The following is a 59,552-nucleotide window of genomic DNA, read 5'->3' on the forward strand; positions in this document are numbered from 1 at the left end:
ACATTACGCCTATAGAGTCATAGGTTTTTATGTCTATATAGAGGAGGAATTTAGATTAATGTGGAGAGAATAGGGGAATGCAGCCATAATATTTAACAACATATATCCTATGAACCTAGGGAAATGGAGAAGATAGGATAGGGGTTGATATATCCATCAAGATATATTGTACTTATAAACTGATTGGTTAATGTAAAACCACTTGTGTAACCACCTAAGATACTAAAAGTATAAGTTAAAATGGCATAGGACTATTTCTCTCTTAAGTTTGGGTATATCTGACCAATATTATCCTTGATATTGATTTATAAATTTGACTTAGAGAAAATTAAATTTAGATTATTATTATAGAACTCTAAAGGTAGCATTTCATAAGCAAGAAATTCTGGAAGCTCCCAATGTTTTTTTTTTCCTGGAATGGTGATGTAGTAAGAATTTATCTTGTAGAAGATTAAGATATAATGATTTTTCTCTTTCTTTGCAATATTGTGAACTGCTTTAAGAGGCTGAAAACATTTGTAAAGGACAAATTCTATGCAAGATCAAATGATTAACTAAACCCACAACCTTAGCTGGCCCATATTTTCTCTCTTTATTCTCCATTGAGTTAACTGGCAAGGCATTTTGCTCTGTACTCTAACAAACATATACGTTTTCTTTTTCACTTTTATGCAGGAGTAGGAGAAGGTAATGGAGCAGACCTGAAAATTGAAATAATAATGCAGCACAAGACTGTATTTACTTGTACTTGCCAAACCTGCACGGTGAGCCAAAGCTCATAAATGAGAATTCTCATGTTTGTGTCAAAGCTCCCAGTCAAGTGGCATGATGGTCTTCCCCAAAGTAACACTCACCAAAAAGAGACAGCTCTTGCCCTCTGTCACCATTCCAGTTGGCATTGCTTAGTTTAGATGCAAAGCAGAGCCTCGTTCCAAACAGTTTCTGAAAGATATTGTCAAACTGTGCTTCAGTTTAGTGCTGCTTCGGATTCACTTGTGCCCACAAATGCTAAGAATGTCCCCAGGAATTACTCGAGGATTTAAATGCATACATCATGTCAGTATTTGCCATATGATCTTCCTTTTGATCATTTTGATCATTTATTACAAAGCTCTGATTCTCAAATGCAGTGTTCTTGAAGGTCCCCTTGGCACTTGTGGAAGTGGAAAGTCATAGGTTCAAAGAGTGATGCAGAATCTGTCCACTCAGCAATGGGCTCAGTGACTGTCATTGAGACGTTTTGTTGGATGTCACCTTGAGAGCAGTAGAGACAGCATATGGACTGAGGAGATGCCTCTTTACCCACAGCCATTTCTGAAATGTTCAAGAAATTCTCAAGACTGTGCACCTTTTCTAGGAGAAATTGGCTAATTTCCTTTTTAATCCCAAAGGAAGCTTTCAGAATGATTCCCAGGTTCCTGTTGTAACTTCTGTACATGCACACAAGTGTAGTGTGTTGTGAGGTTCAGGTAATATATTTGAATTTAATCTCTAATCTATGAGTTATCAAATCAGTGTAAAAAGTGACCATTTTCAAACCACTTTGTCACATAGGACACTGATCCCATCAATTCTTAGCCCACATTTATTCTTATTTTCCTGGATTTTAAGCTCTGAATCCATGACAACCCTAGTGTAGCCAAGCTATTTCCATCAATATCTGGACCTACAAATTCCCATTAGAGAAGACTGACTCATCTGTTTGGCACATGGAATAAAATTCTCAGTTTCATTGATATTTTTGCTGGTTTCTCTTCTCAGGCCTATATTATTCCTCCTTTATTAAAATCCTCCAATGACCAACTGAAAGTCTACTTTCTAGAATATGCTTTGTTATTCAAACTTTCTGCTGTATACTGCCCTCCCATAGGACACACTTGCACACTTCCTTATAAAGCTTGAAAACAATATATTATTTTCATATTGTTCTGTATGTAGAAAACTTCCTGAAAACTTGAAAATCATGTGAGAGTCTTCTGTGGGTATGTTTCTTGAAGCCTAGCATAGCTTTCTTCTTATTCTATGATGGTATATGAATATCAGAGTAATACATGGGATGATTTCATAGTTGTTAATCCCCAAACTTGACCTGTTTGTGGTCATTCCATTCACTGGAATGGCTCATTGACCTCATCAGCAACATAATATTTGTCATGAAAGTGGGGTCAATTATTCATTGCTTCTTGAACATCAATATACTGTTTCAGACTGCAGTTAAAAGCGCATCCTTAAAAGAATATAAAAATCGGATGATTCACATAGAACAGTCATGTGTATTACATTAGAAACTCCTGGTCATATAGGATGAGACTAAATGAAAGGATCTCTAGGATATTGAAACAAGAGCTTTATCTTGTGTGATTGTGGCTCTTAATGCACTCCGTTATTCCTCTTCTGTTTAGTTTCCTTCTGGTTAATCTCATATTGTTACTGTATCTGACTTTGTGACCTGGTATATTGTATGTATGTTTATTTGATTATTTAAAATAGGAAAGAGAAGTGGGGAAACCATATGATTGGGAGAGGTGTTGGGAGAGGAAAATGGGGACAAAACCATGAGAGGTGGTATCAATGTGTGAGAAGTAAGACACCTACTCTCTGGTGAATATAACTGTAATCCCTCTATACATTACAATAAACAAAAAGACACTTGTCAAAAATGAATACTTTGCTTCTCAAGTGTAGTCTTAAGATAGCTATCAAACATTTGGAGCCCAGTACCTTTACCACTTCAGAAAAAAATTACTGCTATTTTCTATATGAAATTACTGAGCTATGAAATTATGAGTATATAATGAATTAAGGATGATTTCATGAGTGAAAAAGAATACTAATCGCTGGCAACACTTTGAGTTCCTAATTCCATGTGTTCATTGACAGGTTGTCCATGATATTGATACAAATAGAGCAATCTTTTTGGTGCCCAACTGTCCGGACTTATGTGATGATATAAAAGTAAAATTTTCTTCTTCGGTGAGTCCTCAAGTATCCTGCATGATTGTTTGCTCTTTTGTTTGGTCTGGGTTTGCAATTTCCTTTGCTGCAGTTCCCTAAAATATAAAGGACAGATAAAAATGCATGTCTCGGGAAGGGGAGGAAAACACAAAACAAAGTCATCAGAATTTCTTGTATATATTTAAAATATTTCTGATCACTTTCTTCTGAATTGTAAGCAATTAATATCTGTTACTTATCAAATGAGAAAAGTATGAAAGCAAAGATGCTAAAAAGAAACCGACATTGTTGACTTTCCATAAGAGTAATTACAGTTATGTTGTCTATCTTTTAAACACGTCATGATCAGTGCGTTTACCAAATGTGAGGGAGATTTTACTTTCCTGTCCATAATTATCTATTGACTTGCTATCATTAGTATAACTGTGTAATTTTAATGGATCAGCCGTACATGTCATGTCTGAGTGTCATATATGACTATAATGATTTTCTATGAAATCATCTATTCCTACTCTCAGTAAGAACTTCCATGTGTTCTGTATGCCCTCCTTCATTACCTGCTTGCTCACTGCTGAGCAGTCTTAGGGACTGAGATGTGAATGTGAATGTTGAAGCAAGTGACCACCTGGGAAGTCTCTCCATTTCAATGTTTCCCCTTGGATAACAGAACCACTGTGAATTCTTGCTTAGCTAGTGTCTCTAAACAAACACTGTGGTTTTTTTCCCTGGTGCAGGGGGTCTTGATGAGAGCTAGTTTTGTGATTATTAAGGGTTAAGATGGGATGGCATGCTTGTGAAAAATGAGGAAATTATTGATTACTGGTTTGTTTTGTTTTTGGCCATACTTTGGTTTGGATTTTTGCTTGGTTTACTTGCTTGGCTAAACATCTATCACTCGAGTCATGCCTCCATCCCTGTTTCTTTGCTGGTTAACGTGGAAACAATATTTTACTTTTTGCCATGGCTGACTTTGATCCTCCAGATCTCAGCTTCTTGTGTAGCTAGCCATCACCAATATTGATGCCTAATTATTCAAACTAGTTGTCAGTTATGGAAATAGATGTGAGTTCTATGTCTTTGGGCTGACTCTCAAGGACTCTGTCTCTGGACAGGACCATACATTCCAGCTTTGTTGTGATGGAGCTCCAGGTGAAATGGCTGTGGATGCTGTACAGTGTGTCTTTCACAGTATGATTGTTTACCCTGGTGGGGAGTGGCTTAATGTCTAATTGTCCCACTGGTGACCATGGATCCTCCTCACAGGAAACTTGTTTGTACTGACAGATGACCTATAGCTGCTGTCTGACTTTCTACCAAATTAATCACTCTAGGAAAACCCTGAATAGAGCAGGTTGTATATGCTTATTACATAAGTCACCAACAAAGCATGAAAACACAACACAGTGAATAAGAGAAGCAGTTTATGACAGAGAAGGGAAAGGCACCACATCTTGCAGGGCCAGTGGATGGAGGGGAGCCATCCAGGGGAAACTGATACCTGACCAGTGGAGGGACACAAGGCAACGTTAGAAGCAAATAACATTCTCTTGGGGGCCAGGTGTGCCCTTAGCAGGTTTTCCATGGGAGGTTTCATTGTGGTCCAAGGTGCTGTAACACAAGTAGTCACTATGACATATCTTCAGAGGTCCCTGGTAGTATGGAGTCACTAGGTCAAGTGCATTGTATCTGCTGTCACATAGACAGGTGATCACTAGAAATTGGGTGCATGAGACAGGTGTCTAGCTCATTCCCACTGAGGAACTGAGAGGTAGCAGAGACTGGAAACTGTTGGGGGTGGCTGTGCCCTGCTTCTGGTATTCCAGCCTAACAGAGTCAAAATGAAAGCAGAGCAAACAGAAAGGATGAAGAATTCACCACAGTATGTTTGGGGTGTGTGTGTGTGTGTGTGTGTGTGTGTGTGTGTGTAAACATAGGTCTTTAGTTGATTCTTTAGTGGTGTTCTAATCAGATTGAGAGATCATTGTCTATATTTATCATATAAAACATCCCTGAAGTTGAATTGGTGCCAAATGGTCATTCTATGTTTAACTTATTGAGAAACCCACAGTTGCTTTTCTACCATTGCTTTCCCATTTGGCATTTGTGTCAGCAAGGTCTGAGGACTCCAGTGGTCTGTGGTTTTGCTGAATTTTGTTGGTGATCCTAGTGGGTGAGACAGTAGAAGTCCAGCTCTGCTCTGCATGTGCTTGCCACCTTTGGGGTATACTCTCTGACTAACTGAAGTATATGCTCAAACCCTTGGTGTTTGTTGCATCTGCTTTTGTTTTTCAGACATTAGTTTTTGAATTAAAAATATTGTGAATACAAGATCCCATCCAGATACAAAATATGCCTATGTTTCCCTCTATTTTGGTGCTACATTTTTTCACCCTGATTATGTCTTTTAATGAAATCCAACTGAACACTTGTTTTCTATTTTATTGTAGTAATTTTGATCCTTTATATTTTTAATGAAAAAGTATTCTCTTCAAGCCTCTGAGTACATTGTAATAGATAGGATGTTGCAATTGATGTACACAAAAAGGCAGAAGGAAGGAACGTCAACCCCAATGCAATTATTAGTTTTTGATATCCATTTTATTATACAAATCACCTCTTTCTTTAATCATGTGTTTTTAGAAGCTTCCAAACTATTATGATGACTGTGCATTCTTCATGTGGTTCCATACATCTCTCATAGAGAAGAACAGGTAAGGACAGATTGTAAGACAGATTGGCAATTCCTTTGCCTACTATACTAAGCTCATTTTCTACAAAAATAAAGAATTGCTTAAGCAAACATTTCCTATCCCCTACCACAAGGCAATGTGTCAGTGAAGAGGCAATTACCCAGATCATAGTAATGATCAAGTTCTCTCACGACGTGTACATCTACCCGGTTCCTGGAATATAGAAAGGTCTAGGTGAATGTCACTTTATTGGATCATGATTGGTGGGATTAGTCTAGGGAGGCTTTAGCTGGCTTTCTTCTGCTGTAGGCACATTTCCATGTAGGACAGAAGTTTTAAGGCCTGAGAAGTATTAGCAATTTCAAAAGCATTGTTTGGTTAACCTCCCCTTTGAAAAGGTTTCCTCATGACTGAATGATGTATTATTGCTAAGAACCTACTACTTTATCTAGAAACTCATTCCTGAACCTACAAAGACTCAGTTTTCAGGAGTATTGACCTGTGGTGGTAAAAAGAAAAACACTTTCTAGATCATCCATATCAAGGCAGAAATGACTGTTGCCATGTCCTCATAAAAGTGTGAGGGTATATATGAAGACCTTGGAGCTGGGGGAGGTGGCTCAGGCCTATTATCCTAGCTACTCAAGAGCCTGATCTGAAGATTAAGGCTCAAAGCCACCCTGGGCACTAAAGGACCTGAGACTCTTATCTCCAATTAACCTCTAGAAAAGGGAAATAGGGGTTGGGTTAAGGGTAGGGTGTTATTCTTGGGTTGTAGAGCTCAGGGACAACACTCAGGCCCCATGACCCACCAAGAGGGAGAGAGAGAGAGAGAGAGAGAGAGAGAGAGAGAGAGAGAGAGAGAGAGAGAGAGAGAGACAGAGAGAGACAGAGAGAGAGACAGAGAGACAGAGACAGAGAGACAGAGAGAGAGAGACAGAGAGAGAGAGACAGAGAGAGAGACAGAGAGACAGAGAGAGAGAGGGGGTGGGATAATGAAGACCTTAGGCCATGAGTTTGTCCTAGTGGTAGAGTGCTTGTCTAACATGGACAAAGACCCAGGTTTGATTCCTCGGTACCACATACATAGAAAAAGCCAGAAGTGGTGCTGGATAGTATTGGTTACATCCAGTGCCAGACTTCTCTTGAAATCTGAACTGGGCCTGATAATACCTCAAATCTATTAAGACAGCAGCAAGAAAGCCTCATTTCTACAGATTTGTAACTCACATACAATTTGATTTTGGAAAGAGTAAACTCTACATTTAAAGGAAAATTTCTATCCATTTTCCTACGTGTCCAGCTGTCTCTTGAGCAAAGTCCTCGACAAAGGCAGGGTGTTTACTTGTTGCTTCTTGTCAAACTGGTTCTTGCTAAAGGATAGCTTTGTCCTTTCCACCACCATCATCTCATTGGAGATTATAAGAACATTGGATCCTCCTTTTTGTAGTCATTTCTGGAAAATTGGTATCATTTTTTCCTTGCTTGATAAATCTTTTTTACACTGATGAGATTGTGGCTTAGACAAAAACATCATTTCACCGATTCAGGGCGATATAGCTGGGCACTGGTGGCTCAGTGACCTGTCATTCTAGCTACACAGGAGGCTGAGATCTGAGGAACACAGTTTGAAGCTAGCCTGGGCAGGCATGTCTATGTCACACTTATCTCCAACGAGTCCTTGAAAAATCAGAAATGCAATTGGAGCTCAAGTAAGAGAGGGTCAGCTTGAGCAGAGAAAGTTTATTGAGAACTCAAGGTCATGAGTAGAAACCCCACTACTGACATTAACGAAAACAAAGACAAATACAAAAAAAACCCCAGAACACTATTTAATTACGAGGTTTCATTATACACCCAATTATGTCTTGGTAATTATTGTGACAGTCCTGGGGCTTGAACTCATGGCTTCTGCACTGTTCTTTGGCCTTCTCAATGCTAGAGTCCTACCACTTGATCCACAGCACCACTGTCAGCTTTTCCTATGTATGTGGTACTGAGTCATTGAACCTGGGTCTTCATGCATGCTAGGCAAGCACTCTTACACTAGGCCAAACTCCCAGCCCCTTGGTAACTTTTGTCAATTATAAACACTTAGAATATATGTTTCTTTGTTTATTTGAAGTAGGGAAATGGGGGAAACAACATGATTGGAAGGGGGTGGGTGGAGGGAAACAGGGAGAAACACATGAGAAGGTGTATTAATGTGTGAGAAGACCTGCACCTCCTACTACCTGACAAATGAAATTTAAAAAGTTTTACAAAACACTTAGATAATATGCTCAATGTGGGTGTCAGTAATTCTCTAACAGGCATGTTGTGACTGATCAATTTGTTTCTGAAGATTAAGGTCTTTTATGTCATTCCAAAGAGGCAGAATGGGCTAAGTAGTGAAGACAAGTAGGACTTAAATCCTGGTTGCAGCCAGCAAGTCTCTTTGTAAACAAGGGTGTGCTATTGGATGACTATTCTGTTTTGGTTTTATTGTTCTTGTTTTAATGTCGGGAGAATGTAAAGATGGATTACAGTTATATTCGTCAGGTAGTAGGTGCATTACTTCTCATATAATTGTACCCCTTCTCATGCTTTTGTCCCCTCCTCCACCTCCCAGTCCTCTCTTTTCCCCCCTTCCCTTCCCTGTTTCAAATAAACAAATAAATTTGTATACAATACACCAGGTAGCAAGTCACACACAGTAACAACATGAGAAAAACCATAAGGGCAAAAAAACGAGAAGAGAAATAACATAGTACATTAAGAACTACAATCACATACTGTAAGCCCTAAAAGAAAATGTAATGACTTTTTTTCCTGTCCTTAGACTTTATTTAACACGAGCTGACCTGGACAATCCACATAAAGAAAAGACATGGAACATTTATCGTCCAGACTTTGCTGTAGATATATTCTTTGAAGAAGTCTTTCAGTGACAAACACACTATATTCTGTATGTTTATTAAATAAATTATATATTGGTAATAGTAACCTCTCTTCAGAGTGTGTATGTTTCTATGAACTCATCAATGCATGTATACATATGTACATACATCATAATCTTGAATTGGCTAGTTTATGAATTTACCAATTGTATGTCTCCACAACTACTGGCCTTCTTCTCTCAACTCATTTTCTTTCTTCCCTGTGTATCCATTTTTCAGAATTGCTACAAAAAAGCCAGGAGTGGTGGCTCACTCCTGTAATCCTAGCTACACAAGAGGATGAGATCTGAGGATCTGGGTTCAAAGCCAGCCAGGGTACTAAAGACCATGAGACTCTTATCTCCAATTAACCACTAGGAAAACCGGAAGTGGCCCCTGGCTCAAGGGCCAGGGCAATAGCCTTGAGCTGAAGAGCAAAGGGATAGTGCCCAGGCCCAGAGTTCAAACCCCATGACCAGCAGAAAAAAAAGTACTGCTAGAAAAATATTCATATAATTTACATCATTCTACCTCTAATAATCTATAGTGAAAATAATTTATTTCCAATACACTATGTTACAAGCTCTTTAAATTTTAAAAAGAGTTTTCAGGTAAGATAGGTATTTAGAACTACTTATGTTCCAGCAGTAACCCTCTTGGGAATTTATCCAAAAGATTGAAAGTCAGTATACAATAAAGATATATATATATATATATATTTATATACCTCCATGTTCATTGATGCACTAATTACTATACAACCATGTTAGGGAAACAGCTCAGATGCCCTACATCAGATTGATCCAGAGAGAGAGGAAGAGTGAGGAATTTTATATCAAAATGGACCTAGGTAACTTGAGAAATGGAAAAGATTGGGAGAAATTGGGAAAAATGCGTGGCATGGATCAACATGCATTGCACTCAGAAAGTGACATGTTCGATTGAAACCACTAATTAAATATAATGTACTAATTAAATGTAATGCAGAAAAGATTTTCCAAAGATGTTTCAACTGGGAGATAATGCCTCATGCCTGTAATCCTAGCTACTCAGAAGGCTAAGATTTGAGGATCCCAGTTCAAAGACTGCCTGGTCAGGAATGTATGTGATTCAGATGTCCAGTTAATCACGTCCCCAAAAAAGTAAGAAGTGGATTAAGTGTTAGAACACTACACTAGAGCCATAAAGCTCATGACAGTGCCCTGGCCCTGAGTTCAAGCACATAATGGGCACATACCCAGGTACATTCCCACATGTATGGGCTCTCCCCCTCTCTCTCCCTCCCTCTCTCTGTCTCTCTCTGTCTCCTTCTCTCTCTCTCTCTTTCTCTCTCTCTCCCTCTCTTTCTCTCTCTTTTGCTCTCTCTCTCTCTCTCTCACACACACACACACACATACATATATATACACACGTGCACACACAAATTTTAAAAAGGAAAATAGACTTTTCAATATCATAGAAGAGCAAAGTTATTAGTATACTTCGGTAGCTACTTTAGAGAGTTATTCATGATAATTCTAAAAATAATAACATTTATGGAGCCCAATCATAATAAATCCAGTGCCTAGAAGCTCTTCAATAGTAAATTCATTTAGTCCTCATAATTCAAGTGCTATCATTACTTCTATTTTCCTGGGAAATTAGAAGTTTGGACAATTAGATATATCAAAAAATTAGTAAAGTAACAAATTCAGGATTTACACCCAACATAGTAATCTAATACCTTGGATAGCATGCCAGTAAGGGAATAGCTTTCTCTATTTTTTCTTATTCACTTGGTACCATAATGATGGACAGCTGTGGAGCAAAAACCAAGAGAATCAAAAAGGCCAATCAGAAATGATATTATTGAATTTTTCACATAAATTTCCACTAGAAATGTCTTCCTCCATTTCTGCTAAGTATCTTAAGAAATTGTGTGTGTACGTGTGTGTGTGTGTGTGTGTGTGTGTGTGTGTTTAAATTTGTCTTCTGTTGCTAACTGCAGAAAGGAACTTAAATGACATAATTAACTACAAAACATATTTTATTTCTAAATTGTTGTCATGGACTACAGTATAAAATTAAAATTGTGGGCTGGGAAGGTGGCTTAATTGTAGAGTGCTTGCCTAGCATGTAAAGCCCTGGGTTGGAATTCCCAGTATCACACATACATGCAAAAAGCTGGGAAGTTGCAGAGAGCTAACCTTGAGTAAAAAGAAGCTCAGAGACAGTGCTCAGGCACTAAGTTCAAGCCCCAGGACTGGCAAAAAAAAACATTATTTATTTATTTATTTATTTATTTATTTATTTATTCATTGATTTACTTTTGTCTTCCTGCCTCAGGTTTATTGGTAGAATTGACACAGGCCACACCCCACCCTCTAGATGGCAGCCAGGGAGCCACAGCAGTTCACCTGTCATCACACTGGCAGACAAAGGTCTTCTCTGTGGGGCCTCCACAGAGCCCTCCAGCTTAGAGGCTGGAGTCAGCGCACCCTTAGGAGGCTGTGGCCTGAGCACCCTTAGGAGCTGGGGCCTGGGCCTTAGCTGGCATTGCAGCTGGAGTCTGGGCCTTGGATTGTGCCCTAGCCAAGGCCTGGGCCCTGGCCTTGGGCCAGGTGAGCCTAAGACCTTTGGAAATGTAGGAATGCATGTGATTCCCAAGCTTGGGGTGGGCTATGTAGGCAAGTTGCTGGAGCTTGCTGGTAGCCTGCTGTGGAACTTGTGTTTGTTGCTTTGGGCTTCTCAGGGTCTGATGGCCTTGGGCCACGTTCTCATGGCCTTGGCATCGTTGGCCTTCATCTTCTTAAAGCCCTTCTTGTTGTGCTTCTTAGCAACATGCATGTTCCTCAGGAACTTGGGGTCCTCCCCTTCAGAGATGCGTATCTTTGTGATCTGGGTGTCCTGATGCCATTTCTGTGCCATTTCCTGGACTGTTGTGTGTAGTGTGGTTCTTGGACTCGGCCATGTCTATCTGAACCACAAACCCACCGGAGCTGATGCACCTGGACTCAGGAGGGAACATTTGTTGTTTAAAATTAAATTCTGTACAAGTTTCTCGTTAGGTGAAATGACAAAAACAGTAATTTATACAGCAGCCCAAAGAACTGAGCTGAGGGACACGAAAATATATCATGATTCCTGGCCGCTGCTCAGTGGGCTCAGCTATGAAGACCACAGTGGACAGCCAGCCCGGAGAGACGACCCTGAGAGCCTGACTGCCAATAAACCATGAAAGGGCGATAGGAAAGCTGTGACTCACGTCATACAGCACCAGCATTGAGCAAAAACAGCTAAAGGAAAATACATTCATCCAGTACCAGCACAAACACACACAAAAACTTAAAATATAAAATATACCTAGAACTAAACCAGGGTGGTGGTTAATAGCCTGTGATCTGGAACTAGACTGCCATGTTTGATCTCAGTCTTCCCTGCTGGCCTCTCTCAGTCAAATTCACTGGGCCCCTAATTCTCCTATAAACAGTTGACAGTAACAGATCCTATTCCATTTGCAAGGCCCTTGAAACTGTTGGCTCAAGCAAGTGCTCGTTATGTTAGCTGCTACTCCTATTTGCACAGTATACTTAGACACAAGTGAAGCTATTAGATAGCAAGATACTCTAGGTTTATGGCTACTGTCTAGACTGTAGACCAAACCTAAGTTAATTCTGTTGAAAATTGAATTGTTCATTCTGAAGACATGGTCCAGATTTCAGGGTCTCCTCCAAGGAGCTGAATCCAATGTAAGAGCACAAGAGTCCTTATTGCAAGCTCGAGCCTGGACTCAAGACCGACACTGACACAGCAGGTCTGAATTGAGAGGCCTGACTTCCTGTTGTACACGGTTTCTATAGGGTTAGCTCACAGGGTTGATGTATTATTAATTGATTGGCTAGTGCTAGGGGATATGTGCCGAGCTGCAGGGCAGCTGAAGGGCAGCTGGCCAGGGTATCTCAATGGTTATCACAGGATGTTTCGATGGTTATTTTATCCTGGGGCCTCAAATCACTGGGAGTAGGCTGTAATTTATTACTTTCTTTGAAACTGCTATCTCTGCTGGTTTAGAGTTAGTTCAGAGTGACCTTCCGGTGGGGCCTGCTAAAAAATACCTTTTTGCTGAAGTTCATACAACTTCAATATTAACTTAGGCTTCCCAGTGGTACACTGACACAGCCTCTGCTTAGCAAGTGCTGGGTCTTAGGTTTGATCCCCAGCACCAGGCACACATACACACACAAATACTTCTTGGAAATGTCCTTTTCAGACAACCTTCCCATAAGTATCACGTTTAGACTCCTACTGGCCTTTGGTAAAGTCATGATTGGCATTTACTAACATCTGACCAAATCTGAGCCCCAGTACCTGACACCTATAATCCTGGCTAGTTAGTATGTGGAGCTGAGAGGATCAAGGTTCAAAGCCAATCAAGGCAGGGAAATCCATCAAACTTTTTCTGCAGTAAACCACATAAAAAAATCAAAAGTAGACCTGTGCTTAAGTGATAGAGCATCAGCCTTGCACAAAATAGCTAAGCAACAGCACACAATCCGTGAGTTCAAACCCAGTATCATCACACACACACACACACACACACACACACACACACACACACACACACGTACTCTCGCACACAGGCACCACAAACCACCAGTTTATTCACACAATATTGCATAGAATGCATGCAATTGATAGAATAAGATTTGATTCATGTGCTAATTCCAAGAACTAGACATACTTTGATTACTGTGCTGTTAACACAGTCTTCTTACGTTACTTGTCTCCCATGGTCTTGCCTGTCTGGCCAGCTGCAAAGAGCCAAAGTTGGCAGTTGGAATGGGAGCTCCTGTCACAGGTATTGGGGTTGGAGAGAGGCCAAAGTCAGAGGAGCTGGATAGCAGGAGGACTAGTGGTAGGCAATTATAGTAGTGAGGAGTGTTGTGCTTTATTTAATTTTTGTTATGTTTTGGGGTGTGTGTGTGTGTGTGTGTGTGTGTGTGTGTGTGTGTGTGTGTGTGTTTGTATTTGCCTGTGAGACTGTCCTGGGACTTGAACTCAGGGCGCGGGCATTAAACTTATATTTTTTTGGTTCAAGTTTTGTTCTTTGTGCCTAGAGCCACAAATCCACTTGTAGATTTTTGGTTGTTTCTTGGAGATAAGAGTCTCACTGACTCGGTACCAGCTTTCAATCACAGTCCTCATATCTCAGCCTCCTGAGTAGCTAGGATTAGTGACAAGAGACACAATGACCTGGCTGTCTGAAGTTTTAACAAGGACTACCTCATGTAGTTTTCCTCAGAAAGACTACAATGTGGCAACGGGGAAATTCATATTGGACATTTGGAAACTGAGGCTCAGAGGAGGGAAGTTCCAACCCAGGGGGCACTGCCACGTAGGCACTCACAGCTTTGCTTCTCTGAAGTCCTGTCTCTGTGGCTTCCTGACCAGGCTCTTGATTGAGCTATGGGTTTCTGTTGCTGCACACCCTCTTGTGGGGTGTCCCCTGAACACTGAGGACACTGGGGTGGGATCATCCTCTGGGATGTTCCTCATGAGCCCCACTGTGTGTGCAACGTCAGCCAAGGCCACCACCTTCTTCATGCCAGAAGTACCTACTCCCACGTGCAGTAGCCAAAATGTACTGTCTAGAAGCCCCCCTGCTTCTGCAGTCAGGGCAGTCCGCTGCCCTGGCATCGGGTGAACACCACACATTAGCCTACCTTCCCGGGGTGGCCACACAACAGCCCAGGGGAGAAAGAGGTGCTCTCCCTTCTGCTCATCCATGCTACACTGACAATATTTGCTCTCCCGGGTGCCAGGGATCAATAATCCTAACTACACAGGGGGCTGAGATCTGAGGATTGTGGTTGGAAGCTGATTCAGGTAGAAACACCAGTCCACGAGACTTATATGTCATTAACCACAAAAAACCACATGTAGAACTGTGGCACAAGTACTAAAGCACACTCCCCTTGAAAGATAAAGCAAAAGAACAATGCCAAAGGCCTGAGTTCAAGCCTCAGTATTAGCAAAATCATAAATAGGGAGAGAGCAAGACAAGTACTATGTGTCTTGCCTATAATCCTAGCTACTTTTGCAACTTAACACCTTTGTATCTCAGCTTTATAAAAGCAATAAAAATTTTTATAAATGCTCTCTAAAAGGATGATGGAGAGGAGGGTAGTGACAGGAGGCAGAGGTCAGCTGTGTGTGGGTCTGGCAGATCCCTGTGCGGTGCTCAGGTGCTGTGTTTTCTTTGCCCAAAGTAGAGGGGGACCCCCTTAGCATAGGGCAAAATGCTAGGTATTGAAGGTCTGTCTTTGGAAGATTCTAGAGACACTGCAGGGAGCATGTGTGTGATTCTTGGGATTGGATGTGGAGGCTGCTGTCCCTCTCTGTTCCAGAGCCTGTGGGCCAATAACTGTCCTAGCCTCCATGTGGTCTCAGTTGTCCCCAGTGCCACTCAGTCACAAACTCTAAATCCAAGTGAACAGGGAACAGATTTACTAGATCCAAAGCACATCTTGGTATGTAAGATGCAACCTTGTAGATGTTTTTGCCAGGCTTTGTGAATTCACGGAATGGCCTCCTATCTGGATCTGAACTCTTCTGTGCTGCATTCTTTCACAATCACCTTTGGGCACCAGGAGGAAATAAAGACTCCCTAAGAAGCATCCTGTGTGGAAACAACAGCCTTAAGATGCGTCTTAGCAGCTGAAAACCAATGGCCCAAATCTCAGGAGATAATTTGGTCCCTGTTTTGTTCCTGTAATAAGTGATAACAGCTTCTCTGGAATTCTTCTAGGGACAATGTCTGAGCTCACTAATGGTCAACCAGGCCACCGTGGGATTTGGGACTATTTTTTGTATGCAAGCTCTTCTCCCTGCCTTCCCCTAAGCCTCCCTATTTAACCTAAAATCCATATCTGTACCTCTGAAGACAGCTGAAGAAGTAGTGCTATCTTCCTAAGCCTGCTATAAACTAAATATCCTTTACCCACACTTCACCATATCACTTTATTTGGCTTCTCTAGGAGAGTGGCTGGACCTATTGTGCGTAGGGCTCCTTGATTTGATGGCTGGAGTCTAAAGTCCCAGTTTCAGGTACAATAATGGTGCAGACAGTTTCAGACTGGGTTTCTGATTTCAAACCTGGGCCCATATGGTTCTTCCTTTCATTAATCCAGAAGATAACAAGGGGGGCCGGGAGTTTGGCCTAGTGGTTAAAGTGCTTGCCTTGCATGCATGAAGACCCGGGTTCGATTCTTTGGTACCACATACATTAAAAAAAAAGCCAGAAGTGGTGCTGAGGCTCAAGTGGTAGAGCTCTAGCCTTGAGAAAGTCCAAGGACAGTGCTCAGGCCCTGAGCTCAAGCCCAGGACTGGCAAAAAAAAAAAAGAACATAACAAGGACTTTCAATTAGTCCAGCACAAGGTGGCTCACGCCTGTAATTTAGCTACACAGGAAGCTGAGATGTGAGAATCAAGATCCAGAGCCAGCCTGGGCAATCAAATCCAAGAGAACCTTATCTCCAGTCTTCCAGGAAAAAAGACAGAAGTGGAGCTTTGGCTTATCAGTTTTCTGCTTCAAGTAGAAATAGTTAAGGGAGAGCATAAGGCTCTGCTTAAAACCCTAGTACGAACACACACAGTCATGAACATATGCACATATGGAGGCACACACACACACACACACACACACACACACAAACACACACACCGACACACACACACATACCACACACAAAGATTTCATAAAAAATAATAGCAAACTGATCACCAGGAAAAAGAGACGAGGCTGTTTTTTTTTCCTTTCCTCTTTCTCTCTTTTTTTTTCTCGTATGTCAGCATGATTGACCTCAAGGCCTGGGCCCTCTGTCTAAGCTTTTCATTCAAGGCAGGCATCCCACCACTTTGAGTCATAATGCTACTTCCAATTTTCTAGTGTTTAATTAGATGTGAGAAACTGAAAGGTTTTCCAGCTTTAGCAGACTTGGAACTGCAGTCCTCAGTCTCCTGTGCAGCTGAGATAACAGGCGTGAACTACTGGCCTCTCACATTTTTTATTCCCCTTTCTTTTCATCCGGTGTTCTCATTCTATATCCTTGGAAGAATGGGGGGAGGAATGGTGGGAGAAATGCAGCAGTGGTATTCTCTGGATATTATATTGAAAATAATCTCCAAATCTTGTAGGTGGGAGCTGGGCACCAGTGGATCTAAACTATAATCCTGGCTTCTCAGGAGGCTGAGATCTGAGGATCATGATTCAAAGCCATCATTGGCAAGAAAGTCTGTAAACTCTTATCTCCAATAACAATTCAGGAAAAGCTGGAAGTGATGCTGTGGCTCAAGTGTAGAATACTAGCCTTGAGCACAGAGAGGCTCAGGGACAAAGCTCAGACCCTGAGGGCAAGCCTCAGGACTGGCAAAAACCAAAAACTTGTGGGTGGGGATAGAGGAAAAAACTAGGAGATAGTGAGGAAATGGATGCCACTGTTTCAACATCAATATACACATGACCTGACTGTTGACATAATCCCTCTGCATATCATCTTTCTATGATCAGTAAGAAAAATGAAAGCATGTAAATTGAATTTAAAAAATTTATAGCTGTTCAATTGCCTATAACGTGTAGCTTTATGACCTCTCTGCATTCCCTCCCTCGTCACTCAGCTTCCTTCAGTAGAAGTGGGTTTTCTTTTCCCTTCCCCCTCCAGAGCTTTAAAATCTGCCAGAATCCTTGGGCTCCATTGTTTCTAGTCCAAGTCTCTGTCTGGCTAGCTCAGAGATACCTGTGCTCACAAATGGCTCTGGGCCAGAGCCTATTCTTGTTTATTAACCCAGGGAAGCTGTGTTAAATGTTTGCGGTTATGGTCTTGTGGTCTAGGTCTCTCCTAGGCCCTGGATTGGAGGAGGGCTCTCTGAGCACCGAGCAACAGGGAAAGTTGGGAGCATCTGAAGCTAAGAAATAACGGGTAAGGTACCATCTTCTCAACACCATACCCTAAAGCTACTACAAGCAAACTGGACTACTAGTGGCTGAGCAGTAAAGGAAGGAACTCAGAGACAACAGTAAGGTAGATATTACAGGCAATTAAAAGGCTGTTTTGTATTCTATTTTATTTTTTGCCCAAGGCCTGGTATTTGAACTCAGGGCCTCATGTTCTCCCTTACCTATTTACACTCAAGGCTGGCACTCTACACCCTGACCCACAGCAATTTCCTGCTTTGTTTCTGGTCAATTGGATATCAGAGTCTCAGAGGCTTTTTTGCTTGGCCTGCCTCAAATTGCAATCCCAGTCTTCAGCCTACTGAGTAGCTACGACTACAGGCACGAGCAACCATCTTCTGATGATTTTCTGGTTTTGTTTCTGTTTTTTTATGGGCCTTTCTCTTGAGAAGGGGACATAATTCACCAACAGTTTATTGATTTAACATAGCTTAGCAGAATTAACCCAGTTCCTGTATTCTAGTCCTAACTTGCCTAATTCTAGCCTGCCTATCCAGTGCACATGCTGGACCCACCACTCTGACATCTCTTAGTTTCTAAGTCAAACAGGGCCTGCCAGTCAGTTGGTAGATGCAGTTCCCAGTCCTGTCATGGTGTGAGCTCTGGGGCCCCATCAGTCCTCATCAGTCCTCTCGGCCCAAGAGTAGCTCCAGTAGAGCAAAGATCCTCAAACCACAGTCTTGGTTAAGGCCAGAAAAATTGCTGACCCTCATTTTTGGTCTTTTGGTTATATTGGGCATTGGCTGTTCCTCTCTGGCCCAAACTCCTTCTTGTTTATTTTGCTTGGTTAGGGCCCAGAAAAGTCTCTTTTCAATTAGTTGTGCCCAGGGGTGTGATGGGTTCTTACCTTTTGACCTATGGCAAGGTGTCTGGTTCTTAGCCATTTGCAATTACTCTATCCCGTGTGCCTGGATGCTGGCCATTTCCATCGTTACTGCCACATTCCCTGTTCTAGTGGTTTTATCTCTTATGGCCATATGCCTTTAGATACAAGTTGGCATTAACAATATACTTCTAGAAGTAGTTTAGCTATATTTCATCCCATTGTTTTTCATTCTAATCATATTCATTATATTAGTATTTTCACATCATATTCATCTAGTATTTTCATAATATATTCATTATTCTAGTATTTTCCCATCCTATTCATTATGTTAGTATTTTCACATTATTACCCCCTGTTCTACCTTCATATCTTTATGGTCAAAACAGCCTTGAACTCAAGGCCTGAACCCTGTTCCTGAGCTTTTTCAAACAAGGCTAGTGCTGTACCACTTTCTGTCACAGCACCACTTACTGTTTTCTGATGGGTAATCGGAGAGATGAGTTTTTATTGATATAATTGCCAAGGTTGACTTGGAATTCCAGTGTTCAGATCTCAGCTTTTCAAGAAGCAAGGATTACAGGTGCATTTGCTGCCTGTTTATTAATTATAAGCTTTGGACATCCAAGCCTATACATCTGGTATTTTAGCCTTTTTCTAGGGGAAACCTAGGTCTCACCTGGGGACATGAGTGAGCACATGGCCAAAATCGGGCAGGAGTCCAAGGTGACCAGAGGGGTCCAAATTGGTCCTCTATGCAGTGGAGGTGCCGTGCTCCCTGGGCCACATGTTCTGGACATCTGAGACATCACAGGAATCCAGCATGCTCCTGGCCACTGTGTGTGTGTGCGTGTGTGTGTGTGTGTGTGTGTGTGTGTGTGTGTGTGTGTGGTTATTGGTCCTTAAACTCAGGGCCTGTGACCTAGTCTTTGGAGAAAAATTAAGAAAGATGAGCAAGCAAGAAGGAAGGAAAGCAGGCAAGCGGGTGCTCAGGTGGTAGAGCAGTACCCTGGCTACCACGGCCCCCACTCCGGGGCCAGGGCCAGGGGGACCCATGTGGGGTTCTGCACCTCACATAGGACAAGGAAGGCCATAGGCCTGAGGGGCCCTGAGGAACTGAACTTTGCCTAGTCCTACCATGTGTGGAAGGGAGCAGCGTGACTGGGAAGACAGGACATTCTCCCAAAGCTCCCAAGCACATCCCCTACCCAAAGAGCAGAGCAAGGAGGTTTCCAGTTAAGGAACCCAAGGCCTCATATCCCACCCTCCCCTGTTTACCAATTTATGCCTAGCATATGAGGACTCAAATGTGTTCAGAAAAGGGCTTGGCATTGAGGTAGAAATACACAAAGGCACGACAGGCAACTACCTGTTATTCACACATACGGCAGGCGAGTGATAACCTTACAAAACAGAGGACATCAGAAAGTTTTTCTGTAAGCAGGGGAGAATTAACCCTCAATAGACCCTGTCCTGAAATAGCTAACAATTTATAAAACCAAGAGAAAGAGATCCAGAAGTTTGGCCTTGTGGTAGAGTGCTTGGCCACCATGCACGAAGGCCTGGGTTTGATTCATAGGTACCACATACATAGTAAAAACCAGAAGTGGTATTGTGGCTTAGGTGGTGGAGAGAAGGCCTTGAGAAAGCCATCATGTTCAAGCCCCATGACTGGCAAAAAACAAAAACAAAAAAACCCCACCAAAGCCAAACAAAATAAACAAACACAAATCTTAAGAGTAGGAATCAATTTGTTTATAAGTGACTAAAATGTTTCCAAAATTAGAGCTAAAAGGAGCAAATTATGTAGTACTCATATAAATGATATAAATCATACAGAAGCTTGATAAGGATTACTAAAGTTACCCATGTGTTGACCTCCTGTATCTTATCTGAGTAGTCCTAATTGTAAGTGATATATTTTCCTTTGACATTTGGGTGAAATTAATAAAAGAAAGAAATCACATGCTGATAGACCTGGATGCCAGTAGCTCATAGGTATAATCCTAGATACACAGGAGACTCAGAGGTTTAGGGTTCATAGCTACCCAAGACAGGTAAATACAAGAGACCACTATCTTTACTTAACCAGTAAAAAGCAAGAAAGTGGATGCTCCAGTGTTGTGATACAAAACCAGTCATAATCAAATGCCAAGCATTTGAGCCTCAGATTTCTAGCCTTACTCTACACAGACACACACATACAGATGTTACCAATTCCCCACACTACTAAGCCTAATTAGCTTTATATCATATTCATACTGTATATGCTATATATACTGGGCTTCATTGGATTGCCTCCATTTTTATGAAGCTCAGTATTAAGTGTAAAATAAATATATGCCATCATCAATTAAAATGTGATACCCAAATCACTACACTTCTAGTAGGAGAGATAAAATTTAAAAAGCCAAAACCACATGGGATCACCAAGGAATAGAGCAATTGGAACATCATACATCACTTTGGATGTAATGTTGGGAAAATCTGACATTTTCATAAAATTAACATTATGAGCTAGTAATGATTTTCCAGAATTTTTCCCTGAGAAAATGCAAGTATTATTCTAAACCAAGACTTCTATGGACTGTGTAGCCCAGGATCAGTGGCTCACACCTCTAATTCTAGCTACTCAGGAGGCTGGAATTGAGAGTATCTCTGTCCAGGGCCAGACCAAGCCAAGTGCTTGCAAGCCCTCATCTCAACAATAAATAGCTGGGCATGGTGACTCATGCCTGTCATCCCAGTTCTGGAAGAAGCCAAAGTAGGTGGCTAGAGGTCCAGGATGGCCTGGGATAAAGGAAGGACCTATCTGAACAATAACCAAAGCTAGCCAGAGGTATGTTTCAACTGGTTAAAAATTAATCAACCCTAAACCTTCCCTGGCAAGCACAAGCCTCTGAGTTCACTCACTCTAAGCATACCAAAAAGAAGACACAACCGTAAACAGGAAAAAGAGAGAATATCTGTAACAGTTGTAGGTTTCACAGCCTAAAAGTACAAACACACCTGATGTCAATGAATAGAATGAATGAATAAAATGTAATGAGGTACTATTCCAAAAGACAAAAAGAATGCAAAGGGTTCATGTAATAGTTTAAATGTATTTTTTTCAGAATGAAAGAAGTTTCATATGGAAGAGTGCTTTGTGCATTGTTACATTTATATGGAGTTCTAGAAAAAGGAATAAAACTAAACTATGGTAGGAAAGAGTTAGTATAGCTCTGGTATGGTGAAGCTTATCTGTCAGCAGCTCGTAGGAGGATGAGACAGAAGGATCTGGAATTCAAGGCCAACTAGGCTATCCCTCAGACCTGGTCTCAAAAGAAAAAAGATGAAACAGAGAGGTGGGGAGGGAGGGTGGAGGGAAAGAGGAAGGAAGGTGAACAGGAGGGAAGGAAAGAAGAAAGAGAGGTAGTGAGAGATGGAGGAAGGAAGGAAGGAAGTTAGTTGGGTATGTTGGCACATGCTTTTAATCTCAGCCCCTTTTGAGGTGGATGGAGTGTGAAGAAAATGCTAATATTTACCACATTGAGGAATTAAAAAACAAAAGTACAGAAAAAGTATTCAATCTACATGAATGAAAATGATGATACTTTCAAAACTGAATATAATTCAAAGAATGGAGAGTTGGTATGAGAGCAGAAATGGAATTAAAGTGTGCATGTCTGATGCTCAATTTATCTCTATTTTATTTTCTTTGAACAGTAGGTAGACAAATAAAATTGGAAAGAGCATTCCCAAAAGATCATCCTGAACTTCAGAAAAGTTTTCTAAGCCAGGCAGAGTGGCTCATGGCTGGAATACTAGCTAGTCAGGAGGCTGAGATGTGAGGATCTGGTTCAAAGCCAGCCTGGGACAAAAGGACCTAAGACTCTATCTCAAATTAACTTCTAGATAAGGGGAAGTGAGGCTTGGCCCAAGGGTAGGGTGGTAGCCTTGAGATGAAGAGCTCAGGGACACTGCCCAAGCCAACTTCAAGCCCCATGACCCACAATGAACAACAAAAAGAAGAAAATAAATTTTTCTAATGAGGAAATGTTAGAATTTCTAAATTTTTGCAGAAAGCATGTATTTTAAAATCTATTATGTATATTGTTCTATCATTCACTGAAACTTCAGTTGTATTTTGTACTTTATTTTCTACTGCTACATGTATTTAATTGCACCAGTTATTTTAAGACAGGGTTTTGGTTTTTGCCCAAGGTGTATGTGGACAATGACTCTCCTATTTCATACTCTGCCACAGATGATAGGAGCATGGCGCCACGGCTGGATTTCTCTGTTGAGATGGAGCCTCAGTAACTTGCATGGCCTATGGTCTACAACCATCCTCTCAATCTCAGTTTCTGATGGAGCTGAGATGGCAGGCATGAGCTACTGGGCTAAACTTTAAATTTTCTATACTTCATAAAGATGAGAAACAAACTTCTGGTGTCTCGTTTATTCATTCATGAAGCCAGCAGGTACTGATGTTTATACTTCAGTGACATGATGCAAAGACAAAGCTTCTGTGTCTCAGACACAAAAGAAGCGCCCCAATCATACCTCTTCCAGTAAGAACTCACTACATGATAGTCACACCGGGTCACATTTTCTTCCCTTTTACTTCTTTGTTTTTGTTTTTTTTTTTCCAGTCCTGGGCTGGAGCTCAGGGCCTGAGCACTGTCCTTGGACTTTCTCAAGGGTAGAGCTCTACCACTTGAGCCTCAGCACCACTTCTGGCTTTTTTCTATATATGTGGTACCGAGGAATCGAACCCGGGTCTTCGTGCATGCTACGCAAGCACTTTAACCACTAGGCCAAACTCCCGGCCCCTCTTCCCTTTTACTTTTTACCTCCTTTTCTGCTCGGAACTTGGATCCCTCCCTCTTGATTTTAAGTTTTGTTTTCAGTTGGAGGTATCATTTGTGCTGCATATGGTATTTTTATTTACTTCAGGAAATGCATTAAGTGGTCAGGTACTGGTGCTCAGGCCTGTAATCCTAGCTACTCAGGAGGCTGACTTCCGTGTGTGATACACGGAAGTCAGCCCAGGCAGGAATCCCATCATTCTCTTCAATTAATCAGAAAAGAAGCTGGAAATGAAGGTGTGCTGCGCTTAGAGTGTGCCAGCTTTGAGCAAAACAGGCAAGAACGTGGGAAAGGCTCTGAGTTCAAGTGCCAGCACTACCACCTCCCAAAATAACTCATGAGGAGAAATCTAGGCATATCCACATGTAAGCAAGTATGAGGAGTTGCTCTGAACTGTAGCACGGAAGACACACACACACACACATACATATACTCACACAGACATACACACACACACATACTACTTAAATAGCTCTTAGTTATCATTACTACATCTATGACTACTTATCTGCTATAAAATGTATAATGTGATGCCTTGACCTCAATGAGTTATTCCCTTACTATAGACATTTTCTTGGTAGGTCATGGAGCTTGAACTCTGAGCATGGGTGTTGTCCCTGAGCTCTTCAGGTCAAGGTTACTGCCTTTTCCCTTGTGCCACAATCCCACTTCCACTACAGATATTCTTTAGAGACAACTGTCTTTGCCTACATATGCTGCCTTTAAAGTGTTTAATTGTAGGGGTACAGCTTGTAACACCCAATCCTCTCTGTATTTTACAAGTTAATTATATCTCCTTAGTGTGTATAGTTTAATAGTTTAAATAGATGTGAGACTGGCATTTAGACACTTTATAGTAGGGTCTTTTTTTAGATATGATCAAAGTTTTCCACGAAATGTGCAAAATACAAGTGAGAAACTTTACACATATGAGCAGGTTGTAGGATAGTTTGAGGATTATTGTCCAAAGCCAGCTTGGGCAAAATAGTCACTGTGAAAACTTATATCCAAAAATCTATTCAGAAAAACTCACGAAGACACTGTGGCTCAAGTGGTAGAGCTATAGTCTTGAAAGTGAAGTGGCTCAGGGACAGTGCCAAGGCCCTGCCTTCATCCCAGGACTGCACCAAAATACAAGTGAGAATATAAAGATTGTATCCAAAGTCCATGAAGATGGCAAGGACTGTTTCTCTGGACAATGCTGAGTCACAGCAGAGGCCTCTTGCTCTTTTTCTGAACTATTTCAGCATGAAAGGAGATTTGGGTAAAGCAGCCTCTTTCTCTCCGTCCTTTCTTTTCTCCTCTTCTCCTCCCATTCCTGTTCCTCCTTCTGCTTTCTCCATCCTCCTCTTTTAATCATTTACTATAGCATCAATTTAGGGACTGGGCCTTTTGTTTGGCTTTTTCACTCAATATTCGTTGTCCACCCCTTGAGGACCCCCCTCAATTCTGTTTCTTTGTACTTGGATTGGGAATCTGCTACCTTTTTCTGCTGAGGTTGGCTTTGAACTACTATCCTCAGAACTCAGCCTCCAGAGTATTTAGGATTACAGTTGTGAGGCTCTAGAACTCTATAAATGATTGTGTTTTATAAGTAACTGAGAGATAATTATAGTCCTACTTTGTCCAAAAACGATCATAAACTATTACTGATCATCATTAACCCCAAGAATGTATCTGATCTCATTTGTTTGAAATAGAAAAATAAAATCACATTCTGCATTTTGAGGATAATTTGCTTTTAGCCTTTAGGTTCAAAACTATTAGCCGCGTGCTGGTAGGTCAGGCTTGTTATCCTAGCTACTCAGGAAACTGAGATCTGTGCATCAGTGGTTCAAAGCCATAAGGGCAAGAAAGTCTGAGAGATTCTTATCTGCAAGTAACTCTCTAAGAGCTGGATGTGGAACAATGGCTAAAGTGATCATGTACTAGCCTTGTGGAAAAAGCTCATGAACAATGCCCAGGACCTGAGTTCAAGTCTCAGCACTGGCACACATGCACAAGTATTAGGACAATATAAATATGTGATAGGCAGTCCCTAGTTTATTGGAATAGGCTAGGCAAATCTGTGAAAGCTTTTTAGTGCTTGATACATGTGTTACTAGGTCAAAACATGGTGTTCTAATGCTAGATGTTTTGAGTCCATTTTCCACTCATGAAACAAAAACCTGAGAATGAACGTCTAAATCAAGAGAGGTTTAAGCAGGGCATTATTGGCTCTGACTTGTAATTCTAGCTGCCCAGAAGGCTGAGAACTGAGGATTGCAGTGCAAATTGAACTTGGTTTGCAAAGGGTATGAAGCTCTTATCTTCAGTTAACAAGAAGATGGAAAGAACCAAAAAGAACAGAAATCCTGGGCAAGTTTGAGAGATCACTGCTGCAGCTTCAAGAGCTATTTCGTGGCAACCAGCTGGTTTTCACCCATCTTCTTCCAGATGGTTTAGCAGAGTTCGGCTGGCTCTTGCTCCACTGACCTTCCCTCAGAGCTCAGTGAGGATGCCCCTACCAGCTGGGCTGGCAGCCTGCAGGTGGACTGCAGTCCATCCAGGCCCCGCCCCGCGGCCCCACCCACCCGCGCTTAGACACGCCCCTCCTGCCCAGAGGACCATGGGAGCTGCTTGCCTGGAATCCCTGTGGAAAGCACAGTTGGAGGCCAACGGACAGGGGCTCTTGGTAGACCTACTAAAGGAGCATTTGGAGATTGTCGTACATTGACTTTACCTTAAAATAGGTACTGCAGTTATAATTTAGATGTTTATTTATGTATAGTTTCCTTATCATTAAGAAGTTGTTCCTTTATTTCGTGGGGAGTGGGTCCTGAACTGGGTTGGGGAAAGGTCTGGGTTTCTTGCGCACGGTTAGTGCTATACCATTTGAGCCACACTACTTAGGGCTTTCTGGTGGTAAATTGGAGATAAGAGTCTCCTGGACTTCCCTGTCTAGGTTGGCTCCAAACGGTCATCCTGAGACCTCAGCCTGCTGAGTAGCTACGGTGAAAGATGTTTGCCACTAACAACCAACTAAAAGTTTTCTTAATAATAACATTGTCATTTTCCATATATTCCAGTTTCACTCAAATAATAACTTACAAAAAGTTGTTAGGAAGTACAGAGAATATTGATCTGGCAATTGTAAGTTAAGTTGATGAAGAGGTCACCACTGAAATTTATATATCACCTTTTTCTCTCATAAAAGTTTAAAATTGCTGGATAAGATGAAAATTTATCCATGTTTTCAAGATAGTCAAGCCTTGTTTGTTACAGTTTTAGGTACAGAATATTAACATTTGCATCTAAGCTCTGTACTTGGGCACCTCATTCCTGTAATTCTAGCTAGTCAGTAGACTAAGAGCTGAGGATGGTGGTTTGAAGCCAGGCCACGCAGGAACGTCCATAGTTAACCAGTGAAAAGTGGAGGAGAGTGGCTCAAATGTTAGATCACAACCTTTAAGTTAAAAGCTACAAGGCAGCACTTAGAGACTGAGGTTGTGTCTGTGCCAGTACATTCCCCAAAAAGGCCACCATAAAATACAAATTGTGTGGCATCTGCTTACTATAGGAATGTCACACTCATGATCCTTCTGCCTCCAGAGTAGCTGAGATTAAAAGCATGTACCATCATACTCAGTTTCTCCTTCTTGTCCTTCTTCCTTCCTTCCATTTACTGTGCTTCTTCTTTTGGGACAAGGTCTGAGACAAGGAGAGCCTAGTTGGCCTTGAATTCCAGATCTTTCTGTCTCAGCCCCTCTGGGAGCTGTTATTACACATAAGCTTCACCATAGCTGACATATTATTGTTTCCTACCATAGTATAGTTTTTGCATTTTTTAGGAACACTGCAGAATGCACCATTTCATATAAAATTTGTTCTGAGATACTTACATTAATTACATAAACACTCTGCATTATTTTCTTGGTTTTTATTTTTTTCCTTGTTACACATAGGGAAGTTTGAACTCAGAGGCTTGTGCTTGCCAGGTAGTTTGGGGTTGATTTTATTTTAACCATTGAGCCATACCTCTTGTTAGCTTTGTGCTTGTGATTGTCTGAAGAGGGCCTTCCTTTATCCCAAGCCGTCCTGGACTTCTATCCCCCTATTTATGCTTCTCACAGAACTGGGATGACAGCATGAATCACCACGTCCAGCTTTTTATTGTTGAGATGAGGGATTGTGAGTACTTGGCTTAGTCTGGCCCTGGACAATGATATTATCAATTCCAGTCTCCTGAGTCACTAGAATTAGAGGTGTGAGCCACTGAGCCTGGGCTTCACATTCTATGGAAGTCTTTCTTCAGATGCATTTATTTTTCTGAGGGAAATGTCTGGAATATAAGTGCTAGCTCATAAAACGTAAGTGTAAATTTTATGAAAATGTCAGATTTTTTCCCCAATAATGTATCTAAAATAATGTAGAAGTGTAAAAATTGTTCTGTATCCTTGATGATCCCATGTGTTTTGGGCTTCTTAAATTTAATTTCTCAGGCTAACAGTGTAGTGGTTTTAGCCTTTCATTTTAATTGTTGATGATGTACATTTATTCTACACTTCCTCCGGGGCTTCATCAAAATTCAAGTCATATGAAGCCCTGTATATATAGTAATTATATTATGAATATTACATGGAGCTATTGGGTTAGTAGTTTGTTCATAAAATCTGAAACGAAAAAGTATGAAATATTCAGAACTGGTAAATCCAGAGAGCAGAATGCTTTCCTAGGTAGGAGCAGGGAATTAGTCTGTCAAAAGATTGTAAATGATATAATATTTGAATTAAGGATTACTCCTTGACAAAAGAAATGTAGCTTCATCATGTACATAGTGTGTATGAAGCCTTTGCCTTCAAGTCTCAGCGTCAAATTAAAGACAAAAAGAAAAATAGCATTTTTATACCAATAATACGTTTACATTGCCATTTTTTCCACAGGTGCAGATGGTGCACAACATGCCCTTGGCACCAGAGATGTAATCACACCATCTAATATATTTATGAACATTACTGGGACTATGATACTGAGGTAAAAAGCTCAGTCTAGTTGTTTTTTTTTCTGTGTTGATCTTTTGCTCAATGGCAAGACATATGTATGAAGATTTTCTTTGAGCTAGGCACCAGGGACTCATGGCTGGAATCCAGGCTACTCAGGATGCTGAGATCTGAGGATCAGATTGAAGCCAGTAGTGGCAGCAAAGAATCAGAAGTGGAGCTATGACTCAAGTGGTAGAACGTTAGCCTTGATTGAAAAAAGGGAAAGGATAACATTTAGGCCGTATGTTTAAGCTCTAGTACTGTGTTAGAAAACAGGAGAAGGCCAGTTTGCATTTCAATGTAATCTGCTTTTTCGCCTTAAGTAAGCAGATTTAAAAACATGGAAAAGTGTTATTAGTGAAGAGACTAATTCTCAGCAGTGCTATTAATTGGAACAAAAGGAAAGATCATGAGAAAGAACATGTATAGGAATGTAGGATTATGTGCTTTCTTCAGCAATAGATATTTGAATATCATAAGTAAAAAAGACTGTGATTAGCTGAAGATACGTGAGGCTAGTTTTATAGACTCTGGGTTAGAAAGGTCAACTATTTATTTTTTCTTTTAATTGTTACACAGCATTTCACAGAAAAATTCTGAAGCGATGAATAGTGATGAATATAAAGATAAAAACTAGTCATAGAAACTGTCACCCCACAAAAAGTTTCAAAATTATCTCCTAGACTTCCATAACCATTTAGTTTGCTGATGTCTTTGAATATTAATATGTTCAGATAATTCCGCCCTGAATACAAGTACCTATGTGCAGATATGATTATACAATCTATCATCTATAAGTCTGTCTTTTCTATCTGTCATTTATGTACTTCCTGGTATTGGAATTGGGGCTTGAACTCAGGACTTGTCCTCCTGTTTTGCTTTTATTCCCAATAAATTCCTGGTGGAATTATGCACCCTAGCTATCACTCTGTGTGTCAGGAAGTTGTGACTGGGCATAGGAGTTTGGATTCCTGGTCAATGGCTCTACATCTTAAAAAGACATACTGGCCATTCAAGTCGTGTATCAGCCCCTCTATTCATGATCTTTCATGTCATATACATGTTTCTCACATTTTCCTGTCCCATTACTGCTAAGAGAGGGGGAAAAACAAGATGAGGGGCAGAGCGGAGGGAGGGAAATGGGGACCAAGACATAAGAAAGGGTATCAATGTTTGTGAAGTGATGCACCTTCTATCTGGTGAATAAAATGTAACATTTCTAATAATTACAATAAAAGTATATGAAAAAAAAAGAAATAGCTCTTCTTACCAGAGACTTCTCCTTTAGGTAATCAAAAGCCTGGGATTTGGTAGGTCCATGTGCAAAGCCAACCCATCAGGAAATTCTGGGAGACTCCCTGTTCACAATAAGTAGCATTAAAGGAGGCAGGCAGTGTGCCTTATGAGATGAGGTCGAAGCCAGACATGGTGTAGAAAGTTGAGCAAGAGTTAAGAGAAGCCCTAAGTTTAAAAGTTGACATGGTCAGAATCTGAAATCGAGAGAGAGAGAGGGGGGGGAGGGAGTGAGGGAGGGAGGGAGAGAGAGAGAGAGAACACAAGCAGCAAGTAATCATCCTTTTAATTTCTTTAAGCTTATTATACTTTTTTCTTCCTAAGGGGAATTTTACATTGTGGTAAAACTTTCAGTATTTAAAACTAACACACTGAATATAATTCCATTGAGTTTTCTTGTTAGTGAATGCTTTTTCTTAATGCATAGATCAATATACTCTTGTGTCCTTGTGCATCTAGGAAAATACCCTTTCTTTTTCTATTGCTGTTGTTCCTAGGACTTCAATTGAGGGCCTGGGCACTGAGATGTTTTTCTTTTTTTTTTCTTTTTTCTTTTTTTCTGTGCCAGTTCCAAGGCTTGTATTCATAACTGGGGCCCCGAGCTCAGGCCCCAAGACTAGCAAAAAAAAAAAAAGAGAGAGAGAGAGAAATAAAGAAAGAAAGAAAGAAAGAAAGAAAGAAAGAAAGAAAGAAAGAAAGAAAGAGGCATTGTCCTTGCATTTTCACAGGCTAGTGCTCTACCACTTAAGGCACAGCACCACTTTCAGCTTTTTCTATGTATGTGGTACCTAGGAATTGAACCCAGGGTTTCGTGCATGCTGGGCAAACACTCTACCACTAGGCCATGCTTCCGGCCCACTGAGGTGTTTTTGCTCTTGGTTACCACTCATCCATTTGAGCCACAGCTCCACTACTGAATATTTAAATGTTTATTAGAGATAAGTCTGTTAGACTTTGATTCCTAAGCATATTTCAAATATGGATTCTGAGATCACAGCCTCCTGAGAAGTTAAGATTACAGATGCAAGCTAGTAGAGCCCAGCTGACCATTACCTTTTCTTTTGCTTAATTCAGTATTAGGATCCTTCTTATCATACAAATATTATCTTTTGATACATAAGCAAATTCTCTCCCGGAAAGTGTTTCTGTATTTTATTACTATCCTAGTGAAAATATTAGTACTTTAAAAATATGTATTTGATACCCTATCCTCCAAAGATTATGGGATGTGCAAGGTTGCTTTCTGTGTTCTTGAGTTAATTGCTTGCTGAAATATTCTCACCAGCCGTACTTCTGTATATCTGTAAGGTTTTTCTGTAGTCACATGCTTGAATGACATGAACAATGACGTGACAACAACCATGGCCGCAACAACAGTGGTTTCACATGAAAATCAGAAGAAAAGAGCTCAGTGATAAAGACACTGAAAACAACAAAGTTAATTTTTTACGAATTCAAACATTTTTACTTAATTAATTTTGAATACTAATTAAGGAATAGTAGCCATGAATTATAGCTGAAATAGGATCTTTACATCTTTATCTTATGCATTTGCTTTTTAATTTTTCCTCTAACCTTTAAGAAGCAAAAAGAACTCCAGGTCTGGTAATGAATAATTATCTCATTTGTATATTTGATGTATGGGATTGAAGGTATTTTCTGAAATACATATACATTTTGAAATACTGTTATTTAATTTATAGATCACACATCAAATAAATGGAGCAGATGATTCTAATGTCTTCTCTCAGTTGTCTGAATTGGTCTCAGAGGAGTCTGCCTTGCCTCATGATGAGCATTTCTCCATGTAAAATACCACTGAATACCTCTAAGGAGTTCTTTATTGACTAAGAAAATGCTGGTATTTGTCCTTGGCAAACTTCACAGGACTGTGGACAGCATGAAGGAGGCCATTGAAGGAATTTCCTTGGTGATTGCGCACTCTCAGTCTCTTGCCCATACTCCTGTCACAAATCCTACCAGCGAGGGGTCTTCTATGGAAAACTTCCACATGATGCAGAATTGAAGGGAAGTTTCCCTCCTGGAGAAAACCATGTGACTTCTTCCTCAAATGCATACACTTCAATTGAGAGCCTGGACCAGTAGTACCTGAGCAGGGTCAGTTGCATTTCAATATGTTCCACTGGTTTGCAAAGTTTGAATGATTACGCTTCATTTTTTGACATCCTGACTTGTTTGACTGCCTTGTGTTCAGTTAATATTGCTATCATTCAGTGTTCATAATAGAATTGGAGATCTGGGAATTTTTTTTAAACTTCAAGCTCTCATTCTGAATGTCTACACATTTGGGGTTGTTTTTATTGAAATACCTTTGTTGTTTACAGTGGTGCTTCCAGTATCCTCCATACATGTGCTCTCTACTCTCGGAATAATTTCAACCGTTGCTTTGTCTTTATCAGATAGTATACTGAAGAGCATTTTATATATGTCCCATACCTTCTCCTGTCATGTCCTCACTCCCCACTGCTGTCCTTCCCCCAAAAGTTCCTCTTGTACTTTCCCATTATTCATCTTAAATCTAAATTTACAAAATGGAGAGAAAAATGTGACATTTAGCTCTCAGTGTGATGTATTTGGCTTAGCATGTTGAGTTCTCTTATCCATTTTCCTGATAATGATATCATTCCATTTTGAGAGCAGACTCGTTCCTCATTTTGTCCACACACAGCAGTTTTATATGTACTCACTGGTGAATAGGTAGCTTTTGTTTTTTTGTGGGTCATGGGGTTTTAACTCTGGGCCTGGGCTCTTTCCCTGAGCTGTTCTGCTCAAGGCTAGGGCTCTAACACTTTGAGTTTCAATGCCACTTCCGTTTTTCTGGTGATTAATTGGAGATCAGAGTCTCATGGATTTCCTGCCTAGGCTGGCTTTGCATCGTGATCCTCAGATCTCAGTCTCCTGAGTAGCTAGCATGGCAGGCGTGAGTCACCAGTGCCCAGCTTCAGCTCTTTTGAATAGTGCTAATATAAGCACAAAGGTACAATGAGAAAAGATACATTTTTGTGTTTCTTGACCCCATAAGTATATTGGAAATTGAAATATTTTAACTTTCTGTGGAAGCTGCGTCAGATGCAATATCCCTTAATGCTTTAAAGCAGCTTCCACAAAATAATGAAGTAGCAGTAAGGCAACTTATTTGAACTAATCAGATAATTTGGAAACAGAAAGTAGGTATAATTCTGAATGTTTTTTTAATAGCAATCAGTGACATGTGACTAAGCTCACATAGAAATGCCAACCATACATTCAGATCACTACACTTAATTTGCAATGGTCAAAAAGCATAATGTAGCTAAAAAACTAGAAGAAAGACAATGCTCTCTTTTAACATGTTATACATTTATCCAAATAAATCAGAAAGGTACATCTCATGCTTCAATGAACATGCAAAAATAGTGACAGTGATATCTGTACTGCAGTTGTTATATATGAGCTTCCCCAATGCAAATTCCACATTCTGAGTATTTTGTGTGTGAATATATACTACATATGCTTATATGTACCGTATATATAGTAAATCTGGTTTATATTAGGTATTACATATAGCATATCTTATATAATACTGTAATCTGTGTTGTGGGATTAATATGTATAATATATACATAGATAGAGGCTCATGTATGAAAATGTACATACATATCCAAAGAAAAACACCAGGATACATATGTCCACACATATTTCATATATATGTGATTACAACAAATTAGTATTTATCCCCTTGTATCTATGCATATTAGGTGCTCATTTATCTCCAACCTTTCATTTTACTGGGAAAAGTAAAGATTTGAATAATAAGCTTTTACACTTTTTTTCAGAGAACTCCTAAAGATACAATAGTGCAAGCATATACTACAATATGACTATGCAGAAATATAGACAGTGACACTCTGTGTAAGATTAGTCCTCATTATGATCTTCCTACATGCCAACTTCTGGCTTTCTTTGTGTGTATTCAGTGGGCCACAGACATACTTGCCTACATATATACACATATATACACATATATACATATATATATACATATATACATATATATACACGTGCATGTACACATGCATATACACACACAAGCCTCTTTACAGGTAGTATGGATTTCTACTTGCCCATCATTATTTTCCACATGTCTTTTGTGAATACTACTATCCAATCTATCCCATTCAAAAATATAAGAATGCAGTATTGTTATGTAATTAAAAAGTACATATGACTCTTGACATTATATGACTTCCTAGATCATACATTCTGGTTAGTATTTCTCTACAGCTAAATGATTAGTGCGATTTGTTCTCATATAAAGTAGTTGCTTATAATTTTTTCATCATTTTTCTATGTCTTTGAGTTTGACAGATTTGTGATAGACCCATTTAGTTTTGCAACATCAGTTCAACAATGGAACCTTTCTGTTTGTGTTTAGAGTGGCAGCTTTTAGTGTTGTGCTTTCTAGCTGCTTTTGCACTTTTCTTTTTATTATATAGGTGATATACAGAGGGGTTACCATATCACCAGTCAGGTAATGAATATATTTGTCTTTAGATAATGGCATCCCCTCCTTTATTCTCTCCAATATTTCACCTCTGTTCCCTTCCACGAGTTATATAGTTCATTTTCTACATGATTTCTACTGAATATCACTACTTCATTTGTTCGCTCTCTGTCCTTCCACTTTTGTGTACCTCCCTTATCCTCCCCATAGACAGAAGCAGAGAGGCTCTTTGTTCCTCCTCCAAGAGTGCCTGCTTTGGTCTAATGATATATGATTGACCAGAGTCCTCTATGACTTATCATGTCACCATGTATTTTCGATTTATTCTCTGCCTATGTGTCATTTGTCTTTCTGAACTTGACTTATCTTCACTTAATATGATTTGTTCTGGGCCCATCCATTAACTCGCAAATGACAGATTTTTTTTTTGCCATTCCTGGAGCTTCAGTTCAGAGCCTGGGCAGTGTCCTTGGGATTTTTGAGGCTAGCACGCTACCACTAGAGCCACAGCACCACTTCCAGCTTTTTTCTAATATGAGATACTAAGGAATTGAACTCAGGGCTTCATACATGGTAGGTGAACACTCTACCACTAGGCCACACTCCAGGCTCCCAAATTACATTCTTTTTTTTTTTGCCAGTCCTGGGCTTGAGCTCAGGGCCTGAGCACTGTCCTTGGATTTTCTCAAGGCTACAGCTCCAGCTCTTGAGCCTCAGCACCACTTCCGGCTTTTTTCTATGTATGTGGTACCGAGGAATCGAACCCGGGTCTTCATGCATGCTAGGCAAGCACTTTAACCACTAGGCCAAACTCCCGGCCCAAATTACATTCTTTTATTTTATTTTTTGGTCAGTCCTGTGTTTGAACGCAGGGCCTGAGCATTGTCCTTTGGCTTTTAATCAAAGATAGTGCTCTACCACTTGAGCCATAGCACCACTTCTGGCTTTTCCATATATGTAGTACCAAGGAATTGAACCCAGGTCTTTGTGCGTCCTGGGAAAGCATTCTACCACTAGGCCAAACACCCGACCCCAAATTACATAATTTTTAATGGCAGTGTAAAACTACATTGTGTATCAGTATTGCATCACTTGGATCCACTCACCACTGTAGGCCATATGGACTGTTCCCATAACTGGGTTATTATGAATATTACAGAAATGAACATAGAGGTGCAACTGTATTTACAGTGTTCTGACTTGTGTTTTTCTGGATAGATGCCCTGAAATGATATGGCTAGGTCACAGTTAAGGGATTTTTTTGAGGAACCTCTAGACTGCTGTCCAAAGCGGTTGTATTAGTTTACAGTGAAATAGGATTCCTTTTCCCTCAAATCCCCCCAGCATTTGTTGTTCTAACTCCTAATGTTGGGCAATGTAACTGGAATAAGATGGAATCTTAGAGACATTTTGATTTGCATTTCCTTTATGGCTAGGGATGGTGGACTGCACGTCCTCTGTTTCTTTGTCATTCTTACCTCTTCCTCTGAGAAGTGTCTGCTCACTGTTTCTCATTCATTCACAACAGCTGCACTGCTATGACTTTGAAAATAGCTCCTTGGTCTCTACATATCCTTATACACATGTGTATTTATATGCAGATATCTAGCCTTTGACGGAAGACTTCACAAGGATGGTTCATTTTTGTTTGATTAAGTCATGGGCCTTGAACTCATGGCCTGGGTGTTGTCTCAGTTCATCAGCTCAAGGATAGTACTCTATTGCTTTGAACCTCAACATCAGTTTAAGTTTTCTGATGGTTTACTGGAGAAAAGAGTCTCTCAGATTTCTTGCCTGGTTGCTTTGAACTCTGATCCTCAGAGCTTAGGCTCCTGAGTAGATAGGAGTGCAGTCATGAGCCATCAGTGACCGGCTGTTCATTTTCATCTGTGCTAAATGAATAAACTATACACAGTCAAGGACCATGTGAATTCATAGACTTAGTTTTTCATTGATGTTAGCAATAATTCACCTAAGACCAACTTGACATAATGTAAATGCAAAGGGTATTTCCTGCTTTTGTCTAGAAATGAAGCTTCTTCTAGCAAAAGTTAAAATGTAAACTCTCCAAAACAAAGCTTTTATGCAAGATTGAGACATATTACTTTCCTAGCTAACCTAATTCAATGTTCATTGTGCTTTTGTTGATTCATGTATTTTGTATTTCATGTACTATTTGGAGTTCAATATGATATGACATCTAAATTTCTGCTTCTATATCTTCTCTATTTCTTGTTTGCTCTAGTGTTGGCTGTCTGTCCTGCTGCTCTGATGGATAAAAGTATCTGCAGGTGGAATGCAGGACTCCATCCAAAGTGATGCTTAGCATTTCAAGCTGCAGAGTCCTGGGGTATGAGGGATTGACGCAAGGTCAAATGGCTCTTCCTCATCTGAAATCTTTGTCACGTCCCAGGACTTATTGTGAGTGGCGTACACAGACTGTGATTATCTGACTAAGCATTGTGGTTGCAAGTACTTGACATCACAATGGAAAATGTCTTTGACTTTGTCTACTGTTTCTGTTTCATTTCAAAATTGAACATAATTGCATCCCTGAGCAAGATATGGACAGGCTTTGGAGTATACTATGTATTGTTATACTCCAGAATGGCTTAACACTCAGAGGACAAGTACATGGATATGCCAGGTATTTGGCTGGGCAGTTCAGTATATGATAATATTTGTTAGTATATTGTCCACATTTTCAACATTGCAGATACACAAAATGTTAATTTGGACAATATCAGAGAAATCACACTTTTTGTCAACAGTGCTGGGTATTGAAAGCATGGCCTTGTGCATGCTAGGCATGTGGTCTGCCAGTTGAGCGACATCTCCAGCTTAGGTTTCCCCTCTACCACTTCTCTCTGGTGGTGAGATATGAACTCAGAGCCTTGAACTTTCCAATTAAGTTTCAAAATAGAACACGAGGACATGGTGATACCAATACTCTGTCTTGTATACTGGTATTGCCACAATATTCTAAAGCACTCAGATGACAAGGACATGGACTCATCAGGTGCTTAGTTCCAGACACCAACTGAGGACATTACTCCTTGGAGACCCGTATCCCCCAGTACTGTGATGTAAATTGTTAGTGCATAGGCTCTTACTTGGTGATTATTTGTTCTTGTACTCTAGAAAATGCATACAACCCCTCGAATTGGGTTTCATACACAGGTGGTTTGATGAGGATTTTTTAAGAGTTCTCTTCTCTGCTCAGTAGAAGAAGAACTGCATCTCTTCACTGGTGTCTCAGTCATTCCCCCAACTTGTCAAAGGGCAGAATGTCACAGACAAAAGTTGCACTGCTGTGACCTTCAAACTAGTTCCTCACAAACTTGGTGCTTGTTTTCAGTACATCTTTATACACATTCTATCTATATTCAGGTGTCTGAACTTTTTTGGCTGACTCCTCTGGATGTATGTGTACTCTGCTCCTTATTATCAGCACTGAATTGTTGAATTCTACACAGTCAAATACTATGTGAATTTCTACACCTACTTGTCCTTCCCAAATGCCTATAATTCACCAAAAACTGACTCTCCAAGGCTGTATTTCCTGCCTTTTCCTAGAAATGAGTTTTCTTGCTCCATTTAAGTGTTCACCTCTGCTAAACAAAGGTTTTATGAAAGGATGACCAAGAGTTCATGCCTTATGAATCTACACCAGTGTTTCCTGTGGTTTTGTGGGTTATTTTCTAGTTCACTTGCTATGTGGGATACAGTTCAAGACTTCAAGCATTAATTTCCTTTTTCAGGGTTTTAAAGTTTTCATCCAAAAGGTCCTTTACGTTCTTAGTTAAGGTAATTCCTAGGTACTTTATTTTCATTGAGGCTATTGCAATAGGAGTTGCTTTCCTGATTGTTGCCTCATTCTTCTCACTGTTGGCGTAGAGGAAGGCAGTTGATTTTTGAGGGTTAATTTTATACCCTGCTACTCTTCCAAAGTTTTGAATCAGCTCAAGGAGCTTGGGAGTAGAGTCTATAGGATTCTTTAAATATAGAATCATGTCATCTGCAAAGTGGGATAGTTTTACTTCCTCTTTCCCTATTTGGATCCCCTTTATGCTTGCTTCTTGCCTTATTGCACTGGCTAGGAATTCTAATACTATGTTAAAGAGGAGTGGAGAGAGTGGACATCCTTGTCTCATTCCTGATTTTAGAGGGAATGGCTTTAGCTTTTCGCCATTAAGTATTGTACTAGCTGTGGGTTTGTCATACATAGCCTTTATTATATTGAGGAATGTTCCATGGATTCGTAGTTTCTCCAGAGCTTTTAACAAAATAAAGGGGTGTTGGATCTTGTCAAATGCCTTTTCTGCATCTATTGAGACAATCATGTGATTTTTGTCCCTGCTCCTGCTGATGTGTTGAATTATATTAATTCGTTTTCGTATGTTGAACCAGCTTTGCCTTTCTGTGATGAATCCTGTTTGATCATAGTGTATAATTTTTTTGATGAGCTGTTGTCGATGATTGGCCAGTATTTTGATGAGAAGTTTTGCATCGATGTTCATCAAAGAAATAGGTCTACAGTTCTCTTTCTTTGATGAATCTCTGTCTGGTTTGGGTATGACGGTTATACTGCCTTCATAGAATGAGTTTGGTAAAGAACCTTCATTTTCAATTTCGTTGAAGAGCTTGAGGAGTATTGGTGTGAGCTCTGTTTTGAAGACTTTATAGAATTCAGCTGTGAATCCATGTGGCCCTGGGTTTCTCTTAGGTGGAAGGTCTCTTATTGCCATTTCTATTTCAGTGCTTGAAATAGTTCTTCTTGGTTCAGTGTGGGTATGTTAATATTGGCTAGGAATTCATCCATTTCTTCTACATTCTCAAATTTGTTGACGTAAAGGTTTGAGAAGTATTCCCTCATGATACTCTGGATCTTGGTAATTTCAGTCGTGATATTACCATTTTCGTTTGTGATTTTGTTTATCTCGGTATGCTTCCTCCTCCTCCTCCTCTTCCTCTTCCTTCTCCTCCTCCTCCTCCTCCTCCTCCTCCTCCTCCTCCTCCTCCTCCTCCTTCTTCTTCTTCTTCTTCTTCTTCTTCTTCTTCTTCTTCTTCTTCTTCTTCTTCTTCTTCTCCTTTTTTGCCAGTCCTGGGCATGAGCTTCGGGCCTGAGCACTTTCCTTGCACTTTCTCAAAGCTAGAGCTCTATCACTTGAGCCTCAGCACCACTTCCAGCTTTTTTTCTGTGTATGTGGTTCTGAGGAATTGAACCTGGGTCTTCGTGCATGCTAGGCAAGCACTCTACCACTAGGCCAAACTCCTAGTCCCTCCCTTCTTTTTTGGTAAGGGTTTGGATGGAGTAAATCACAGTCGTCATAATTTTGAGAGTTTTCTTAACTGGCATTTCTCAGTTAAATACATTTTTCACTATTTCAAAATAGCCAAAATAGAGACTCTGTAAAGCTACAAAAGCCTCCACTTTAGTGGGGATGACAGATGTAAAGTCAGTATCCTAATCTCTTTCTCTTTTTTTTAGCTTCTTAACAGCAGTAAAAATGAAGGCAACATTTAGAATGAGCCCTTACATTATCAACATTCTTAGGTATTTTCCTCATTGTGACTAATTACTTACCATGAAAAAAGAGCCCAGCTGAGGTTTGCAGACAGTAACATGGAAAGAACAAGCCCTTGCTTCTAGGCTTGCTTATGACCATGAGAACAGTGAAGGTGCTGAAACAGCGATGACAATCTGTTGTCCTGCACTAGAGAAAGGACTGTGGTTTGGGAGACAGTTCCTCATCAGGAGGAATGACATCTCCACATAGCTGCACTAGATGATTCTGTACCATTAGTGAGGGGTCCTCTACAGAGAAGAGATTCTTTATCTGCCTTTTTCTCCAATATGTTTTTTTTTTTTGGTAAGGGAACCTTTCAATACTGTTTGGCTCCTAGCAAGTTTCTCAAACAGGATTTCTTAGGATTCTCTCTGAGAAACTCCAGATGTCTGGTGATGAACCAACTGAGAAGAACTCATAAAGTGAACTGCCACATTTCCAATTAGCAAAAGCACTTGTACTGCATGCGAGTGGCTGATGTCTGTAATCCAAGCTACTCAGGAGGCAGAAGCTGAGAGGACTGAAGAATAATGCCAGCCAGGGCTGAAAACTTTGAGATAATCCATCTCTATATACTTAGCCAGAAGTTGGGCTGGAGATCTAGCTCACCTGGTAAAGTGCCACTTGTGAAGAGTTCAAGCCTACTGAGCACCAGGCCACTGAGTTTAAGCCCCAGGATGGGCAAACAATGAAAGGGCAATAGTGAGAAAGATGCCTGAAAATGCAATAGGGCAATGCAAGATGCAATAGGGCAGTGCTGTACCACTTTGCATCTCCAACTCAGGCTGTTTTGGTTCTTCATTAGAACTAATAATGAAAGGATTTCCTGCCAGGGCTGGCTTTGAAATACCATTCTCCAATCGCAGCCTGTATCTAGAAATACAGGCAGGTGCCAGTCATCAGTGTCGGGTAGATGCTTTGCAGTTGTTGGATTTTTTTTTAAGAGTGCATATGTTGGGTGTCATGCCAAACTTCTTGTGAGGTAAAAGGACCTGATGAATAGAATTTCCTTCCTGGTTGAGGAAAGAATAGTAGGAAGGATGACCCAGGGTTTGAGAAGAGTGGGGAAGGAATAAACAAAGCATGACTAGGTTGGGCTGAACCATGCACTGTATGGTTCCATCTTTGTGTGTTAGAGTCTGGATATGAAATGTGCACTTAAAAGGCTCATAGGTGGAAGGCTTGATATCCAGTACACCAGCAGCATTCAGAGGTGGGCATTGGGAAGTAGTTATATTATGAGGCTTTTGACTTTATCCACAGATTCATTCGTTGAGGGCTTCCTAAATTTAAAGCATTAGTAGGAGGTGGGGAAAATGTTCAGAGTTGTGGCCTCATGAAACCAAAGAAGTCACTGACCCTTCCTTCTCCTCAGCTTCCTGGGTACCTTGAGGTGAGCAGTCTTCTCCACAACACCCGCCTCCTTGACATAATTGTTCAGTGTCACTGTAGGCCCAAAGAAATGGGATCAAATGGCCATGATGTAAAGCCTGAAACTGTGAGGCCAAATTAATCTTTCCCCACTTGAAGTTCTTTGGTCAGGTACTTTTTTTATAGTGATCAACACTCCAATCCAATATAATTGGGATTTTTCATACAGTAGATAGTTTAAAGTACATTAAGAATATGGAATGAGAGTAAGTATATGATAATGTCTGCTGGAACAAGATTCATAAAATACTTATTATCCCAGTTCATTCTGTTTTCTTCTGTGTGTCTTTATCTCTCATTCTTGGTCTTAGAATATCTCATTCCTTCTCTTCTCTGAACTCCTCTTTCCCCTACATGAGGGTCATCACGAAACCACCCTGGCAATGTTCTAGAGACCTTGAATTGCTCATTGCCATAGTGAAAGTTGGTGAAGAATCCAATTCCTCTTTCTAGGGAAATCTATGGCTAGTAGATCATCTACCAGCCAGAGATCATCTTTAGGCATCAGAAAACCTCATATATTTGACCTTCATTTTGGGGAGTGGACTCAATTCCAGAAGCTGTAGGGAATAAAGAATACGAAATGGAATGTGTGATGCTCTGATGAGAACCAAGCCAATAGCCTATGAGGCTACAGATGTGGGCCTCCAAAGATCAGGAAATGGTTAGGAGTCACAAGTCCTCTGCCAACATTGATTGTGAAAGAAGGGTTACAGATGCGACCAGGCTAAATGTGCCACTAACATCTCCCCATAAATAACTTTTTGTGAAAAGAGAAAATTTACTTGGGAGGAGTTTCTACTCCTTGAAACTTACTGCTCAAATTTGTATCAGTTCTTCATTCTCCAAAGTAATCCAGGCTATCCTACAGAAAAGGGGTTAATACAATCACAGTGCATATCTGGCCTGGAACTTTCTTACTTCTCAGATTTTCAAGTAGCTGAGATTACAGGCATGCCTCCACAATGCCCACCTTTCCTTAGATTCCTTTAAAATGATTTTATTATTATTTTTAAAAACTCATTATAAAGGTGTTGTACAGAGAGGTACAATTACATGAGTCAGAAGGATAGAGCTTTTTGAAAATATTGATTCTTATTTCTTAAATACAGAGTTACACACTCGTGCCTATATCCTACAACATTAAGGAAATGGAAGGAAGGTAGGAGTGGGTTGGCACGGAGGGAGGAGAATGTTGAAAGTGTGACCTTACTCACAATGCACTGAATTCTCAAACTGCTTTTTGGAATGGCAACGACTTACAGATAGTAAAAATAGAACTTAAAATGCTGTTCATCATAGTAATTCTGAATTTGGGCATTCCCACCCATTTGTGTCTCATTGCTCTCACTATAGGCTTGGCCCAGAACAAGAATACAAGGTTACAAGGCCAGTAAATAACTGTACATTAAACAAGGCTGTATTAAGCCAGGCTTTTATTTTCACTAAATCACCATGAGCTAAGCATTTCCTTAATATTTTATCATGAATGTTTCAGAACCGGCAAAATCAATACATATAAAAGACTAAGTATCATAACCTTGTTCCTACCTTTGGAGTTAAAAATGTGCCAGTTACAAGAAGACAGACACAGGTCACTGTCCCTGTGTGTCCTAGAAAAGAGGAGAAATGAGTTCAAGAAACCTTAGTTCCAGTGTAAAAATACACTCACAAATACTCATTTGGTATTGGTACTGTTTCTTCTGAAGTGTTGCTGTCTCAAAATTGCCATTTGAGAAATGTTAAGACTTTCTTTTTCATTAATGTAATGAAAATAATAAATAGTGCCATGCACGCTGGTCCTCATGTATAATCCCAGATTCCCAGGTGGGAAGATCAGGATGGTTATGATTCCAACCAGCTCAGGCAATATAAGCAGGACCCTATTCTCAACCAGCAAGATGGGCCGGGTGCTTCACATCTACAGCCCTCATCGTGTGGGAGACATAGAAGAGGGTTTCAGATAGATGGCAGCTCAGGAAAATGCAGGATACTGTATCTAAAAAAATCTGAGAGGCAAAACAGAGCTGGGCATATACCTGAAGTGGGAGAATGCTTGCCAAGCACGTGTCAGGTGCTGAATGCAAATGCAAGCAGGAACCCACATTACCAACTAGAACTTGTAGTCCCTATGTAATTGTATTATTTGAATTGTATTGTGAACATTTGCAAAAATAAAAATGTAGAGAGACAAGCATAATGAATATGCATATTTCTATTCCTCAGATTATGTAATTCTAAGTATTTTGCTGTAGTGTTCTTGCTTACTTTCTACCTCAGCTTGCATGCCTACTTTTCTCTCTTCTCCCTCTCTCTTTGCCCCTGCCTGTGTGTGTTAGTGTGTGTGTATGTGTCATAGTGTTTTGTAGCAAATATTTGACAACTATAGCAAATCCTTGACTTCTTCCTGCTTCAAATCACGCATCCTCTAAGTCTCTTCTGTTACCTTCCATTTATATCTTAGTTTTGACCTAAAAAATTTAAGTTTGAAAATACATTTTTTCTTACTATATTTATCCTTATAATCTAATTTTTAACATACCGTTTCACCAGAAAAAGGACATATTTTTCATCTATTCTTTAAACATTTTTTCAACTGGAAGAACAGTTTTATTATCTTCACGTACAGAGAAATGAACATTGCACACGTAACCCTGCTTAGTAGCCAGTTCCTTAGCCTTTGCCTTTTCCAGCTTGCCAATTTGAGTCACAGATTTTGGACTGAGGCCGTTGCCTCCCCAGTGAGGATGGATCTCATTGTGAGTATATGTGAGTATATGCCTGGGTGAAACTTTCACATAGTCAAACACAAAGTATTTTAAATGCCAAGTGAGAAGTCATTCATGTTGAGGCCTGGTTATCAGAAGATATGCAACTGGCTAATTGATACATAAAGAAATTTTCAACTTCTTTAATGATAAAGAAGATACAAATAGAATCCGCGCTGACCAAGGCAGAATGGAAGTCATAAGAAAACAACAGCAAAGGCTGGAAAGATGGAGCAGAAAGATGAGAATGAACTATATTAGTATTTGAGGTTTTTTTTTTTTTGCCAGTCCCGGGCTTAAGCTCAGGGCCAGAGGACTGTCCTTGGAGTTTTCTCAAGGCTAGAAGTCTACCACTTGAGCCTCAACACCACTTCTGGCTTTATCCAAATAGTGGTACCAAGAAATCGAACCCGAGTCTCCGTGCATGCTAGGCAAGCACTCCTCCACTAGGCCAAATTCCAGGCCCTTTTGGTTGGGTGTGAAATTAGTATATCCACTACGGAAATCAGTATACAGTGTTTTCTTCAAAACACTAATTGTAGATTTACTTGTAAGTTTTATACGTCTCATAAATTACAAGGTAACTTCTCATTTTATAGAATATCTTGTTTGTGATTTTGGATGTGGTGAGCTGTGTGTGTGTGTGTGTGTGTGTGTGTGTGTGTGTGTTTCATATGGTTTACTATGGAAAAATCTTAAACCAACAATTTAATGATACAACTTAAGATACTGGAAAAAGAGTACCAAACCTAAGCAAAATCTAGTAGAAGGAAACAAATTATTAAAATTAAAGCAGAATCAAATGAATTAAGAATCCAAAAAAACCCCAGAATTAACAAAACAAGGAGTTGGTTCTTGGCAAAAATTAACAAAACTGACAGACCCTTACCAAATCAGATCAAAAGAGGAAGGGAGAACATCATAGACAAGAAGGGCAATATCACAGGAGAAATTATCAAGATCCACAGCATCCCATGGGATTACTTTTCAAAACTTCATGCCAACAAATTTGAGAATCTAGGAGAGATGTATGAATATCCAGTAAATATTGAAATAACCAAACTGAACCATGAAGATCTAAACCTACTAAACAGACCCATTTCAAGCAATGAAATAGAAAAGGCAATAAGAGACCTCTCATCCAAGAAAAGCCCAGGACTTGAAGGATTCACAGCTGAAATCTATAAGGCCTTCAAAGAAGAGCTCACACCAATACTCCCCAAACTCTTCCATGAAGTTAAATTGAAGGCTCTCTACCAAACTCATTCTATGAAACCAGATTAACCCTCATGCCAAAACGAGACAGGAACTCATCAAAGAAAGAGAAACAGAGACCTAGTACTTTAATGAATATTGATGCAAAACTGCTCAACAAAATATTGGCCGATCAACTTCAACAACTCATCAAAAAATTATACACTGTGATCAAACAGGACTTCTCACCGGGATCCAAAGCTGGTTCAATACATGCTAGTGGGTTAATATAATTCATCACATCAAAAGTAGCAAGGACAACAATCACATGATCATCTAAATAGATGTAGACAAGGCATTTAACAAGATCCAACACAACTTGATGCAAAAAGTTCTGGAGAAAGTAGGAATCATGGAACATTCTTCAGTATAATAAAGACTGTACACGACAACCCTACAACTAGCATTAAAGTAAATGGGGAAAAGGTAAAGCCATTTCTTCTGAAATCAGGAATGATACAAGGATGCCCACTTTCTCCACTCCTGTTCAATATAGTATTAGAATTCCTAGCTAGAGCTGTAAGGTATGAGCCAAACATAAAGGAAGTTGAAATAGGGAAGGAGGAAGTGAAACTTTCTCTCTTTGCAGATGACATGATTCTTTTTTCCGCACATATTTAATTGTAATTAATAGAAGGGTTACATAATATTCACTATAGAAGGTGCATTACTTCACATACTTTGATACTTTTCTCATGTCATAGTCCCCATTTCCCTCCCCCCTCCCCCTGTTCATCTTGATTTCCTCCCTTCCCTATCCAATTTCTAATAGCCAATTAAGCATATATAAAATATATCAGATAACAAGGTGAAATATTGTAATAATATGAGATAACCAAGGGACAGCAAAAGAGATAAGAGATAACATGGTACATTAAGGACAACAATCATTATATGGCTTTTGTTTCTATAACCTGGAGGTGGTTACTAGATTTTGTTCTATTGTAAATCTCTGCTAGGAGAGCCCAAGGTTTCTACTGATTATGAGCAAATGAGCATATGATTATGCCAAATGAGGGAAACCGTTGAGCATATGTTCCTTTGAGTCTGGCTTACTTCACTTAATATGATTTTTTTCTAAGTCTTTCCATTTCCTTACAAGTGGGACAATGTCATTCTTTCTGACTGCAGCATAGAATTCCATTGTGTATAAAGACCACATCTTGTTGATCCACTCATCACCTGAGTGTCATCTGGATTGGTTCCATATCTTTGCTATGGTAAATAGTGCTGCAATGAATATCATTGTGCTAGAGGATTTAGTATGCCCTTGTTTCTGGACAATTGGGTAAATGCCAAGTAGAATTGCTGGATCATGGGGTGATCTATGTTTAATCTTTTGAGGAACTGCCAAACTGCTTTCCATAATGTTTCAACAAGTTTGCACTCCCAATAATAGTGTAGTAGTGATCCCTCCTAGCATTGGCTGTTGTTAGATTTCTTGTTCCTGGCCATTGTAACTGGAGTGAGGTGGAATCTTAGAATTCTTTTGATTTGCATTTCTTTTTATGAGCAGAGATGTGGAGCATTTCTTCATGTGTCTATAGCCCATTCTTATTTCTTCTTCAGAGAAGACTCTCTTTTAATGTTTGGCCCAGCTTTTAATGGGATGGTTGTTTCTTTTTAGATTAGTTTTGGAGTGATTCAATTGTTTGAGCAGTTGATATATTTTAGATATGAGGCATTTTGCAGATGACATGATTCTGTACTTAAAGAATCCTATAATCGCCACTCCTAAGTTACTTGTGCTGATTCAAAACTTTGGCAAAGTAGCAGGTTATCAAATTAACCCTCAAAAGCAATGGCTTTCTTGTATGGCAACAAGTAGAAGACAGAGGCAGAAATCAGGAAAGAAACTCCTTTTGCAATAGCTTCAAGGAAAATAAAATATTTAGCAATTAACTTAACTAAAGATATAAAGGAGCTTTAGGATAAAACCTTTAAAATCCTGAAGAAGGAAATCAAAGCAGAAATAAGGAAATGAAACATCTCCCATGCTTGTGAATTGGAAGAGTGAACATGATGAAAATGGCAATCCTGCCAAGGGCCATCCACAAATTCAGTGCCATACTCATCAATATCATGAACAATCATGATAACAAGGATGAAAATGAAACCTATCTCCCTCACCCTCACCCAGTACCCAACAACTTCAAAAGGCTAGAGATTTAACCATTATAGTGTCACTCAAAAAGAATGGAATTGTAACACTGCTTTGGGCAAATAATTTGTGAATAGAACTACAAAAATACAGTCAGTAGAGCAAAACAATAAATACATGACAATACAGGAATGCAAAATGCTTCTTCACAGAAAAGTAGATAATCATCTGAATTGAACAACAGTATAGACCCACTAGACTTAACAGACATCTGCATATTATTTCACCCAGAAACAAGAGAATATACAATTTTTCAGCAACACCTGGAAATTTTTCTAAAATAGACCATATTTTAGGGCATAAAGCACACCTGTGCAGATTCAGAAACACTGAAATTATTTCCTGCATTCTCTCAGACCACAAGGGCATAAAATTGGAACTGAACCCCAATCTCCACCAAAGAAAGCCCTGTAACTCATGGAGATTGAAAAACACATTGTTGAATCATGACTGTGTCATGGATTTCAGAACAGAAATTCAACAGTGTATGGAAATTTACAAAAAGGAGCACACAAAATACCAGCACCTTTGGGACAGAGCAAAGGCAGTACCCAGCAGAAAATTTATAGCTCTGAGTGCCTACATTAACAAATTGGAAAAATCACAAACTAATGATTTAATGGCTCACATTAAACTCCTAGTAAAAGAAGAACATGACGGGTGGGAGTGCGAAGAGAAATGGGGACCAAGACACGAGAAAGGGTATCAATGTTTGTGGAGTAATGCACCTTCTATCTGGTGAATATAATGTAACACTTGTATGAATTACAATTGCAATAAAAATATATGGAAAAAAGAACAAATAAATCCCAATTCCAGTAGAGGGAAGCAAATTATTAAAGTCAAAGCAGAATTAAATGAATTGGAGTCCAAAAAAAACCATGGGAAGAATCATCAAAACAAGGAGTTGGTTCTTTCAAAAAAATAATAGGTCCTTAGAAAACCTTACCAAAAAAAGAAGAGAGCATGTCCCTCCCCCACCCCCCCAAAAAAACAAACTATGGACAAGTCTGGAAATATCACAGCAGAAATTACTAAGATACAGAACATCATAAAGGAATACATTTCCAACTTTATGCCAACAAATTTGAGGATCTAGAAGAGATGTATGAATTTCTAGCCAATATTAACATAACTAAGCAGAACCAAGAAGAACTAATCCAAATAAACAGACCTATTTCAAGTCATGAAATAGAAATGGCAACAAAAGATTTCCCATCCAAGAAAAGTCCAGAGCCAGATGAATTCACAGCTGAATCCTATGAGGCCATCAGAGTAGAACTTGCACCGATACTTCTCTAGCTCTTCAATGAAATTGAAAGTGAACACTCTTCTACCAAACTCATGGTACAGAGCTACCATAACCTTCATCCCAAAACCAGATAGGGACTCATCAAAGAAAGAAAACTATAGACTCATCTCTTTGATGAATATTGATGCAAAACTGCTCAACAAATACTGGCCAACCATCTTCAGCAACTCCTCAAAAAATTATACACTATGAAAAAAATTATACACTATGACCAAACAGGATTCATCTCAGGGTTGCAAAGCTGGTTCAATAGATGCAGGTCAATAAGATTCAACACATCAACAGGAGCAAGGACAAGAATCACATGATTATCTCAACAGATACAGAAAAGGCATTTGATAAGACATAACACCCCTTTATGCTAAAAGCTCTGGAGAAACTAGGAATCCATGGAACATTCCTCAGTATAATAAAGGCTGTGTATGACAAACCCACAGCTAACATTATACTTAGTGGTGAAAACCTAAAGTCATTTCCACTTAATTCAGGCATGAGACACGGATGCCCACTCTCTCCACTTCTCTTTAACATAGTATTAGGATTCCTAGCCAGGGTTTTTCATTTGTTCTTCCCTCCCATTCTCTATTTTCCTTGTACTATTCTTTGCTTCTTTCATCCTTTAAACACAAGATTAATATGTTAGCAATGATGAATCTATAGGAATTCCTTATCTGAGGAATAGCAGTAGGTATCTTCCTACAGTCCTTCAATATTTATTTTCAACTATCTTTTTACAAAGGAGACAGAAAGGAAAGCATCATTACCTTTCCCACCTTTGCAGTGAATTACGATGATGTTGTGAGGATCCTTGGATAACCAGGCAATGACTTCTTTAGAGAATGAAACCATCTCTCTGGTTTAATAAAGATTTTTAGTTAATTAAAATTCATTCCCAAATTTCAAGCCCAGTGAATTTAGTGCTTATCTGACCATCAGTGTGGCATCAGACTTACTCAAGAGTGGGGACATTGTGATCATCGATCATTATTCTATGCACTCGGTGATAAAAATACTTGGGGTCATAAGACCATTCACCTGGAAGAAATGAGATACGTATCAGGGTTGTATGCCTACTGACATGAAAGTTAGGAACGAAGTTTAAATTTTCTCTTAGGAATTCTTATCTCCTTTCAATTGTTCTAAAAGGATTTTTAACATCACCAGCACAAAGTTCCCTGAGAGGAACGCAGGCAGACCAGTGGACAAAAGAGCCAAAGAGACATGAAGGATGTTAGGGACAGATTCTTGTCCTTAAAGATTTTTTCATCCCAAGTAATCTAAAATCAGCTCATGCTTCATATTCCTTACCTTCAACCTTCTAACAGAGTGCGAATTCTATTTTCTAGACTGTATATCCTATCATCCTGCATTCTGCTTATTATATTTTCTAGACTGCTTATTCTACAATACTACATAGGTACCACTAATCAGAGGTTAATGGTGCTGTCTAAATGCTCAGTCCCTGAAAACATCATTAAATGTTTATTCTGACAATAAAATGCAATAAAAATGTACTTAAAAATCGTGATTGGGAAATCAGGGGACAGTGAAAAGAGGACAAAAACATGAGAAGGGGTATCACGGTTTGAGAAGTAATGTAACCATTACCTAAAAAAATCTAACTGTAACCCCTCTATACATTAACCCTAAATAAAGTACAAAAAAACCCACACCACCATAAAAAAATCTAGACAGGTGTTAATGTCTAGACAGGAGAAAAACTGAAGACAGACACAGCAGAGAAACTGGGGCACATTCTTCTCTTTCTTCTGTTTTCTTTTGTCGTTTCTCATCACGCGCCTTGTTCTCATCACCAACTCTTTCTGGTGGATCATGGAACATACTTGCTGAATTGTCTGTGATACAATCTGGCATGAGAGGCAGGAAGAGTTGATTGAGCATAAGAGCACGAGCAGATCTTTCCTGAGCACTTCCTCTGCAAGTCTGCCTCTTCGCTCTCACTGGCCCATCTCTCTCTTAGGGAATGTTGTGCTGCCAAGCTCACTTTTCCTACTACACAGCACCAGCACATTACAGAGATTTCTGATCTGACTTCTTACTATGTAATATTTACAATGAAATGAAAGATACACAAGGTGACTTTCTTACATATCTACAGTAGCAAATATATTAAAATGATATACATGCTACAAAGGTTGTATACAAAATAATGTCTGGTGTTGAAGAATGTTGGAGACCCTAGCCTGGGTAGGAAGCCATTTCCCTCAAAGCCTTGCTTAACCTTAAAGACTGGCGGCCGTTCCCCTGGCAACATTCATGAGTCATATTATTCTGAGAATTGTCACAATGACCTGATCACCAGATATTTTACATAGGTAGAGACTCACCGTAAACGTCAGCAAGCGGAATGCCACCGCCCTGCTTCCCCTCCCCACTTCCTCTTAGCTACTGCTTAAAAGCCTGCTAAAAATTTTAATAAACAGACCTTGACAACATATTGCTTGGTCTCGCTCTTCTTTCTCACCCTTCTTATTTTCAGGCTGTGTCCCCCTCGGTTCCCCCGGATAACTGGTCCCGCGGGCGGGACAAGTGGCGCCCAACGTGGGGCCCGAGAGACGGACATTCTGCCGGACAGAGACACGACTAGCCACACAAAAGGCTCCCCGGGAGCGGACAAAGAATTGGAGAAGACATTCTCACCGCTCATGAGAAAGGGCTTCTTCTAGTAAGCAGATTTTTCTCCGTCCCAGTCTAAGATGGGTGATCATATGTCTAAGGAGGCCCAATTTATTCAGGACCTTAAAGCTTCCCTCAGGGAAAGAGGAGTCAGAGTTAAGAAAAAGGATTTAGTTCAATTTTTCTTGTTTATTGGGGAAACTTGCCCCTGGGTTGTTATTAGTGGACCCACTATACATCCTCTTACATGGAAAAAGGTAGGGAGGGAGTTAAATGAGCTCCTTGCCACAAAGGGGCCAGATGCAGTCCCTACCAGAATATTTAGCTATTGGAACCTCATTAATGATGTTTTAAATGAAGGGCCAGAATCTGCCAAAGTTATTTCTGAAGCCGAGGCTTTCCTCGCACCCCCCTCTCGTCCCGTTTAGGCCACCTCACTCCACTCCCCTATGGAACCTGTCCCTCCATCACCTTGCCCTTCAGTAGTTATACCCATGCCTAGTACAGGAGAAAATCCCAAAAAACCTTATAATAAATGCTTTGATCTATTGAAATCTTTTGATCCCACCATAGATAGCCAGAAAGTTCAATCTGATAGGGAAGTTCCTTTGATCCTCCCTGTCTTTGAAAAAATAACCAAAGATATGCCATCCCTGCCACAGGAAAGCTTTAAACAAGCCAACAGTTGCCAACATCCAGCCCCCATTTCTGTTACTTATTCTGGACCTCCCCCCTACCCTCCCGCTTATTTTCCTCCACTGTCCATTGAAGCCCATAAAGCAGCTCTTATACAGACAAAAAATTATTTGTCACAGCATGTTGCAGGTTTAAAAGAGGTAGCCCAGCTACAAAAAGAACGTTCCCAGCTCTCAGTGAGCTTTGCCTCCCTGCACGATTCCATTAACCAGATCGCCTTTGACACCCATAAAAAATCTACCTATTCCAAACAGGGACGCGCCTTGCCCGCTTTGGCTTTTCCTGTAATGACTCGCTCAAGAGCCAAAACCGAAACTGCTTCAGTCACTGGAATTAGAGAAGAACAGGAAGGCGAGGAAATAGACCCCGACTCTGAGATGGAAGAGTAAGAGGCTAGTGATGATGAGGATTCCCCTAACACCTATAAAAAGTTAAAGTTTAAGGCCCTTAAAGAAATTAATTCAGCAGTTCGCAATTATGGCCCCAATGCCCCTTTTACACATTCAATGCTTAAGGCTCTTGCAGGTGATGGTTGTCTTACTCCCGATGAATGGCATTATGTTGCGCAAGCCACCCTTACCCGTGGCCAATATTTAACCTGGAAGGCAGAATTTTTGGATAAGTGCCAGGCTCAAGCCAAAATTAATGAAAAAAAGACTTCCACTCGTAGTTGGACTGTGGATAAACTTAGTGGCATTGGCCAATATAGCTCAATAAAAACAGGTTAAATTTCCAGTTGGCCTTTTGGCTCAGACCTCGGAGGCCGCCTTCACGGCATGGCGTGCCATTCCTTCCACAGAATCCATCACAACACCCCTATCCAAGGTTATCCAGGGGCCACAGGAACCCTATAGTGAATTTGTAGGCAGATTACTAGAAATGACGGAGAGAGTTTTGGGTCCAGAAGAGAAGGAGACTAAATTTGTAAAACAATTGGCCTTTGAAAATGCTAATGCCACCTGCCGCGCTATTCTTAGAGGACAGGTAAAACATAAAACCCTTGATGAAATGATTAGGTTATGCCATGATGCAGATCCCTTTACTTATAAGTTGTCTCAGGGAATCACGCAAGGCGTTCAGCTGGCTATAGGATCTGTATTACAACCTATGAAAAGTGCTAAGCATTGTTTTAAATGTGGCCAGATTGGGCACTTTGCCAAACAGTGCCCTCAACAATTGGATACTACCCCGCCTGTTGCCTCAGGACAATCCAAGATTTTCTTGCCTAGCACTGTATGTCCCCGATGTAATAAGGGTAAACATTGGGCTAATCAATGTAGGTCAAAAACGGATGTTATGGGGAGAGCCTTGCCCCCTCTTCAGGGAAACGGGCCAAGGGGCCAGCCCCGGGCCCCTCAACCCATTCCATTCTCACCGGCCACGGGGAATATTCAGCCGATGACTCAGCCCACTTTAAACCAACAGACCAACTCTTTAGAGCCACTCCAGGCAGCGCAGGGTTGGACTTGTGTGCCGCCTCCAACTCAATTTTAACTCCTACTGGAGGAATTTATATTTTACCTACAGGTGTTTTGGGCCCACCCCCGCCTAATACCTGTTATTTGATCCTGGGGCGAGCCTCCTCTACTATTCGGGGCCTTTTCATATTTCCCTCCGTGGTGGATAATGATTACACTGGGGAAATTCAAGTTTTGGCATGTTCCACCCTTGGGCCTATAAAAATTGCTGCAGGCCAGAGAATTGCACAAGCCTTGCCTTTATCCTTGCATTCCTCTGCCCCAGTGGTTAAAACCGAGGCTAGGGGGGCTTCTCAGCCTGGTTCCTCGGATATTTATTGGGTACAACGCCTTTCTGACAAACGCCCTGTACTCCGCCTTAAATTAGATGGACGATGGTTTGAAGGCATTCTAGATTCAGGAGCAGATGCTACCTGCATTTCTCATAAATTGTGGCCATCAAAATGGCCATTACAAGCGGCCTTTACCCATCTCAGGGAATTGGCCAGGCAAAGGACCCTTTACAAAGCTCCAAAATATTGCAGTGGGAGGATGCTGAAGGCAACTCGGGGACTGTTAAACCCTTTATTGTTCCCGGATTACCGGTCAATCTCTGGGGGAGAGACATCCTTTCACAAATGAATGTTATCATGTGTAGCCCCAATGAAGTTATAACCCAACAAATGCTATCACAGGGGTATTTGCCAGGACAAGGCTTGGGTAAAGAAGGACAGGGAATCCCCGCCCCAGTAAATATTTCACCTAAGGTGGATTGCTTTGGTTTAGGCTATCAAAATTTTTTATAAAGGCCTCTGCTCCCCCTGCACTCCAAGTGGATAAAATCACTTGGAAAAGTGATGAACCTGTCTGGATCGACCAGTGGCCTCTTTCCTCTATAAAATTGTCTGCAGCCCTGACGTTGGTGCAAGAACAGTTGGCTGCTGGACACATTGAGCCATCCAATTCACCCTGGAATACTCCCATATTTGTTATACAAAAAAAATCAGGAAAATGGCGCCTTTTACAAGACCTTCGCGCCATTAACAAGACGATGGTTCCTATGGGGGCTCTCCAGCCAGGCTTGCCCTCTCCAGTGGCCATTCCCAATTCATATCATAAAGTGGTAATAGATTTAAAAGATTGTTTTTTCACCATTCCTCTCCATCCCCGGGATTGTGAGCGCTTTGCCTTCAGTCTTCCAGTAACTAATTTTATGGGACCAAATCCCCCTTTTCAATGGAAGGTATTGCCCCAAGGAATGGCTAATAGTCCTACACTTTGTCAAAAGTACGTTGCTCAAGTTGTTAATCCTTTTAGGCTCAAATTTCCTACCCTATATGTCATCCACTATATGGATGATATTCTTTTGGCAGGTTCAAAACAGTCCATTCTTTACGAGGCAGCATATGAGTTAATGATTAAATTACAATCCCATGGCCTTCAAATTTCTGAAGAGAAAATTCAAGTAGTTCCACCACAATTATTTTTAGGCTTTGAGCTTTTCCCTAATAAAATTATGTCACAAAAAATGCAATTACGTAAAGATTCCTTAAAAACTCTTAATGATTTTCAAAAATTGTTAGGAGATATAAATTGGCTCCGTCCCTATTTAATATTAACCACCGGAGATCTTAAGCCTCTTTTTGATGTTTTGCGAGGAGATCCAGACCCATTATCTCCTCGAGTACTTACCCCTGAAGCCAGACAAGCGTTGCTATTGGTTGAAAAAGCTATTAAACAACAGCATATTTCTTATTATTTCCCTGATAAGCCGTTGTATTTTCTTGTATTTCCCTCCTCTTTTTCTCCTACCGGATTGTTTTGGCAAAATTCTCCCCTTTATTGGGTCCATTCCTCTGCCTCATCCCCAAAAATACTTCCTACATACCCATTTTTAGTAATTCAACTTATACAATTGGGCAGAGAGCAATCTTTAAAATTATTTGGCAAAGATCCCGATGTTATTATTGTCCCGTTTAGTCCTGTACAAATACAATGGCTTATGCAAAATGATTCCTCATGGGCCGTTGGTCTAGTCTCTTTTCAAGGTAAAATTGATAACCATTTTCCCCAGGACAAACTAATTCAATTTTTTTATAGAACCCCTGTAGTTTTCCCCAAAATAACTAAATCAAGTCCTATTAAGAATGCAGCCTTGGTTTTTACTGATGGCTCCTCAAACGGAGTTGCTGCTTATTCCATTAATGGTAAAATATATTCATTTTTTACGGGAGAAAAATCTGCCCAATTAGTGGAATTAAAAGCCATTTTAAAGGTCTTTCAAGATCTTTTAGATACTCCCTTTAATTTGTTCACTGATAGCTCTTATATAGCCTTTTCCGTGCCATCTTTGGAAATAGTTCCCTATATTCGCCCTACTTCCGGGGCTGCTCCCTTATTTTATGAGCTTCAACGAGCCCAGCCTTTCTTTATTGGACATATTCGTGCCCATTCTGGGCTGCCTGGACCCTTGGCTCAGGGAAATAATCAAGTAGATCATGCCACCCGCATAATTGGGTTAGCTCAAACCCCACTTAACCCTTCCCCATTATCCCTTGCACAAAAAGCCCATGATCTCCATCATCTCAACGCTCATACCTTACGTCTTAGGTATGGTGTTACTCGAGAACAAGCACGACACATCGTGCGACAATGTAAGGCATGTCTTACACTCTTGCCTGAACCCCACATAGGAGTTAATCCTAGAGGTTTAATTCCAGGAGAAATTTGGCAAATGGATGTTACATTCCCTCATTTGGTGAAATGAAATATGTACATGTTTCTGTGGATACTTTTAGTGGATTTATTTTCGCCACCCCTCAAACAGGGGAGGCTACAAAAAATGTAATTAGTCATGTCCTTTCCTCCCTTGTGTTGCCTCAGCCAAAAATTATTAAAACTGATAATGGGCCAGGATATACTAGTGCATCATTTAAACAATTTTGTGCTCAGTTGGAAATCAAACATATTACGGGTATTCCCTATAATCCTCAAGGACAAAGTATTGTGGAAAGAGCTCATCAAACCCTTAAAAATATGATATTTAAATTACAGTCCGGCAAAGGACTAATATATTCAGCCTTGGGAAATCCAAAAAATATAGTTAATCATTCCTTATTTGTTTTAAATTATCTTATTCTTGATGTACATGGACGCTCCGCCGCAGATCGTCTGTGGCACCCCACAACCGCGCAAAATTATGCCCAGGCATTGTGGAAAGATCCCTTAACTTCCCAATGGCATGGCCCTGATCCAGTTCTTATTTGGGGAAAAGGCCATGCATGTATTTATGATACCCACAACACTGGTGCCAGATGGCTTCCGGAGCGCCTTGTTAAATTATATAATCCATCCAGGGAGTCCCCTGAGAAGGTGTAACTCTGCTTAATTTTAGGATGACACTACAAATGCTCCCCTTTTCTGCTGATCATTTCCCTGCCCATGGTGAACGGAGGCCTTGGACCACCCCCTAATCGCACAAAACTCCTCGAGACACTATATGGATCTCCTTGTGCCTGCCGAGGAGGTTATATTAATCACCAAAAACCACAAGTATATACCCAGATGGTAAATTGTGGAAATCATAATACTTATTTACAAGCTGCCCCCTCCCCTGCAGGGTGAACAATTCAGTCCTGGGTTTGTTTACAAAAGCCAAAGGTAATTCTCCCCACCAATGGGCACCCTGGACCATGCCCCAATGATTGCACCTATGTTACTCAAATGAATGTTCTGTGTTATAATTCACTTTAAGAACGCACTTATAATAATCAAACTTATTTTATGACCATACCTCACTCCCAATATTCGGGCACCTTCGGAGGTAATTGGTCTTTAAACTCCTCACCTTTGAGTAATAATAAATATTCCCAAGCCTCATGTACAGCCCCTATAGGAAAGAATACCGGTTGGAATAGATACACTCCCATCCACGTTTCAGATGGAGGAGGTCCAACTGATGTTGTTAGGGAACATATTGTTCAACATAAAATTCAAAATCTTATAGACTCCTTAGTCCCTCAAATATATATACATCCCTTATTTCTACCCAAGGCCAGAGGTATTAATATAGATTCCCAGACGTGGGATGTTTTAAAAGCCACCCATTTGGCCCTAAATATTTCAAATACACAACTGGCACAGGATTGTTGGATGTGCCTAGCTCTAGGAGCCTCTTGGCCCCTTGCAATGCCAGAATCATATAATGTATCCATAATTAAAAATTATGTAGTGGAAAAGGGAAATTGCTCTCTGAGTATTCCCTTTAGAATACAACTCATTGGATTCATGGCTTCCCCCTGTGTTTTTTAAACTTTTTCGCTATGATAGCTTTGATATTGGGCAAGTCTCCTTTTTAAACTGTTTCTCTGTTGTTAATACCTCAACAGAACTTTGTCCTAGTACTGGAAGTTTTTGTGTGTGGAAACAATTTAGCACATTCCAAGTTGCCCAGCAATTGGACAGGTCTCTGTGTTATGGCTTCCCTGCTACCTGATATTGAGCTCATTCCCGGAAATGAACCTGTTCCCATCCCAGCTTTGATTATTTCATTCCCAGACACAAAAGAGTGGTACAATTTATTCCGCTCCTTGTCGGATTAGGAATCGCTGGAGCTGTTGGTACTGGAACTGCAGGATTAACTACCTCGCTCCATACCTACTCTAAACTCTCACAACAACTTGCAAATAATTTACAAACAGTCTACCAGTCAGTATGATACCTCCAGGATCAGGTGGACTCACTGGCTAAAGTAGTTCTCCAAAATAGACGAGGATTGGATTTATTCACTGCTAATAAAGGAGGCATATGTTTAGTTTTGCAGGAAAGATGCTGCTTCTGTGCCAATAAGTCTGGCATAGTGCGAGACCGGATAAATAAGAAACACCAGGAGGAACTAGAACTGCGTCGCAGAGAATTGTTCAAGAAACCTATTTGGAGTGCCTGAAATGGTGTCCTGCCCTATCTTCTCCCAATTTTGGGCCCGCTGCTTGGCTTGCTTATTCCTTTGTCCCTGGGACCCTTCCTTTTTTTCTAAAATTATGAGTTTTATTAAGACCCAGACAAATGCCATGTTTGATGCCAAGGTGGTGACAGTCCAGTACCAGCGACTCCAATGTCGTGATCCTGATAAAAACTTGGGCTACGAGGAGCCTCTTGGCTCTCCTTCCATAGGCCTGGATTTCTCCATTCTAAACTCCACCCAAACGAAACATCAGTCTTGGAGGCTGTGGAATCGCCTATGACGGGAATAGCGTGATGCCAAAAACCAGTGAGCAACCCAGTGGCTATGGAGTACTCAATGACGGGATTAAGCGCTGAAGCTTCCTAGCTGCTTCGCGTAGCCTAAGACAGGGGCTCCATCCTCCAATCACTTTGTGGGACCTGGTTTTGGAAGCACATCACGTAGCCTAAGACAGGCCTTCCACACTTCAAATTTACACAAAAAGGGAGGAGATGTTGGAGACCCTAGCCTGGGTAGGAAGCCATTTCCCTCAAAGCCTTGCTTAACCTTAAAGACTGGCGGCCGTTCACCTGGCAACATTCATAAGTCATATGATTCTGAGAATTGTCACAATGACCTGATCACCAGATATTTTACATAGGTAGAGACTCACCGTAAACGTCAGCAAGCGGAATGCTACCGCCCTGCTTCCCCTCCCCACTTCCTCTTAGCTACTGCTTAAAAGCCTGCTAAAAATTTTTAATAAACAGACCTTGACAACATATTGCTTGGTCTCGCTCTTCTTTCTCACCCTTCTTATTTTCAGGCTGTGTCCCCCTCGGTTCCCCCGAATAACTGGTCCCGCGGGCGGGACAGAAGAAACGAGCCACTTCCTAAAAAAGATATACATTCATAAACTATATTGTTGAAGGCGGCTCCTTTGTACAACTACTTAAAGATACTAGTAAAACATGCTGTCTACTTTTGAAAACGCTTTTGTCACAGCTTTAATCTTTGGATTTTCTTCTTCTTCAAGTCTGCGAAATGCTTCTTTCAACCTAAGAGTATACACTAGCTCCCCCCTTGTTCTGAAGGACAAAGCAGCCAAGCATTCATACCTTCTAATCCTTGTCTATCTCCAGATAGACCCTCAGATTAAACAGGAAGGTGCTGGAGGCATTAAGGTAGGCATGTTAAATCTGTCCAAGTCTCAGTCTGAATGACCTGCCCTTAGCCTTTGTCTCTGGGGCCTGGCTAGTGTTTATAGTTCTGGA

The 59,552-nt window shown here is 40.4% G+C and overlaps 1 protein-coding gene and 2 long non-coding RNA genes across 3 annotated transcripts; 2 read left to right on the plus strand and 1 right to left on the minus strand.

Annotated features, from left to right (window-relative positions):
- The first annotated feature begins 662 nt into the window (after window positions 1-662).
- Window positions 663-8,606, plus strand: LOC150040169 (phosphatidylinositol 3,4,5-trisphosphate 3-phosphatase TPTE2-like). The gene is made up of 4 exons (XM_090327371.1): window positions 663-764; window positions 2,881-2,973; window positions 5,596-5,666; window positions 8,467-8,606. The coding sequence occupies exons 1-4, from the start codon at window positions 720-722 to the stop codon at window positions 8,573-8,575; spliced, it is 318 nt and encodes a 105-aa protein (XP_090183497.1). The 5' UTR covers window positions 663-719; the 3' UTR covers window positions 8,576-8,606.
- A 2,625-nt stretch (window positions 8,607-11,231) lies between these two features.
- Window positions 11,232-49,773, minus strand: LOC150040170 (uncharacterized). Its single transcript, XR_016534037.1, has 3 exons — window positions 49,500-49,773; window positions 49,311-49,399; window positions 11,232-11,550 (listed from the first exon to the last, which is right to left on the minus strand). It is a non-coding gene; the product is annotated as an uncharacterized LOC150040170 (long non-coding RNA).
- LOC150040171 (uncharacterized) lies at window positions 25,839-31,737 on the plus strand. The gene is made up of 3 exons (XR_016534041.1): window positions 25,839-25,964; window positions 28,155-28,245; window positions 31,250-31,737. It is a non-coding gene; the product is annotated as an uncharacterized LOC150040171 (long non-coding RNA).
- Window positions 49,774-59,552: the final 9,779 nt, after the last annotated feature.

Source organism: Megascapheus bottae, unplaced genomic scaffold (assembly GCF_031878675.1).
Source record: "Megascapheus bottae isolate mThoBot1 unplaced genomic scaffold, mThoBot2.hap1 HAP1_SCAFFOLD_195, whole genome shotgun sequence".
In the NCBI taxonomy this organism is placed as follows: Eukaryota; Metazoa; Chordata; class Mammalia; order Rodentia; family Geomyidae; genus Megascapheus; species Megascapheus bottae.

What these genes read in the sequence shown, in the direction of transcription:
- LOC150040169 (XM_090327371.1), top strand. Translation starts at nt 720, where the DNA reads ATGCAGCACAAGACTGTATTTACTTGTACTTGCCAAACCTGCACG. An exon ending in AAGTAAAATTTTCTTCTTCG is followed by an intron (nt 2,974 to 5,595) that starts GTGAGTCCTCAA and finishes ATGTGTTTTTAG; the next exon opens with AAGCTTCCAAACTATTATGA. An exon ending in TCTCTCATAGAGAAGAACAG is followed by an intron (nt 5,667 to 8,466) that starts GTAAGGACAGAT and finishes TCCTGTCCTTAG; the next exon opens with ACTTTATTTAACACGAGCTG.